The following is a 72,089-nucleotide window of genomic DNA, read 5'->3' as shown; positions in this document are numbered from 1 at the left end:
GTTTCATGCCTTAGAAAGGGGAAATCATAGCACCTTGGAAAATACACTGTGTAAAGCTCATTGTTTTTATGACTATTCGATTTCATTTTGCCAAAAAATAGATCACTTTCAGGGGAAAAAAATCATAAAAATAAAAGTCAGTGCATGGGACATACTAAGCAAATATATCTCACATTTTTTTTTAGTTATTAAGGATTTCTATCAGATAGATAAAAAGTTACGTACAATAGGCCACTTCAGATTTCTTACTCCAAACATAATTGAAACAAATCAAAAAAATAGAACAACATTATGTTGATAAGAAAAAAAACCACTCAAAAATAGTAAAAACAGTTAAAAGGGGGAAAGGACAAGTAAATAAAACACAGAAGTTCATAAGAGAAAGGAAATGTCTCTGGTGATGTAAATATACAATTTAGCCCTTTGGACCGACAGAGGCACTGACAATAAATTAACTAAACTCCATATTTTCAAAACATGTCAACCAAATGAAGCATTGACTCATGCTTTTAATTACAGTTACAGTAGTTCTGATTTATGGCACAGGGTTTTTTTTTTTTTTTAAATACATTCTTGAAGGTTAAAGATAAGAATTTGGTGGGAATTACTGTAAGAAGTTTCTCATTTTAATTTCCTGACAAAACAGAACTGTATCATTTTAGATTTGGAGGAAATGTACTAAAGTGTGGCTCTCAAATTTTAGCAGCACGAGAGTCAAAATCAGATAGCTGGGCCCCATCCAGGGAGAGTTTCTGATTCAGCAGGTCTGGGTGGGGTCCCCAATATGAATTTCTAACGAGTTCCCAGGGGATGAGGATGCTGCTGGTGCAGGGACCTCACTTTGAGAACTACTGTTCTGGAGTCACTAACTTGCTCCCTCTGATTTGCAGGCTTTCTCCAGAGCTGGATTTGATGCAGAAACCTGACTCCCAGCCTGACTTCATCTTGCTGCTTCTACCAGCAGGATCGTCTGTGAGGATCACAGTCTTTGGAACATAAGCCTTTTGCTAATAATAAAAAGCTTTTCTATACACCCTTGTGCAAAAGAAAAATATACATTAGCTAATTAGCTGTAATTGGACAGACCTGTTAGCAATAAAGTCTGTGCTAGGAGATGTAAAGAAAATCTGACATCCTTTTTTTTTTTTTTTTTTTTTAAGCCAGCCAACACAGACAAACTGGAGAAAAAGTGTAGGGGGGATATTCAGCCCAAGAAAGTCTTCAGAATTAGGATCAGAAAATAAGTTAACTTGACACTTCACAAAATTTTAAAATCATTTAATCTAAGTAATTAGCCAAAACACCTTAAGATAATAATACACCTTTCTCATAAATCACATTGCTTTACCGTGTATAGAGCATATTTAATTATCAAAAGCTTGCACAGTGCTTACCACGGGCTAGACGTCATCCAAAGTCCTCTGCAGAGGAAACCTCACTGAATTCTCTATAAAGGAGGCATTATTCTTCCCCACCCTCCCCCCATCTTACAAGATGAAGAAACTGTGGCACAGAGAAGTTAAGTGAGTTGCCAAGGCCACACAGCTGGTAAGGGGCAGCCCAGGGATTTGAACCCAGACAGTATGAGTCTAGCATTTATGCTCTTACCCACCAAGCTCTGATCCTTGATAATTAACTCAGGTTAAAACAATCTCATCATATAAAACCTGGCTACACCTTAGACTCACCTCGGAGACTTCTGAAATATACTAATACCTGGACCTTCTCTGACCATTGAATCAAAATCTTCGCAGGTGGGGTCCAAGAATTGGTATGTGTTAAAGGTGCCCCCAGATGATGCTAGCAACAGCCAGCATTGAGTGTATTTTGCTACAATGGCAGGTGACTGGGCTGATCCCTCAGACCTGCTTTTTCTTTGGAAGAAGCTGGGAGAACGGCAATGCTGAAGGCTCTTCTATGCACGCTGGGGAGGAGAACCCAAAGAGGGATGGTACCTGATGCTTTTCTACAGGGACGTGGCTCCAAAAAGCCTTAGGTCCTTTAAGAAAGAAGCAGGCAAGAACATGAGTTCTATCAAGACATTGGATTAGCCTCCCTGTGGCTTTAGGACACTGTTGATCAGACCTCTTTGCGTTGACAGGTGTACTCTTCCTGTGCTTTTAGTTCCTTCTTGTTTCTTACAGAAGAAAACTACTTATCACACACACCTTGATTTTTCACCTTGGAACGTCTGACCTGAACCCTCTGGCCTAAACTCTGTGCCTTGTGTGTTACCCGGTGGGAGAGCATCAGTCCCCAGGCAGTGGATTTCAGGGAAAACTTAAGACATCTGGTGGTACGACCAGCCAGCCTGGTGAGGATTTGAGACTCACATCTACAAAGAACTGTGGTTGAAACTGTTATGAGAAAATGCCTGGCCTCAGGGTTACATAGCTTCCCTTTGAAAAATCCTTCCTGTTTCTTTTAAGCGTACGATGGCACCAGAGCCGCATTAAAACAAAAGTTACCACAGGGCTTTAATACCACTTAAGTGAGATTAAAGAGGAAATGATTACTAAGAATTAAATGGCAAAAAAAAAAAAGTAATACTAATAGTGTAGTATTGGCATAAATTAGCACTCAATAATTGCCGGTAAGGGCAGCAGGATCCGTGTGGGCAACATCAGCATCTCTTGTCATCAAATATAGACTTAAGCATCTCATCTTACCCTCCCAGCCTCTGCCATGCATCCTGTTTATCATCAAAGGAAATGAGCCTGGGAGTTAAGGACCTTCCTCCAGCACATGGCACGAATGGTGGGGGCAGAGTCGTGATTTGAACCCAGCTCTGATGCTAAATCAGGAACCAGATACAGTACTGGTCTCTTGCATAAAAATGAATTAAGAATTTCAAAATGGCAGAAGAAGAGTATTAAACCAAGGGGGGGGGGGTCCTTCAAAATGTCGGGGCCGTGTGACTGCTCCTTGCTACTCACAGTGGGCTCAGAGCCAGCAGCATCAGTATCCAGAGAGCTAATTAGAAATCCAGAGTCTCGGGCCCCACCACAGACCCACTGAATCACAGTCTACATCTTGACAAGACTCCCCAGGGGGTCTGTGTGCCCCTTAAACTTGAAGAGGCATCGCTGCTCTGAAGACTGAGCCCTCCCACCCTGTGCTCGCCTTCATCAGACAGATTTCCAGAGCACTGGGTTGTGCTCAAGCATCTCTGCATCACCACCCTGGGGTGCACACATGACTACGTTTTTTATTTCTCCAGGTAGTTATACATGTACCGTCTGCACAGGAAGCCGTGCCTCTCCATGCATCCTTCCTTCCACCTCGGGAAAGTCTGAGCCACCTGGGCAGGCAGGTCATAAGCCCCCTGAGAGATGCAGGTCCACAGCTGCAGGGATGCCCTTGTTGGCTTCTGTCTGTAGTGAACCCCGAGTTGGGCTCGTTGAGTTGTTCTTTTTTTCTTTTCTTTCTTTTTTTTTTTTGTCTGCATCAGGTCTTAGTTGAGACATGTGGGATCTTTGTTGCAGCGCACAGGTTCTCTCTAGATGTGGCACGCAGGTTCCAGAGCGCGTGGGCTCTGTAGTTTGCAGCACGCGGGATCTCTAGTTGAGGTGCATGGGCTTAATTGCCCCGTGGCATGTGGGATTTTCGTTCCCTGACCAGGGATTGAACCCAAGTCCCCTGCGTTGGAAGGCATATTCTTTACCACTGGACCACCAGGGAAGTCCCTTGTTGAGCTGGTTTTTTTGGTTCCTGCTCATTTCCCAGGATGTTGTTGACAAAGCACAACCACATGCCAGGGTCTAAAGGTTCCTGATCCAGCCTTTGCCTAAGGTGCACCTCCAGGCCACCCATGCAGACAATCCTTCCCTGGAGCAATGCCCTGTGGGTCCCTGGCATGATTTGCTGGCTGTGGAATTATTTGGGACCATCACAATCCACGAGTGAGACTCTGGCAACACTGAATATCCAAATGTTCAGAACCCTGATCTGTTTCCTCCCAGTAAGTTCCTGTGACAAGCAGAACAAGGGCCCCCAAAGATGTCCACATGCTTGTCCCCAAAACCTGTGACTATGTTACCCCACATGGTGAAAAGGACTTCCCAGATGTGACGAAGTTAAAGATCTCAAGATGGGCAATTGTCCTGGATCATCCAGGTGGGTCCCACGTCATCACAAGCATCCTTAAACGAGGGAGGCTGTAGGGTCACAAGGGTCCTTATACGAGGGAGGCTGGAGGGTCAGAGTCCGAGAAGGAGATGTGGCAAGAGAAGCAGAAGTTGGACTGATGTCGGGCCACTAGCCCAGGGATGTTGGCAGCCTGCAGAACGTGGAAAAGGCAAGGACCAGGCTCTCCCAAGAGCTGCCCCAAGGAATGCAGAGCTGCCAACGCATCTTAGACTCCTGGCCTCCAGAGCTGTGAGAAAATACATTTGTGTTGCTTTAAGCCAGTAAGTTTGTGGTCATTTGTTAGAGCAGCAACAGGAAACTAACACAGCTCCTAAGTAAATGTTTCTATCTCTTCCTGAAGCAACCGGCTCAGTGTACGAAGGGATTTCGGGCAGGGCAGCCCTCAGCCAGCTTCCAGATCCCCTAACACCCATCTCCCGGTAGAAGAGGCGTTTATCGCATACCCAAGAGAGGGCACTCACGTAAATTTTCACCACTTAGTAATGTGGTCCAATGAGTGATTTATTGCCCTAGGTCAGTTTACTTCTAGGAATTAATACTCCTAGAAATATTAATAGAAAACGCTGGCTTAATTTGAAAATTCCACCTCATCAGTCATGAGGCTGCCCAAGACATTGCAGAAGAAGTGGGGATGTCCACTGAGCCACTCTTCCACTTACTCCAAAGCTTCCTTCCCCTCCCTCCCCGCTCATTCCAAACTGGGGGTCTTCCTGAGTTCAACACTCTCCCCACCCCACAGAGCCTGTTGACTTGTCCCATCCAAGGACAAATGGAAATTTTCCATTTCTATTGCAAATTTCCCAGGACCTCTATGGTGACTCCCCTTACTTCTGATTTTTGTCAAAAGTACAGGTATTGTCCCCAGGTGATGGCAAGGAGAGTACAGGGTGACAGGTGTCCTCTCTGACCAAGGGGGGTGTTCCTGTACACCTGAAAAGCACTTCGATCCTGGCTGCATGTTTGAATCCCTTGGAGAATTTACCAAAAATACCCCACGTGAATCAACTAAATCAGATTCTCCTGTGGTATGGCTTGGACATCTAAACTTTAAACCCATCTTCCAAAATGTAGCCCACCCCTGACTTCATGATGGTCCTCTCAGGAGATGAATCCTTCAGGTAAGGGGGCTACCCTGCAGAATCCACCACAAGCTTTTCATACCAGAGTCCTGCCCTAAACTGAGAGTAACCTATGGGTACTGTGGCTTGGTAGGTGCTTAGAATCTGCAGGTGCCTTTGATGCCATCCCCTTGGGCTCTCAGCGCTGACGCTGCCATTTATTAGCAAAGACATCTCACCTCACTTAGCCTCAGCTTCCTCGTCTGTAGAATAGAATGACAGTCCTTAATTCTTGGGGCGAATGGGAGAATTGAGTCATATGCCAGTGCTCCCTGTAAGCACCCCACCATGAATATCGTGGTGCTTCTCTGTGTTTCTCCTGGAGCCTGGGGCTTGGGCTGTGCAGGGAAGCAGCTCCCCATGTACCCAGCCGCTGGGCTGTCCTGCTCAAGGACAAGCCAAGAGGCACTTCACCCATGCCTGTTCTGCCCCATACCTGACCTGTACACCGTGCGGTCAGTGCACGTTGATGGGCTTCCTGAAGGCAGTGCAGTAACTGGGTGTTAAAACACTCAAGGTCTAGGCTGGGTGCAGAGGGCAGACATCTGTTGCCTTGGAGTCTACAGGAATGGCCAGCCCCTCATGCCTTCCACACAAGGACCATTGGTTATGCAGACGCTGTACCTGGATTTGATAATTGATGACTGAAATGGTTACAGCACTTGGCTTTAGATCTTGTTCCGAAGGCAATAAATCTTACCTGGCACACACCAGGTTGTCATAAACAGCCAAGGCTGGAACCTTTCAGGGATACCTCCTCTTCAACCTTCCCCAGTGGGAGGACTTTTTGTGAGTGGGCATCATGCAGTGGAGGATGGATGAAAGCTCTTCTCCAGAGCAGCAAGCCTCCTATCTCTCATCTCAGAGTCTGCTCGAGGACCCTGTTCTGCTCGGGGGAGAAAAATGGTGAACTTTGTATTCAAAACACCCATGCAAGGAAGGGGTGGCAGTTGACAGGAATGTTTAGGGTGTGAGGTGGACCTTCTCCAAGGCCTCTGGAGGATGACCAAGCTCCCAGATGGGCCTCACTTCCTGCAGCCCCAGACAGAAGACAGATTTTGGAGTGGGATGAAGAGAGACTAGGAACCAGACAAGGAGATGAAGGGGTATGACGCGCTGCCTGTCTCTACAAAGCCCAGATTGCAGCCTGCAGGGAACAGGTGGGACAAGGTGCCAGGAGCTCTGCTCTCTCCTTTCTGAAGCTGTGTGCTGCGGCAGGAGAAATACCCTGGAAGAAATTAGCCAGAGTGATGCTCTCCCTGCAGGGGAGGGTGTGTAAGACTCAGAGACTGGGGTGCTCCTTGAGGAGCCGCCCAAAAGAGCTCTTCCGGAAGTCTAGGACTACAAGATGCTTCTGTGGTCCTTCTGTAAACACCATGAGAACCTCATCACCACGTAAACTACGTATGCACAGTGGGAAAAGCTTAACTTTTGAAAACCACTGATTCTGTGGAACCTTCACAAAGGTACGAGAGATGATACAGGTGAGAGGTTGAAAAAACCCACAGGGCACATTTTCAGGCTGGAAAGGAGCTATGGAGGTTGAGATGAATGCTGCTGAACTCACTGCAAGAATCCTGGTCCTCTTGACAGAAATGGGAAAATTGGGAAACCGGTGTAGGAAAAATCTCCCATCCCTAACAGGGTGAGTCAAGTTCAAGTCAAGGTGAATTTACTGAGCTTTTCTCTCATGAAAGTCATCTGACACAGAGCAAACACAAGACACCTGTGGATATGGAGAAGGAGAAAATGTCTTTTGAGGTTAGAACATCGTCCATGGTATGCGGGACAGCTGTCTCCCACGAGGCTTTGTCAGGTGGTATTACTTGGTGACTTTCCACGTTCAAGGTTTGGCTCCCAGCCTTGCGGGGTCAGAAACTTGTTCTTTCAGCATCCTGGGGCTGAGGCACAGATGCGTGAATCAAGATCCAAAGACGAAGTTTTAACACCAGTGTTCTAGCTTAACAATGTACAATGAGAGATGTCGCCTACCAGAACTTCACCTCTCAGCGTGGACAGCTCATTTCTTCCTTATGGGCAAAGCTACATATGAAGCCAATTCATAATTACAAGTCTTCTTATTGGGAGAGAAATCAGAAGGAGAAGCAGCTAAGGTTATTTTTTAATGAGCAAGCTGAGAATGGCTGACGTCTGATGGCCCCATGATGAAATGGGTTCCCATGGGCACGGAAGCCGCATCCAACATCCCAGTCCCCCTCTCTCTCTCTCTGAGACTATGCCTGACACCGTCAGGGACTTTCCATCTCTGTACTCCACTGGGGAACCACCACACACACCCTTTTCAGAATGATGCATTCTGCTCCAGACAACAGGTTACAGTAAAATGCCTGGGGCCATCCTGCTTCTCTTTTCTAGCATCTCTCTCACTGGGTCCATTATGTGTCAACCTCACAAGACTAACTGAAACCCATCTAATTTTCACATTTGTGTTGGGGGTAATGCTTGAAGGTACTTCTGACCATATCCTATGAGAGCCACCTTAAAGATATGCGTACCGGAAAGTAGAAATGAGATTTCTATAAGAGGCTGATTTCTAAGGCAAGGAAATGAAGGGGAGGGTCTAAGGATTGAAAGGGCGTGTCCAAGGGAAACCTGCCCAGAGGCGTGTCAAAGCTTGAGGCTTTGGGAGTGTCTAAAGTGTAAGAATCATAAAAGCAAGCCAGCGAGTACTGGGGGAATGGAGGCAATGAGATGACAAAAGACCAAAAAGAGAAAAATTCCCAAAGAGAGAAGCCAAGAATGGCACAGGTTACTGACACAGCCATAAGAGGGTCTGATGATACATTCTGTGGATTAAAACATGTTTGTGCCTTTTTAAGACAAGATTTTCTTTAAGCCACAGGTAAGAATGTCCATTGTAATGAGAGATGCATTTAAAGACTATCCTGGGGACTGAAAACTAAGCACTTCACTATGATTTATGTGTTTCACATGTATCGCCAAGCCAACAAGATTATGATGTTTGGATCTAGAATTGATCTGGATGCTACCTCTTTCTGACTTCCCCTGAATCTGTATTTTGAAGTCTCCTGGGATAGTATAAAATTTCAGAACTTGTTAATAAAGCTCCTCCCAGAAGTTTGCTCTCAACTTCCAAAAGCGCATCTCTAGTTCATTTATCACTAGTTCATTTGAATTAGGATGTGAAACTGTATGAAAGGTAGATTTTCCATTCTTTAGATATTAGAGTTCCACTGTTCTTTCCCCTAATCAGAAGTTTTCTTGACCATTTATGATACTAAAACAACTTATGACTGAAATAGCCTCCTTTCTCCTCTTCACGTTGGACTTTAGCCAGAAATTACATGACGGGACAGGAGGGTAACAATCCTCTCAAGAACCCATCGAAAGACTTACTTCTGATGAAAAATGAGGTTTACACCAGAATATGTAGGGGGCAGTTGAACCTTTTGGAACACACACAAAAATTTCCATTTAAACACTAATTGAAGATACATTATCTTTAAACAAAATGACCGGGGACATCTACAATTTGAAGAAAGATCCCAGGTTTATCACAGAGTATGCAACAATCTTGAAGAAACAGTGTCAGTTAACAGTAAGAAAAGTCAGACCAAGGGGAGAGTTTTGAAAGGAAATATTGTTTTAAAACCTAACTGTGCCCTAGAAGAGAACGTCTCCCTAAAACGCTCTTAGATAATGGTCCCCTGCCATTTCCACTGAATTCTGTCCTCCCTAATTTGAAATATTATAGTTTGCAAGTATCCAATAATACACCCAATGTGGGCTTCAGGCCATGCATTTGCTAATGACTTCAACATTCCTCTACTAGGTGCCCAATAATGAGAAGTGGATATTGCCTGTGACAAGTAATGTGCTGGAAAAAAAAAAAAATAAGGGGGGAGGAGAGAGGAAAAGACCTAAATCTCACAATAAATTCTAGAACATTCTCTAAGCATTTTATTCCAAAGTCTTGAACTCTGTTGCCCCGAGCATCACATGATCACCAGTAGCTTGCTAAGGGTGACCTCTCCCATAGAGAGGTAAAGGATTCAGCAAGACACGAAAATTTTAAAAATTAATAAATAAGTGATTCTCCCCTAGGAAATCAGAGTCTTGGTTGGAACATTCCTTTGGCTTAGCGCATAAGCACTTATCCTTTTAGCCCTAAAATGAACACCAGTGAAATTAGGAAGTGTCTGAGTTCCACAGCAGACTAAACAGGATAGGAGATTAAAAAAAAAAATTAAAGAAGAAAACACAGAAAGCCTGAAAAAGGGAAAGAAAAATTGACATGTAGTCCCTCAAGTTGGCTAACACCTCATCATGTGAGCTACAGATAGCCATCCTGACCTTCATATGCTACACGGGATATCGAAATGAGTGAGGCAATCAATTGTGAATTCCTTCATTTTCCTTTTAGAATTATTATTTTTAATTTAAAAAAGCAAATTTTGATGAGGCACGGTGTTATTTTTTGAAAGTCAGCTGAAGGATGACTGGATAGCACAGCAAAGTCTGCTAAATGCGCTGAGCCCCTAGAATGTGAGTTTTGTTACTTTTTTTTTCTGTGTGGGCTTTTTTCCGTTGTTTTGGTTTTGGTAGACTTTGAATTTGGTTGTTTGGAGGAATGAACATCATTGTTTTATTCTGGAGGGAAGTTCTTGATGGTGTCTGATGATGTGTTTTTCCTCCCAAAAGTGACTTAGATATTAAAATTTGGTGCTTATAAGAAAGAGTTAAAAAAATAATGAATAGCAATGCTTCGATTAAAATTACAAGTGAGAAGAGAAGATTTTTCCTACACCAGTTTCCCAATTTTCCCATTTCTGCCAGGAGGACCAGTATTCTTGCTGTGAGCGAGCTCAAGGATGCGCAGCATTAATCTCAACCTCCTTTCTCCCCTGAATATGTGTCCTGCTAATTTTTTTCAACCCCTTGACTGTCTCGTCTCCCTTTTTCCACCCTCACGGACCTAATTCTGGACTTCCTCAGCTCATGCTGGAATAAACGCAGTGGCCCCTTTACCATCACCCTTGCCTGTCAAGTATTTTCTAAACTCCTCCATCAGGTATAGCTCTTATTGCCAGTTAAATCACATCCAATCCCCTCATGAAAGTTGTCCATAATTTGGTAGACACCACCTACTCGTCTTGTTTTCACTGCTCAGATACATCCCGTACACTCACTGTCATGTGGTCCATCTGTTACCGGTTACACCTACTGTCATGTGGTTCATCTGTTATCAGTTACACTCACTGTCACGTGGTCCATCTGTTATCAGTTCAAGATGGCTATTGGTTCACATAGCTGGCAAATTTCTGCTCAGCCAGGACCGTGGGATGGGCGTCTCTTCATGACCACAGGCTGTTTGGGCTTCCTCACGGCATGGTAGCTGGGTTCCGAGGGTCAGCATCCCAAGAGAACCAGGAGGAAGTTGTATCACATTTCATGACCTAGCTCCAGAAGTCAACTAGTATCACTTCCACTCTAGTCACGAGGCCACCCAGATTCAAGGGAAGGGAACATCGTCACCATCCCTCAGTGGAAGCAGTGTCAAGTCACACAGTAAAAAACATGTAGAACTGGAGATGCCTTTGTAGTCATTTTCGGCTACATGCAGCATAGGAATGGGCGATTGGTTTAGGAGAGCAGTCGAGGAACACTTCCTCTCCAGTGGAGCAATGCACCATAGAATCACATTCTCAGATCTTGGAGTTTTCCATCTCATCTTAGAACTGAGACAGCTCAGACAAACAAAAATGGTGACTTTCCCAAGTCATGGTTAGTGGCAGATCTGGGATCAGCTGGCAGATTTTTATTCAGGAGGTTTCGATGGGGGTTTGAAAATGTATATGTTTAATAAACGTCCAAGATGATTCGTATAAACAGGCAAATTCATGGAACACTGAGCTGAAACTTGCCTCTCACTTTGCCTGCGGTTACCGAACGACACATGGGCAGTTGGTTACCAGAAATCCAGGAGGGTGTGGTTACATAGCCTGAATATTTAAGGTCCTCTCCAAATGGAAGGCATTATTATTAGTCCACAGCCCGGGTGCACACACTAATCTCCCTGGATAATTAGGAGAATGACTAGTCAAGTTCCCATCCTGCCCAGGAGAAATGGGAATCAAGCACCAACTTGTTGGGGGAAACTGAATCCATGCTGGTGTGCTGGCTTGCTGCCTTCTCCCCTCGGATGATTCAAGAAGAAAGTAGCCTGTTGCCACAAGCAGAGGGTTCAGGTACCAGCTGTGACTGGGAGCTGGCAGAGGCAAGAGTGCCCTTCATTATGCAATTCCCCATAATTAGGTGCTCATTACTATTTTATCATCGGGGAGCCAGTACCCACCTGTGCAGCACTGTCGTGGGGACTGGCAAACAAGTGAAACAGAGCCTTGCTTTTTCTCTAAGAACGTGACATCTTAAACCAGCAGTTCCAACCTGCACAGGGGATGAGTTTGCACTGAAACGCAGACAGATGCAGGTGCATGGGGGCCAACTGTTTCAATTATGCAGACACACATCCTTGTGTCGCTTCAGGTTGTGCTTGGGGTAGATGGATGACATAGATTGAGGACAGATGGAAGGAGGGATGCTACTTCATCCTCAATGAATGGAAACTAGTGTCTATTCAGAACGAGCCTCCTCAAGTTAGAAATGAGGGCTTGGGCGGTGAGACTTCTGACATTCAGACTTGCTCACTTTCTCTGTAAAAGAATTCCTCATCTATGAAGTACCTCCTGGACCCATATTCAGAGTGAGGACTCTCTCTGTCTTTATCATCCTTTTACCTCCTGGCACCCAGCGCCTGGGAAACGCTGGGCATTCACCATCTATTTCAATAAGTGGGGATGTCGGGATAAACACAAATGTTAGCCACAGAAGACTTACAGGGAGGGTTGAACTTTAATTCACAGAGAAGATGCTTGTGATGAGCTTGTTAAATAAGGGGACAGGAAAACAAAAGTTGAATGCTTAAACCAAGTATGTAGGGAGGGGGGCTACTTTTCATGGGTAAATAAACAAGAAAATTATGGACTTTGAATTAATAGAATCTGAATCAGTAAGGGTTAACAGGTGAAGTGAATCAAGCACCTTCAAAATCTGTTTTCACCAAAGTGAAAACATTTGGGTACTTGTATCCCAGAAATGACTAATGCTTTGCAGAATAATTCATTCTTCCCTGTCTTCCAGAAAAGAGAACGTATAAGTTAATGTACTGATTTATCTATTAAAATGCATTGTAAAGTACCACTAGTCAAAAGGTTCTGGTGCTAGCACACCAACAGACACAAGTAGTTTTAATTGAATACAAGTTCAGAATTAGCCTCAGCATATGTCAGGGTTCTGGAATTAGTGATGATGACTGCACAACTGTGAATATACCAAAAAGCACTTCATTTTACACTAAATATACACCTAAAATATAAATTTTGAATATGATAAGGGTGCCACTTTTAAAATGCTTTGGAGATAGCATTGGTTCAAGTGAATTGATATCGAAGGAAAAGAACAGAGCATCAGTTTACGTATTACACCAAAGTGACTGAAAATCTAAATACCGAAAAAAAAACCAACCCAGAAGTATTTTAGACAACAACCCAGGCAAACTATTTTTTATGATCTTGTTGTGGAAGGGACTTTTAAAGCTTTATAGAAGGCTCCAAATCAAAACTGAGAAACTTAAAACATAATTTTAAACTTGCATAGTGCACAGCCAAAAATTTTTTAAATATCATGTACAAAGTCAGCGCAAAAATGTAAAGGAAAGAAAAAGTTGTAGCATGTGATGAAGGGCTAATTTTTGTGACATTCAGAGCCCACACAAATCCATTTTTTTAAATCACCCAATGGTCAGAGGTGGTGATGAAGCGGACCAAGGCAGTGGGAATAGAAAAGAGCAAACAGTCCCCGAGGTGGTTAGGCTTTAACCTAACCATTTGCTCTTTGCCATAAAAATGACAGAATTGGGTGAAGGGTTTGCACCCCTTGTTAGCCATTAGCATTAACAACAAAGATGAAAGACCTCAAAGGCCATTTTTGTCACTGAGATCTGAATTTATCTCCCTCTGCTGAATCTTAAATTAATAGTTAAATGATGGCAAGGCCTGTACCAAGGAGGTAATGTTTCCAGCCACCATTTCCTAAAGCCATGAGATATCAGTGGGTTTCCCCCATAAATTTGGAAGCTGGAGTCTGACAAGTCTAATGGTGCGGGGGGATCCACACTCAGTCACATTATCTTAAGTTTATCTTTTAGCAGCAGATGCAGGCTGCTCGCCTACCTCTTGTAACTACCCAACAGGATGCAATATAAGAAGAGCTCATATATGGAAGCTTTAGTGGAGAAAATCCTTTTAGTTTTTGATCTTCTCCTTTTCCAGAAATTCTGACAGTTGCTGGAAACCATTATCTACTTACCAGGGTTTAAGTGTTGCTTAGATCTCCTTGATTACTTTTAAGCTAAGATCCAGTTGAAAAGAGAGAACAAAGGAAGTTTGTTTGTTTGTTCCAAAGAAATTGGTTGGAATAGTCCTAAAAGACCCTGTGTATTCCATTTTGGTCAAGGGAAGGCCTTTAATTCCACCTCCTGCTTTTAAGTCTCAGTGTAGATAATACTTTTCTAAATAGCCTGTTTATTATGCTGCCTTTTTAATAGCATAGCAGTAGTTTCCGGAGAGCAATAGGGACTGAGAAAGAATACTAACATTTATTGAGCACCAGTTGTTTACAGGGTGCTGTGCTTTTTCATGTATGTTGCAATTTAACTCTCTTAATAACCCAGTTTGGCAGAAATTATTCCCATTTTACAGATGAAACTATTGCGTACAAGCACTGGCACCAGCAGCATCATTATCAGCTGATCTGGAGACCCCAACTTGAGAACCATTGATTAAGTAAGACCTTGCTCAAGTCTTTGATAGCTCTGCTTAGTATGCCATCATACCTTCATGTGACTTATTCATTCAAACAGATACTTATTGAGTCTCAACTCTATTTTGAGCACTGTGTTAAGTTCCAAATACAGAAGCTATCAAGAGGGCTTCCCTGGTGGCACAGTGGTTAAGAATCCGCCTACCAATGCGGGGGACATGGGTTCGAGCCCTGGTCTGGGAAGATCCCACATGCCATGGAGCAACTAAGCCCCAGCGCCACAACTACTGAGCCTGCGCTCTAGAGCCTGTGAGCCATAACTACTGAGCCCGCGAGCCACAACTGAAGCCCATGCATCTAGAGCCCATGCTCTGCAACAAGAGAAGCCACCGCAATGAGAGCCCGCGCACCTCAACAAAGAGTAGCCCCCGCTTGCCACAACCAGAGAAAGCCCACGTGCAGCAATGAAGACCCAATGCAGACAAAAATAAATAAATAAAATAAAATTTAAAAAAAGAAGTTATCAAGAGATCCATTTCTTGCTTTTACAGAGCATTTCATCTTTGGGGGAGAGACAAATATTAAACATATTTATGTGAATAAATATATCATTTTAAAATTGTTATAAATGCTATGAAGGATTGCAGAGTGCAACAAAACTCAATAAGAGAGTTTTCATCTGGGCCCCCAAGGACAAGAAGTGGGACGTGAAGAGGGATGCTAGAAACAAAAGAGATCTGGAAGAAACAGCATCCACAGAAAGAACGCCTGTGATAACAGAGAAGGCCAGTGTGGCTGGAGGCTATCACTAGGCAGATGTCAGGAGGTGAAGCGTGAGAGGTGAGCGGAAGCCAAATCATGGAGCGTGTAGTTGGTCATGGAAACAATTTTGGACTTGATCCTTAAATCATTCTGGAGCTGTCGGGCAGGTTTAGGCAGGGGAGTGACATAATTGCTTTGCATTATTTTAAGATTGCTTGGTTGTTAGAAAATAGAGTGGAGAGGGCCTAGGGAGGATGTAGGGAAACTATTGAGGAAGTTAGGGCTGTGGCCTAGGTGAGAGATGAGATGGGGTTGGCGAGAACTCCTTGTGTGTGTGTGTGGGGGGGGTGTGTGCGTGCACGCGCGCACGCACATGCGTTCCCAGGCTTTGGAGAAATGATAATAGAAAATCTTTTGGAGAAGATAATAGAAATCTGGAATCAATGAATCCAGATTTGAGCAGCTGGAAGGATGGGGTGTTATCTACCAAGAGGGAGAAGTCAAGGCAGCAGCATATTTAGAAGAGGTTTGTGGGAGGACGAGGTTGAGAGTTCAGTCCTGAGAGTGCAGAGGTAGAGATGCTTCAGTGAAGCAGGTGGCACATCGGCAGCTGACTATGTGATTCTGAAGTTCAGAAGACGGGTCTGGACTGGAAATACAAATTTGGGTGCTGTATGTACCACTTTACATACATTGTTTCATTTAATACCATCATGTGAGGAAGGCATGATTATTGTCATTTTATAGATTATTTAAGACTTAGCTTAAGCACTTTGCCCAGGTTCACACCAACATAAAATGGTAGACCTGAGATTCTGACCCACGAAATCTGATCAGGGTCAGCTCTACTGACTGCCCAGGGGATGGGCCCCCTGTAATGGTCCATGTGGTCACTGCATGTGTCATACAGAGGCAGGTACCTGCTGTGAGGGAATCTCTGGGAGTCAAAGTCCTTGATATTATATCCTGCACAGCTTTGTTTCCCCAGGCTTGCATCTCACAGATCTTCTTCTACTTCCCATCAGGTTACATCCCGATAAGCCCATAACGTTAAGTCACAAATGCACTGAATTCACCTAACCCAGCACACACCACAGCTTAGCCTAGCCTCCCTTCAATGTGCTCAGAACACCTACATTAGCCTACAGTTGGGCAAAGTCATCTAACACAAAGCGTGTTTGATAATAAAGTGTTGGATATCTCATGTAATGGATTGAATACTTTACCGAAAGTAAAAAACAGAATGGTTGTCTGGGTCCAGAATGGTTGTTAAGTGTCGGTTTTTCATCCTGGTGATGGCAGGGCTGGCTGGGAGCTGTGGCTGCCCTGCCCAGCATCACGAGAGAGGACTGTACCATGCATCAGTAGCCTGGGAAAAGCTCCGAATTCAAAGCATGGCTTTCTACTGAATGAGTATCGCTTTTACACCATCTTAAAGTAGAAAATTGTAAGTTGAACCATTGCAAGTCGGGACTGTCTGTAAACGCAGGCATAGGAGTCTACTTCATAGAGACTCTATATTTTTATTTAAACTATCCCTTGTTTATGCAAATCTAGATGTTCCCCCCTTTTATCCTACTACTGTTGTTTGCAATGAACCCTCTAGTAGGAGTGTTTGTAGGAGTGTACAGATTCCATTACTATGATCAACCCCAATGAGGGAGTTACTGAGTCAAAGGATCTTCACTCAGGGAACAGCCACACTGCTGTCCAAAAATACATACTCCCGCCAGAACTAAAAGAAAGTATCTGTTTCCTTGCATCTTTGATAACGCTGGGACTTATTAAGCTTATAAATTTGCACCAATCTGATAGGAAAAGTATGATGGCTCATTGTTCAATATTATATTTATTCTACTGAGTGGGTAGTGTTCTACTGATCACTTTTTTCTATAAGCTGCTGCTTTTTATATCTTGCCCATTTTTCCAGAGTCATTATTCAGCTTCTGACTCACTTATAAGAGTATTATATGCATTAAGGAAATTGGTTCTTTATCATGCATCTTTTACTTTCATATGCTTAGAAGTTTCCTGACCCGTGTATGAGGAACTTAACATGAGTCACCAAAATGTAGGGAGAGAAGGTAATTAACTTTTCACTTCTCATCACTGGTACTATAACTTTTAACTTCTATAACTGTATTGCTGCTGTAATTTAAAAGGCCACGTCCATTTCTCTCTCTCGGGATATTTTACACCAATGAACTGAAAACATGCATTTTTTAACCAGAGATACAGGGGTCTCCTCTATTTTTCTTTTTTCCCCCCATCTCTCTTCTTGTTGCTTTAAGCTCCCAAGTTGCGAGTTGAGAGCTCTTTTGAGTCCGGAGAACCAGAGTAAAATTCTTTTGTGGGCCATGCCAATGTTAATGGGTAACATTCGGTGCAAACGCCTCCTCCGTTTCCACATCTGCAGCTTTGTACAGGCCTCACCTCCGAGATGCCTGAAAGTGTGAAGCCAGCCAAGGCGTAATGTGTATTAGCAACACAAAGAGTGCACAAGGGGAGACGCGGGGATGAGCTGTAATTTCCTAAAGATTTATTAGACCTCATGAAATCTGCCCGAACCACCCATTTTTCTATCTCATCAGCCCACGTCTAAATAGGATGGCTTTGTTAGCAGGCGATGGTCATTTAGAATCATCCAGCAACAAATCTCGCTGCTTAAAAAGGCGTACCGACGGGAAGCAGCACGTTGGAGAGAGTTCATGCTCAGAAGAGAGAACCCCAAATCTGGAAATGAGGGGATGCTCCAGTCTCTCCAGGGACCTCCCCTTGACTTCTGTTTGTGGTCTAAGCCCTTTGGTGTGGCTTGTTTACTGCAGGATGTGAATAAAGCTCTGGGGAAGATGAGGTGAGGTGCTTTCACAGAGCAGCCTGGAGTGTGCGAGGGTGGTTTTCAGGGGGCCGCATGTGCCGCATTTTGGGAAAACGTTGCCCAAACCTTAAGACTCAATGGAGCACATTCAATAGTACTTTAAATCTCAGCTCAGGAGAACAAAGATCTCTCTGGGGCTACACAAACGTCAAAATAGCTTCTCTCTCATGTGAATGAAAGGTAAAAGTTATCGGGGCTTGGTCTTCATTTAGCCTCAGGCTTGCAGCTCATTAATAGATGTTAGAAAACTCTCCTGGATTTTATAACTAGGAACGTCCCTCTGGGCTGCCTTACGTTGCCAGTGTCCCGAGTCTCTGTTTGCCCATCTGTGCGGTGGCTTGATGTTGAAAGCTCAGGACAAAGTAAGGCATCAAGGAAAAAGGTGAAGGCTTGCTGATTTCTCCCCCTGGAAAATGATCTCAGTTCCCTCAGCTCAGCTCTGGAACTTAAAGGATAAAGGGAGGGCTTTGTCCACCTTCATAAAATTCTCATCGTGCTTATTGCTGAGGTAATTTAAAAAAAAAACCACATTCTCAAACTTAACAAGAAGAGGGATGAATTGTGCCTTCTGTTGGTCTTAAAAGTAGTTAAGTAGGAGTAATGGGATACAGTCAGATGAGAAAGGCCACAGCGGGAACATCCACGGTCAGGCCCCTTGAAATCAACGCCAGGGCAGAAGAGAAATATATGCAGAGCGAATTGCATATAATCCAAAGGGCAATGCGTTCTTGGCTTTTGATAAAGAATTTGGAGGAAGCAGGAAGACAGGCCAAACACTCTGCTTTAAGCCATGCCTGGTGGTTCTGGTGAATGTCTAGGGCCAGTAGCGAATAGCTTTAAAACCACATTTATGTCCTCCTCATCATGTGTTTGACTGTGGGTTATAGATGCACACCGGCCTTCATCTGTCATTGCCAAAATCTCTTCCTACAGAATGGGACAGTCCTCCATGAATGCAAATTAAACCACAATTGTCTTGTCTGTAATTGTCTCAACTAGCAAAGTGCCTTTCTTTGGTGAAAAGAGCCCTCCCGAACTTCTTGCTTGTCTACCCCTAAGGGCCCAGTACATGCACCATGCTTTATCTCTTTCTTGTGGCTTTTATCCACACAACATTAAAGGGACTCTCTCCCCTTTATGCAGGCAAATAAAAAGTAGATTTAGAGAACAAAGATGAAAAGCACACATTCCACTGATGGCATACTTCAGAATCCAGCGGCCTGGTTGTCAGACGCTGGCCAAGTTAAAAGTTGCACTGGGTCCCCTGACATCAGAAATTCAGATGAAAAAATGAAATCAAGCGTGTGCCCGTAAGGACTTGTAGTACATTAACATGAAGTTGTGTCATTGGCAGCTCTTGAAAAGGGATTTCCAGGCCTGCCTTTTAGCCTTGGTTAATGGGGGAAGAAGAGCATCAGAGCTACAGGCTTGCCATTTGCCCTCTTCATCTGTTTCCATTTGAAGAATATTTTCTCTACAGCTAAAAGCAGGTAATAGCACCTCGGCTGCACCATCACTTCTGAAAGAGGAACTCTCCCCCCAACTCCCACTCCAGCCGTTCTCAGTAGGCGTGTTCCGCAGGAAACTTCAGGGGCTCGTGCAGTTTCTCCCAAGCAGATAACCATCAGACAAATCACAATTAAAATCCACTGAGCTCTCCATGTGAGAAACCTCAGAAGAGAGGGATGGAGTGCTTTCCGGGACAAGCCTAACTTCAGAAGAGTCCAGACATGGAAGGGAGTAGTGCATCTGTTTCAAGTTTCTTCCAGGTGCAAAAGCTTTACCTGGGGGGGCCCTTTGAGACCTTATCTCTGTCACAGCCTGGACAGCGCAGAAGTGGCTCCTCCGATTGTCATCAGGGAAGCCGACACACCTGGACTCAGGGGCTACGCCAACCGTAGCCTTACTCTAGCGTTGCACGCAACTTCACTGCAACTCTCTTCCTCATCTCGGCCACATACCCTCCTAGTCTCCATAACCACAGGCCCTACGTCCCCTTAAAGTGGCCACCGCCTGGCTCAAGCAGAGCCCTCTGGCCTTGGTTCCAACACATTTACTCTTTTCTGCTCTCCTGCCTGTCACCCCTTTCCTGCGCATCCAACACGCGGCTCATTTCCAAGCCCGTCCACTCACATCATCTCATTTCGTCCCTTCCTATAATCCCTATGAGGTCAAACTACCAGTGGAACTTGACTAGTCTTGGGAGTAAACCCCTATTCAGGCATTTACTAGTTCTGCAAAGCCAAGTCCATTGGCTCTCCTGATGTCTTGTGTCTTTCCTCCAAAGTCCCAGGTGATGTAAACAGAGCTACCTGCCCGGAAGCTCGCTGTGCAGTGGGCATAGCATGGACTTCGGAGAAGAAAGCCCTCAGTTTAAATCCTAGCTATCACTTAGCAGCTTCTGGGCTTTATCTTTCCCTTATGTCACCACAAGATAGGTGAGAATGAAAAGACATAATGCAGAGGACCTGGCCTATTTTGGTAGCAGTCACCAAGGTGGTCCCCAGTCATCTTCACCACCCAGTACCCATGTGTAACCTTCTCCTGCACTGAATCAGGGCTAGTCTTCTGTGACCAAGACAGTTTGAAGAAGGTGATGGTATGGGACTTCCGAGGGTAGTTAAGAAAGGGCATTGCAGTTTCCACTCCACACTTTATGCCAGGCTGCCCACCCAGGACCCCTTAAATTCCTTCTCCTCTCCTCTCTCTCCCCTGCTCTTTGCAGAGGTCCTGGCTGCCTTGAAGAGGCAGACAACGACACGTCCATCACCGGGAAGCCTCTCCCATCCTGAGCTGGCACCTCCTCCTTTTGTTTGCCTCCATGCATTGTTCAGGATTGATTTGACTTGCAGTCCAAACAACGGGCACCACAGTAAAAGGCAACAGACTCGAGTCACTAAGCATTTGAGCAAGCGGGGCATTATCCAAAGGCTGCCCCTCCTATTTTGAGTTCAAGCTTGAAGAGCCACTTAGAAAAAGAATAAGTAGATCTCTTGACACAGTGAATGAAGTCCAAACCAAACAAATTCCTCCCTTGGGGAAGTCTGGATCCTGACACTTTTTCTTTGACTGGGGCAAATTGTGATGGACCCTTGAGACCAGCCTTGCAAAAATAGCTGGTTTCCATTTCAAGTGGCCCACCTTCTCCTAAACGATACTTGTTCCATTTTTATTTACAAACTTTTATTCCTTTTGCTCCTAAGAAAAACAAAATAAAAATGCATTACCAAGAGAAAAACTCTGTTAGCACTGCTGGACTTTCATGTGTATGTCTGTCTATAAAACCATGTTTTAAGATGGATTTTGAATTTATCAAGAACCTCTTCTTTGAACATCAAGTATTCATCTGCCATAGTTTAATAGCTCCTTGGTATTTCTACGGGAGTTCTCTAACCTTTTAAACCAGTTCATACTGTTGGGAATGTAAATGGTTTCCAAATTTTCACCGTGCAAACCACACTACAGTGAACATTCCTAAACTAAATCTATGCTGTGTAGTGACAGTTGCAACTTCCTGAAGTAGAATCACTGGGTCAGGGAAAGGACATTTGAAAGACTTTTGGAATATCTGTCAAACTGCCCTCTGGGTAAGTTGTTGCAATTTTCACCCCACCAGTCATATATGTACTCTTTTCAGTATTACAGCATTTAAATCATTTAAATTATGTGTCAAATGACAGACTCAATGAATCCTCAGCGTTTACACAACTGTCTTTGATGATGAATGAAGAGCAGCATCTTTTCATATCTTGGTCCCTCTGTCTATGCGTGCGTGTGTGTTCACTGCTTGTCTACTTACATAGACTCACGCATTTTTTACTGGGTGATTTTTAAACTCATTTGTAAGGGGTCCTTGCATATTAATGTTAACAGTATTAGCTCTACGTCTAATCCTGTTGCAAATGTATTCAATACGTCATTTGTTTTAGTTTTGCTTATGGTTACTTTGTTTAGGTGATCAGATAAATGTCTTTTTTGGTTATGAGTTCTGTCGACTGAGGGCCAAAGCCTCTGTTTTGGAGAAAGTGCCAGACGTCCAAGGAAGCGATGTGCCACTTGGGGACAGTCCCGCCGTTGACATGAGGTCCCATCCCCTCTGCTCTCAGGTCTTCAGTGCAGCTGTCTCTGAACGTATTGTTCTGCAAAGGGAAGGGGGTCTCTAGACAAAGTTATCCCACTCTCCCACTTTGCGCCTCCAAATTAGAAGGTGTTAGTGGCCTCCTACCAAGATTTTCTCTACTTATTTGCCAAGGTGCTAAATTCTTTTGCAGGAAGAAGAATGATCATTTGGCTTTTGTGAAGTCATTAAATCTGATCGTATCTGTACTATGTGTTTACAGCAAACTCCTCAAAGTTTGGGGCATGAGACACACTTCCCTACTTTCAAGGCCTTATTAAGGTTTTGTGCTATTTAGCTTACCTTGGACCATTTCAGACAGGTATTAGTACTTCTGGTGTCTCCATCTGTCCAGGAACATTATTTTATTTGTCATGTTACCCATTATAAATGCATTTTCCCATTGTTGTCTCCCTTTTATATGGCTAATATATGGGAGAAGTATTGACATTTTGGTTTTTTAACAGGAAATCTCACTCTAGCCGTTTCCCAGTTGGCCCTTGGATTACCTGGGTATACAATTAAATACAATTTAAAAAATGGTCCACATCAAAAAAAATTGTTTAAAAAAAAGACAGTCCAATTTAAAAATAGGAAAGGATCTGAATAGACATTTCTCCAAAAAAATATACAAATAGCCAATATACACAGGAAACACTGTTCTCTCTCTCTCTCTCTCTCTCTCTCTCTCTCTCACTTTCTTTGGAATTAACTGTACTGAATTTATATAGATTTTGGTCCAGGCTCCTGACAACTCCTCTAAACTTACAAAATTCTGTGCAGGTTTGTCAACTGTTACTGAAATCCAGGACTGAATATACTAAAAAGGATTGGGATCATTCCAAAGTAAGAACTCTATGAAATAGAAGCTGTAATGATTTGTCCATTTGAGGAAGAATGACTCATAGCTTACACAATGCACTTTTAAATAATTTCTTCTTCTCTGTCCTACCAACTGAATCCATAAAACTTAGAGGAGAATGAATAAATAGTTTCAAGTTAAGTCCTATGCTGCTTTGAATTGGGGGAAATTTAAAATTAACTTTATAACTGGAAATATTTGCCCACTCAACCTCTCTAAACATATTTAAATGTCTCCTAGGCTTTCAATGAAGGCAAAAAATATTAATGCAATCCACAAAACCTTACCCGACTGAACTCGTCTTTCTTGCCTTGTCTTGATCCATGCTTTTTTCCACTCTATCACTGCAACCCAGCCCAGTGGATTCTTTTACTTGCAAAAACACGACATGTTTCTTCTAAACGTGGGATGTGTACATGCTAGTCCCTCTGCCTGGACCTCCCCGTCCTCCTCCCCAAACGCTTTCTCTGGTAACTCCTCTTCATTGAGGTCTGCTTAAGCAGCACTTTGCTTTAGACCAAATGTTTGTGTCCCCATAAAAATTCATACGTTAAATCCTAACCCCCAATGGGATGTTAGGAGGTGGGGCCTTTGGAAGGTGATGAGGTCATGAGGGTGGAGCCCTTGTGAATGGGATTAGTGCCCTTCTAAGTAGACCCCAGGGACCTCCCTCACCCCTTTCATCATGTGAGGACACAGTGAGAAGACAGTCATCTGTGAATCAGAAAGCAGGTCCTCCCCAGACACCAAATCTTCTGGCGCCTTGATCATAGGGTTCCCAGCCTCCAGCACTGTGAGAAGCAAAGTTCTGTTGTTTATAAAGCATCCAGTCCATAGGATTCTGTTACAGCAGCCTGAACGGACTAAGACATGCATTTTCACGCTGGTCTTCTCCAATGTGCCTGACATTGCCCACTCTCCATCCTTTGTATCCTCACAAAATTGCACTGCTGATGCAGGGAGCTCATCCTGCTGTAATTTATTCATGTGATTGCTGTTTAGTATCAAGATCGTATCTGATTCTGTATCCCCAATACTTAGAAAACTCTTAGTTCATGTGGGTACTCAAATATTTGTTGAAAGAAAGAATAAAACCAGATCATTTTACAACATAAGAAACAGACTCGATCCTTTGCATTTTAAAATTTGTGGTGTCTGGAATTGTGGAGATAAAACACATTTGACTATTTTCAAATAATTCTGCTGTTCGTGGTTTTATTTTGTTCTTATTGATTTTACCTATATAAAGATAAATATCTGTCATGAGCAATATTTCCTTACATTTACAGATACCTTCATGAATATTTTGCCCATGAATCTTTTACTCATTGACCAGATATTGTGATGTCTTACTGCCCTCAATTATTATTTTTCAAATATTCATTTGAGTTCCAGAAGGTAATAAAAGCTTCCCATTTTTCTTTTTGACCCTTGGAGTCTCAGAAATTTTTAGTCCTCTTGATTTTGCATCTTTACAAGTGTCTATTTATCCATCAAAAAGATACACATTACTGTCTTTCATCTCAGAGACAAAACTACCTATTGGTAGAACCCAAATGAAACAGGAAGGGACATGGAGTTACTTAGAGGAAAGTTCAGATGCAGCTGTAATATCTATAAGCCAAAAGTCAAAATCTTACAGCTGATTCTTGGAAACTCCAGTGTAACATTTAAACCCCACTTAAAATGACTACATGTAGCATTTATTTTTGTTTGGCACTCCGTGGACACTTACAGTAGAGAGTTGTCATAAGATTCTATGAAAAGATAGATAAAGAAGGTCTGTTCCTCTTTGCCAGCTCTACAGTAAGTAATAATATGCCAGCCAAAGCCACCAGACAGGAGAAAACCACACACCATCACTCCAGGTTCATCTACCATAAATGAGAAAATACATGTGACAGCACGTTCCTGGTGCTGGCCCAGAGTTGGCTCTCTGGGTTTACTTGTTCACTTCTTCAACTCTGGGGGGTGGGAGTTGAAGCCAATTTACCTCCTTACATAGAGCCACAGCTGGATTCTTTCCCAGGAGTTACATCTGTGCATCCTCACCTCCCCCGTGTTCTGACCCATGTCTGCATTCACATCAATGACATGCTTTGCTTTCTCCTCATGCCCATTGGATACACTTTGGATACAACAATATCCTCCCATCAATCATCCCTAAATCAAATATTAGCCTTTAGTCTTTAAGAGGCACACTGTCCTAAGATAAACTCTGAGAGAAGGGCTTTTTAAGAGATGTGTCTGCTGAGTTGTCAGCATAAACCTTGACCTGGGTCTCGAGCTGTTCTGGCCAAATGGCAGGCAGGACCTGAGATCTGGCTATTTCAGTTCTCCCATTAAAAAAGGATAATAAAATGAATGTTTGGTGAGAAAAATGCTTTTATGGAAACTTGTGTAATTCAAACTTTTTGCTGGTGGTTTAACGTCAGATTTTACAACAGGGTAGTTAAATAGTTGGCTGAATTTTTTAAAGGTCTGGGGAATTTCAAAGCAGAAAGTATACTCTTTGTAGTTTGTCAGTCCGGAGAACGAGGCAGGCAGCTAGGATACCTCCATTTCAGGTTGTCTGCTGCAGGGCCTGTGGGCTTTTTTCTCTGGATAATCCTCCCTTTTGTAATCTACTGCACATTAAACAAAAGAGGAGGAACATAACACATGGTCTGGAGGAGCTGTTGGTTCCCCGGGAGAGATGTAAGTTAACCCTGAGTTCTCCACACCCTGGCAAAGTCATTGGTAGTCATACATTTGAGACAAAGTCGCTGTCTGTGAACAGAATGAAGCTCATCTGGAGGCTCACACCCACAATCCTCACTGTTTGGTGTAATGAGCGACTGAGCTCCCTCCGACAACCGTTCCTTTATGAATGATGCTCAGATGGTCATGTCCTTGGTTCCTGCTAGGACCTTTGAGGCAATGGAAAAGAGAGACTTCAAGGATGTTTTAGGCACTGCCCTCAGAAAAGGAGGAGCATAAAGCAATCCAGGTAAAAGTACGCATGAGAAAAAGAGTACCTCCTTTGTTGTTTTATTTTTAGTGGTATAAGAAAATAAATACTTTGCATGTCATAAGAAACACCTATTTTCCCCAGTTGGGTCTCAATGCTTTTAATCAGGGAGAAACATTTATGTTTTTATTTAAAAATTTAGAGTGTGAAGAGTTCTGGGTTGCTGAGAAGAGGAAAGGGGGCAGTTCAATATTTTTTGAATGTCTCTGAATACCTACATAAAAACAGGGCAGTCAGATAGCCAAAGCAAAAATCCATGGAAACCATTTCATAAAACTAAGTGACAGGGACTTCCCTGGTGGCGCAGTGGTTAAGAATCCGCCCACCAGGGGCTTCCCTGGTGGCACAGTGGTTGAGAGTCCGCCTGCCGATGCAGGGGACACGGGTTTGTGCCCCGGTCTGGGAAGATCCCACATGCCGTGGAGCAGTTGGGCCCGTGAGCCATGGCCGCTGGGCCTACGCGTCCGGAGCCTGTGCTCCGCAACGGGAGAGGCCACAACAGTGAGAGGCCCGTGTACCACAAAAAAAAAAAAAAAAAAGAGAGAATCTGCCTACCAATGCAGGAGACACGGGTTCAAGCCCTGGTCCAGGAAGATCCCACATGCTGCAGAGCAACTAAGCCCATGTGCCACACTACTGAGCCTGCGAGCCACAACTACTGAGCCTGCGTGCCACAACTACTGAAACCCGTGCACCTAGACCCCACGCTCCGCAACAAGAAAAGCCACCACAATGAGAAGCCCGCGCACCACTATGAAGAGTAGTCCCTGCTCGCCTCAACTAGAGAAAGCCCACGTGCAGCAATGAAGACCCAACCCAGACAAAAAAAAAAAAAAAACCTAAGTGACAAATTATCCCCACAAAAACCAAAACCTGTCTAAGTACCAACCATGACAAACATAAGACTGCATAGTACCTGGGACCATACACGGAAGAGGAAGCATCAGGGCAGTGTCTGAGGGACTTGGGACAGGAAAGCCTGAAATATCCAACAGAGACTGTGTGAGTCTCCTAGGGCGGCCGTATCAAAGTACCACCCACTGTGGGGCTTAAACACCAGACATCTATTTTTTCACAATTCCGGATGCCAGACGTCTAAGCTGGCAGGGTTGGCTTCTTCTGAGGTCTCTCTCCTACGCTTGTAGATGGCCGTCTTCTCCCTGTGTCTTCATGTGTTTTTCCCTCTGTGTGTGTCTGTGTCCTAATCTCCTCTTCTTATAAAGACACCAGTCAGATTGGATTGGGGCTCCACCTACATGACCTTATTTTACCTTAATGACTTCTTTAAAGGCTCTATCTCCAAATGCAGTTACATGATGAGTACTGGGGGTTAGGACTTCAACATATGAAATTTGTGGGGACACAATTCAGCCCATAACAGGAACTCCTTGGAAGCAGGCTGGCCAATCTGAGAGCAGCGGATGAAACTGGGAGGGGTAGGTAATACCCACTACAGCAGCAGGTGAGTTCAAGGGACCTGAGGTCAGAAGGAGCTGGAGTGGTCAGGTTGCTGTGACCCCTCAGAACTGACCTGCCAGGGCACCCTTCCAGGACAGGGCCCTGTACTGAGAAGAAACTACTAGAATTTAGATCAAAAGTGAGCAGAAAAAAGGGCAAGAGAGAAAAAGGAAAGAAGGTAAATAAAAGAGAGGAAGTGGACGAGAGAGGAGACATTTCATGCCACCATGTTTTTCAACAATTTAAATTGTTACACAGAAACAGGAGAAAATGGAGTACTGTAAAGTTAGAAAACCTACTTGGAACCACACATTTTTCAAACTTTTAGACGAACTAAGTTCATCTAATGATGACCAAGAGAAAATATATACATCAAATTCCACAAAAATGTATTCAGCTTTATTGATATGTACTTTACATACAATGAAATTCACATATTTTAAGCACAGCACACATATTTTTAACACAGTCTAACCATGTACATCTTACTGGTTCTACTTCTCTAGAGAACCCTGACTAATACAGATTTGGGTACCAAGAGTGGTTCTAGAAAAACAGAATTTTAAGGATAAGTTTCCTGAATTGTTTCTGGAGTTTCAGGAATTGGAGCTCTAATCTGATTAGATTCAAAGACACTAATGGCTTGATTTCAAGTACTAAACAAAGCACTGGTATGTTTACAGTTCGTGGCATGATCTGACAATCAACATACGTAAAATATCTCCACTGGATGCTCCTTATCAACCACTTATAAAAGGCAAGGAACTGGGTGACTGTGTATATGATACCTTCAAACATTTCTGGAAACTAATAAATGCAATGAGATTGGCTGGTTATACCTCATGTCACTGGACATAGTGGTGAACAAAAAAAGGATGAGCTCAGGGATTTGAATCCCAGCTCAAGTGCCACATACATGACCTAAAAGCTTCCACGTGTGCCCTAAAGGGGACCCTTATCTCATTCAGCTGTGAGGCTAAGATGGCTGGAAATCAAACACACAGTCTCAACATGCAACTGGATGGATTACAAAGCAGGCTGAACTTCCAGCCTCCCAAGGTGTCTGCGGTGAAGGTGAGGGCATTGACTGAGAAAAAATGGGGTCCTGTAAGTTGAGATGGGGACGTGTTGGAAGACGCTGATGAGGATGGGGGTGCTAAGCCCCGAGATGCTGATGAGCCTTTTTTCTTTGCTGGCAGAAGCAGCCTCCTCACCCCCAGTGGAAGCAGCCGCTCCACTTCTGCTGAGCGGGTTCACCCGTATTACCTGACGAAGCCGTAATGACCTCCCCTGCAACAGCCGCCACTCAAGACAATCCCGGTCCTCCTCAGGACGCACTCCCCCCCCCACCCTCTTTGCTTCTAGATCCATAAGCATATTCAAGTCCCAGCGAGCCCCTAAAGGTGAGCTCCAGAGTACAGCCCATCAGGAAGTGCGCTGCGCTCCAAGAGAACTGCTTGAGTTTGCTCGTTTATACAGAAGAAATCTGGAGAACACGTGTGGGAAGGACAATGGTGAAAGGAACATCAAGTTGGATCAGGCTGAATTCACTGATTCGGGCTTACTGAGCAGAGATTCTACATTTATGGCTGTAACTCCGGGAGCTACGAAAGGCTCTGTTTGGTTAGTTGGCTGAAACATGGACCAAAGCTGGCCCACAGTGACCTAATTGGAAATGCAGGCCATGCCTTGGCTCAGTGTCGAGGAAGGGCCTCAAGCCTTAGGGAGACTGGAATGGAGAGTGGACCTGTCATTGAAGACCTACTCACCCACACTGAGAAGGAAGGTCCAGAAGACATTTTTTTTTTTTACCCACTTTAGGAATACATTCGTGGAGGGAGCCCCAGCATCCTCAAGAGCTGGGTGATTGCTCTTCTCTGTGGCCCAAACCTTAGAGTCACTGCAGTCACTGAACTGGCCTCACTAAAGCCATGGGTGTGCCCTGCCCTAGCATTCTTCCTCTGCCCCAGTAAAGCTGCAGGCATACCTGCCCCCGCACCCGGCAATATTCACCTGCCTCTCTAAAGCCACTGATGTGCTCCCCACCCCAGTACCCTCTCACAGCCTCACTACAGCAGCAGGCATGTCCCATCCCCAGGGCACCCCGCCTGCATCACTCAATCCACAGGTACGCCCTGCCCTCAGCAATCTCCTGCAACCGCAATAAAGCCAGCGGGCAAGTGCAGGACACATGGGGAATCTAGAGTTAGTCTTATCCTAAAGGTTAGTTTTTATTCTCAAGGCATAGGCTTTGAGGCATTTCAACTAGATGCCAAGGTATTAATGAATTGTTAAGAAGATCTCTCTGCTCCGTTAGAGCCATAAATCGCACACCCCTCTGGCACTGCTCTTCCCCCCGGCACTGCTTGACCTCTAGTATCTATTCTATCTTAGCCCCCAAAGCAGCTGCTCTTTGTTAAGCCCTGGACAGACTCACCGTCCTACGTGCTGTATATTCCTCAGCAAGACTCATAGGAGATCCTGCTGCACAGTCTTCCAGGGCTGAATCTCTATAGAGCTCCATCCCCTCTCTTACTCTGTGCCACAGATTCCATCCACTTCAGCTGCTCTGAATTCTACTGTCTTCTTCCTGAGCTCAGCAAAACTACCAGATTCTGCTCAGAGTCCAGTTTTCTGTGCTTTAGTCAGGAAAGTGTCCTAAGGGAAAAAAGCTAGGCAATTAGAGGGCTCAGCCTATGGGTCTCCCTTTTCTCAGCAACTGCCTCATTTATTTTTAGCAATTTTATAGTTGTTTACTTGTAGGAGGACTGGTCCAGTACTAGTTACAAAATTCTGTCTGGAAGCAGAAACCATCCCCTAAGAATTTATTATAAGATGAAAGATAGCCAGGAGACTACTAATACCGTTACATCAACAATGAGAGCACGCCAAAAGACACGCCTCAAAACATATCAAAGCGGTAACGGCTCATTTAAAAACAAGATAAAAGGCATTAAGTATATCATGCAAGATCAATCAGAATTAGGAATATTCAGAAATGAGGTGCCAAAACTCAGACAAGATTTATAAACCAAAAAATAAAAAAGAAATAAAAACTTAAAATAGTGAGAACACAGAGAGAATAAACAAACAAAAATAGTGCCCTAAGGGAAATAGAAGGTGAAAAGAAGGGAAATTTTAATAATTGAAAACTTAATGAAAGAACATAAATAGTAAATATTTGTAAATATAACAGGCTATTTTTCTTCTCTTGAGTTCTTTAAGAGATATTTGACAGCTAATAGTAAAAATTATAACATTGTCAGGTGGAGTTGTCAATAAATGATATAATACATAAGGTGAGGAGAGCAAAGGGACCTACATGGTGGTAAAATTTCTACATTACACTTGAAGTGGTAAAATACTGATTCTAAATAAGCTGTGAAATGTATCTTTTAATCTCTAGAGCAACTGGAAAAAAGGTAGATAGATAGGTAGATAGATAGATAGCTAATAGACAGATACGGAGATGACAGATAGATGATAGAGAGATAGATATACACACACATAAAACACAAGAGTTTAAAAAAAAACAATCCTGTAGACACAAATTTGAATTGTAAATTTTAATACAAACTTATGAGGTTTTTTATGTTACATGTAATATATAGATTTTTTTCCTCTACTTTTGTCTACTGAAGAGATCCATGACCAGTCCAATAAAGAGAGCAACCTTAGTGCCCAGATATGGGACTTGAAATATCATTTCTTACCAAAATATATGTTCTGTTTTGTGTGTAGAAATGGATAATTCTACATCTATATTGATTCCCTTTTACTCAGGGTTAATTTGAGAGGTATTTGTGGGTTTTTTCCAAGTGGTTTGAAGTTTAAAAACAAACTTATACATATTTAAAAATGCAACAAATATCACTTTTGAATTATATTAGACTGTCAGAAAATATGGCCTACACAAATTTCCTTCTTTGCAAATTAATAGATTCATATAGACTCAAATTTCATAACTGTTTCATTAAAAGCTAAAAAGGAATAACCTGAGTATGGTGTAAAGTTCCCTGCAATTAGAATCTTGGTAATGGGATCTTTAAAAATTTCCAGAATGGCATCCATGTGGGGAAATAATGTGTTTATGAGATTCAAGTGGGTCATACTCCACACACATAAGTCCCCTGTACTCTCCTTTCTACCCCCTGCCCAGGGGTGACACAGGCCTAAAGTGAGCCAATCAATCGTGGAACTCTTGCTGGGGGTGCTGGGAGGTACGTTCTCTTTCCACGAGGATTGCCAAACGGGCAACATGTCAGCCACAGCTGCCTGTGGTCATCTTTGTGGCCATACTGTGAGCGAATGAAGTCAACACAGAGCAGGGCAGAGAGGTGGTGTTCTACAAAAGTAGTTGGAGCCCTGGTTCCAGCCTTGCCTGAAGCTTGCTGCACTTCTACACATCCGTTTCCCTGACCCAATAAATTCCATTCTCTGCTTAAACAAGCTTGATCTGGATTTTCTCTTCATCCCAGAAAATCTTGATCGATATAGAAACGAATTTAGCCTCTCCCCCAAAATGAATACATTTGTATGCTGATTTGTATGCTGAAGACACAGGTGGTGTACACAGAAGAATAAAGTTCACCACCGGAGTGTTTTCTCTCTTAGCCTGTTGAGGTTGTGTTGCCAAAAGGGAGAAGACTCTTGCTGATTTTGGGTATTGTTAGAACAAACATTTTTGACATGGCACATATTTTCAACATGAACCCAATTCACAGCAAAATCAATGGTGCCAGAATTACCATTGTCCCAATACCACTGGACCTCAGAAATTTCACAGGGGCCCCAGTGCTTTCAGAGTGAAAACATCAATCATCCATGCAGTAATGCAGGATTAATTCCCACGTTCAAAAGCATTTGGTCATGACAAACTGGGCGCCTTCCGAGGACGACTTCTTGTTTGAAGCTCATCCTCCAGCAAGGCTTATTGAGATCAATAAATGTCCCAAAGCACTGAGGACTCACTTGTCTCTTTTATGTTTTCCTTTGCATAATGACAAAAACAAATCTAGGGGCATTTGGAGCAGTTGTCTCTACAAAGAAGCAATCTTTGGGGACCCTGTCAGCCAATGCCTTAAAGAGGTAAGATTTAAATGTCCAAAAGAGGAGATAACTTTCATTTTGAGGATAAGACACTAAAAAAGAAACCAGAGAAAGAAAAATCCATTGATTTAAAAACCCTTAAAAGAAAATTTGGGGAAGAAAGAAAATCTCAGATTATGGAATGGAAGCACTATAGCTTCTAGCAATGGGGCATGAATATGTATCATTTTTCTCAAAATAATACCCTTAAGAATTTTTATTAATCATTCAGAATACAAAACCAGTCAAGCTATTTTTTCAAATGACTTCTTTAACTAAATTGACCATTTAAGTCAACCAGGTACATACTTATTGTGTGTGTGCGTGCGCGCACGGACATGCACATGGGCACACACTTCCACATGTTCGTAGAACAACACTCTGAAGATAGTTTGCAAAACCTTAAAAGTTTTGTGAAATCCATTTGAAACATCAAGTAAATCTTTCTTTAATTTTGGAGTCATTTAGGGACATATTTCACTTCATCCACATCAGACTTTTGATTTAGCAACTACAGATGGAGAATTTTTCTACCAAAAGAAATAAAATGGATTAAAAATTTTTTTTTGCTTCTTTACTCATGGTAGTTCACCAGGACCAGGAATAAAAATATGTGCTCCTAGAAGTAAGTCTATGTGCAAGGTATTAGAAAACCATTTTCTCTTAACCTTCAGCCTCTATGCTGTCAAGTTAACCCTCTATAATAAAGTTAGAAAGGTGAAAAATTAATGGAAGTCCACAAAAGTAACCTACAGCTACAGGAAAGACTGGGTGTTTGCATAAGTTAAACCGAGTAAACCAGAATTAGATGTGTAGACACACAAATTCCTGTTCAGTTCTGCTAAAATTCTAGAGTCTGTCTATGAGGATATGCAGTTAAAGTCTTTAGACAGTCTAGATATTGAGCCAATGGTGAGAAGAGGGGAAAAAAGTAGTTGATTCAGATGAACTTCAGTGTTGGGAATGAACTAGTAACTGTATTTAGTCTTTTGAGGATTTAATTTTTTCAAGGACGACTTGGACTCTTGAGCTCAATCCTTTCAATTCTTCAAGGACTATCTTTCTCATTCAAACTCCACTATTCCATGCCCTTCGTTATATAGAAAGAAGTGTCTGAACTCTTATGTAAGCTACATTTGATAAGAAAGGACTAGAGAGCTATCACAACTTTCCCTAAATTCAGATAGAACTGGGACTAAAGGAGAGAGTATTTTTTTGTTTGGTTCGTTGGGTTTTTTTGCAAGGTGGTGGTGTTGTTGTTTAGGTGTCTGAATTTTGGGGAATTCCAGACCTCTGCCTGACCCATGACTGGCAGTGAGCCTCAGAAATTTGCTCATTACGCACCATGAATAGCAGCGTCCCCTGGTTATTGCAATCAGTGTGTCCATCAGTTGGAGAACCAAGCAGATATAATGGCTGATGAATTACATTTTATGATGCAAATGGCCCTGGGAGGAATCCTGTTCCGTGTATCCCAGATCCTTTCTCCTTTTAAAAACCTCATTTTCAATGTCTTGCATGTAACATTTAAAAAGTTATTTTTATTGTTTTTGTTTCCTTAGAGAAAAGCCTTATTGTCAGAGTAAAGAAGCTTGCATGACCAAGTCACAAAAGAAATTTAGTGCTAAGAAGTAACAAAAGAAAATGAAGGAATCTTTTTTTTTTTTTTTTTTTTTACGTTTACCATTGGTTTGGAGGAGAAAAAAAATACAAAAGATTTCATTAGACTACGTGATCCAAAGAGTCTTCAAAGAGGAAAAAAAGATTCTTTGAATACAGCCCTAGTAACTAAATTAATATTTTAAAAGCATTTAATGTCTATAACCTCCAGCTATTATGAGAAACAACGTACTGTGAGCCTGTCAGGTGTGAAGGAAAACTGATGAAGTGACAATATGGGAAAGATAGAGCAGACTGATTTTCCTTTTCACGTAAAATAACATGAAGAAAAGACTGTTTCTTTTCCATTTTGTCAAATTATCTCAATGTTATTGATTCTTTGATAAAAAATCTAGTTTGGTTTTTTTTTTTCCATGACACAAAATGCATGATGGCTGTGTTGTCTTACTCAGGGTCATCTCTATACATCCTCCCAGAAACCGTATACCTCTCACTGCACAATTTAGGGTGAACGCCCCTGAGCAACAAGTATCTTACATTGTCCCCAAATGTACAGATACTCAACAGGTCCTCAAAGCTCTCTCTCTCCCTCTCTCATTCCCAGTGGATGAAAAACAGCTTCTAGAAGGTTTCTTTCTCTACCCCTCATTCTCCTGTCTTTATCATCTTAGAGACACGTATTTGTAAGCAGCTCCTTGTTATTAAACATCCCTTCCTTAGCCTCCTTTTCTCATTTGATAAACCATCCGTTCACCTGTTTCATGTACCTCCTCTGTCGTAAAATAGGTTACACTAAAACAGAAACATATGCCCATTTGTGTTTTTACTAGAAGAGCAGTAGCTTCACCATCTGGCCCCTCTACTTTTCCAGAATTTGCTGTCCTACACTTATTTCTATCGGTTCTCTCCTTTAACCGTAGATAACAGAGTTGCTCTTTGTTGGTTGCATCTGAGATTTTCTGTGTCACTAACACATGTGCTGTCTGCCCCTTAGATTCTCCTGTCCCTCGCCTGACATATGCCTTCAATATCCAGCACCTCCCAGGATGAGGTGCACATTTCCATATCCCCTTTCACATCCTGGACATAATCGAGTTAATAGAGAACTGAGATTGGATCATGCCAACCACTTTTATAAATAAAAATCTCTTTCTTGATTTCACTGTGGATACTATGAGCTCATTCAATCCCAGACTCTCCATACTTTGGACTCTGTTGATAGTCTAGCCACAAAGGAACCTGACCACACTCACCCCACTTGTTAGCAGGTGGAGGAGCAATGCATGATATCTAAGAAGCTGTGAAGTCATTTGATGCCAGACTTTCCTCGGTGTCGCCAGGTTGAGGCTTTATGTGCATATTTGACCAAACTTATAGGGCAGATCTGGCCGCTCTCGCCGGCTACCTTCTGGAGCTCTGGCCTTTCTTCTTCATTCACTTTCAGTCAGTGTGCATCCAAGTTATCCATTTAATTTTTTTCTTTTAAAGAATTCAGTTATTTACATTCTCCTTGAGCAGCTTCCATTCTTTTAGTAAGCAGACCTTACTTTTCTAGTTCTACACGTTTCAAATATTAGATAATCACAATCATGGGATTGAATCTAAAGTGTTTTCCGCCATAAATATCTCCCCAATTGAGCATACATGTCCCAAAGGGAGATATTAAGTCTTTTACAGCTTTTTATATGCCTTTAGTCCCTAGACAGAGCTTTGTATACAGTAGACAATGATGTGTTGCCTAATTTTCAATCCAGGGCACTAGTTTCTCTTAATTATTGGTTTATTCCACCCTCAGTCCAAAGACCAAGGTCCTATTTTGTCTGAGTAAAAATAGCCACTCCCATTTGGTGAATATTGAGGCAAAATTGGCAGGTATTACTGTGGGTAATAGCGGAAACCTATGTTGTTTTAAATATAAATTGATATGGAGTCATCCTGTAGATGGACAACAGAGAAACTCATCCTGTACATGACTAAATAATAATGGATACCCTGGATTAGACCCAGCAAAAAGTGGACATAAGTTTGAAGAGCAGAAACAGACAAGAGCAGCACTAACGTGGGAAAAGAAGCCAAAGAAAGAGTGAGTTTTGTAAAATCTGAGCCAGGAGGGAAAAGGACAGAAAGAGAAGAGAGGTCGGGATAAGCACTGACCTGGTGGGCATTCCTGGGACCAAGGACCACACAAGGAGAAAAGAGAGCCCAGGTGAGAAAACCTGGAAGGTTAAAATAGCCAAAACGGAGCCTCAGATGGCTTCAGAGAATCTGTTTTTAAATTAAATCCAGCCTGTCTAAGTCCAGTCATAAAGTTTCCCTTTTTTTCCTCTTAAGGACCAAGAGCTAATGGGAAAAGAATAGCCAATCCAGAGGTAAAGGTATGAAGCAAGTTCTGACTGAGAAATAATCTTAGGTATTGAGTTGAGCAAAGAAAGACTAGGCGTGGTACCTATCATTTTTGCACCCGGATGTGAATTAGAACTTGAGTTGAGTCTCCCTAGGTATAATGAAACAGTCTCTGCTCTCTAAATGGTGAGTGCAATCAGAAATGGATGAGTAAACAGGTTTTCAAGAGTTTGAAAATCCAGACCATGATTTCACAGTCTTAAAACTCTCTTTTTTATGACTTGGACTGGCCACAAATGCTATGGAGGTCTTGCTGGCCAACAAGGATTAGTCGATCACGTTAGCAATTTTTCACTCAAAAACTAATAGCAAGGCACAGGTATATCTTGATGTGTGTTGATCAGGATGGACATGAAAAAGTTAGACACATAAATGAGCTGAAAATAACAGACCTAGGAGGTGTCCACTGGGGATCAGGCTGAGGATTTGAGGGTAAATCAAGGACACGAAGTTCAGGGGAGGATGACCCCATGAGAAAGTCTCCTGAAGTCACTGTCACAAGAACTATGTGAAATTATGGCTACAAATAAATGGATTCTCTCCTTGACTTTATTTTGTAAGGACAAATACTTTTCATCTGTGGCACATTTTTGAGAAGACAAACTCCGATTGTCGCCAAATACGTAGCCAAAGGGAAGTAGAAGGAGATTCACCAAAAGCATTTCTTCAGCAAACAGCATGTCTATTGTATGTGGGTCTTTTAATTGGCTGTGAACCGAATTTCACCTTCGGCATTAAGTAGAAGTGTTTTTTCACTATCCCCATTGCTTTAGTGTTTACATGACATACAACTACTGAGGTGACCTCTATTATGAAACCAGCGAAATAGCAACGTAGATTGATCCAGAGAGAAGCCAATCCCAGTGGGTAGGGGCTACGTGTTTCAGAGTCTCATCATAGTTATCTGGATCTATAGATGGATGTGAATATGTAAGTGGGGCTTCCTGGGGGTCTGGGATAATTCTGTTGCACTGATGTCTTCACTGCTGCCCTTGTACCTTCAAGAAGGGATTGCTGGTGTATGTTTCTTTGACTTCTGTCACCAGTATTAGGAAAGGACCACATGGAAAGCCATATTTATGTACATCCTGTCCAAACAGAATTTCCTGTGATAGAGACTCTTAGAATCTCAGAAGAAAGCCTATTTTGGGAGATGTGAGAACTAATTACTGAAAGCAAAAGGGTTCAGTGCTCTTGAGGAGAACAGAACTGTCAGATATAAAGCACCACCAACCCCACCCCCAGAAATTTGAAAGCTACCAAATCTACAGTTTAAACAAAGAGAATGATTACTGTGAATGAAAGAGTTGTGGGACAGATTTCAGGGAGAGATGGCAATTGGACACATATATTTAATTCCTCCCAAGCTGGATTCTTGCTGAAATGATGAATAAGAATCATTCATGAAAAGTATTTGTGCCATGAAAAGTATTTGCGAAAGGTCTATACGTAGTGACCTGGAAAAATATACAGGATATATCAAATGGATAAAGCAAGCTGTAGATTAATATCCCACTTTTGTAAAGTAAACAAAAATATGCAAGTATAATAAGCATGTAAGTTAATAAATATGTAAAATTCCAAGATCACTAAAGGAAACACACCAAGAAAATGTGATCCATGTAACAAAGACAGGGAAAATTATTGCCAAGAAAAGTAAATGAATAAATCCAGATCCAAATCCAAAACAGGTTGGAAGAAGACCTAAAAAATCTGTTATAACAAAAGAGAATTGGTTAACCTCTTTTTTTAAAAAAAAATCAGCTTTATCAAGATATAATTACATACAATAAAACATACAAGTCAAAGATTTTTAGAAAATCTACAGAGCGGTGCAATTTTAGAACATTTCCATCACTCCCACAAGACCCTCATGCCCATTTTCAGTCACTCTCCATGCCATACCAGCCCTGGCAATCATGAATCTACTTTGTCTCTACATATTTGCCTTTTCTGGACATTTCAGTTAAATTCCTTAATGAAAGAATAGCATATTGTTTTTAGAAAGAACACTCTAGGTTTAACACAGCTAAAACAAAAGGACTGTTTGAAAATAAGGTATCCTGATGCCAGAAAAGTGTAAACTAAAAAAAAAAACAATCAGATGAGACCTGGAGGGATCTTAAATTCAGATTAGTAAGTGAAAGAAGCCACTCTGAAAAGGCTACCTCCTGTATGACTCCAACTGTACGACATTCAGGAAGAGGCAGAACTAAGGGGACAGTAAAAAGATCAGTGGTTGCTAGGGGCTTGTGGGGGCGCAATGAATAGGTGGAGCACAGAAAATTTTTAAGGCGATGAAAATACTCAGTATGATACCATAATAATGGATGCATGTCATCATACACACGTCCGAAGCCATAACATGAACAACACCAGGAGTGAAGCATAATGTAAACTATGGACTTTGGATGACTGTAATGTGCCTGTGGAAGTTCATCAGTTTTAAGAAAGACACCACTCTGGCAGGGGATGTTGGTAATGGGGGAGGCTGTGCATGGAGGCTATGTGGGAGACATCTGTACCTTCCGTCGATATTTCTGTGAACTTAAAACCACTCTGAAAAAACGTCCAAGAAAAAGAAATCAAAGGTAGAAATACTACTGTAACATAAAATAGAATTCAAGGCTATTTATGGCTTAGGGGTTAAACAGGATCTACTTCTCACTTGAAGCAAATACTTTTGGGTGTCTTCTGGAATTTTCCTCACTGATAAAAAAAAACACACAGGAAAAGACATGAAATTCACATCTCCCTTCTTTCTCTGACATGTGACCCTCGGAACTGTGGACAGCTATACTGAGAACATGAGGGATTTTGAATCCTAGAGTCACCACATTATAATATTCAAAATGCTCAGTTTTCAACAAAAAATGACAAGGCATACAAAGAAGCAGGAAAATAGGGCCCATGCACAAGAAAAAAATCAACAGAAACTGTCCCTGAGGAAGCTCAGACATTGCACTCACTACACAAAGACTTTAAATCAACGATGATAAATATGCTCAAGTAGCTAAAGAAAACAATGAAGAAAGTGCTAGAGAAAACTGGGAGGAAAAAATATGAAAATAATAGAGAGTAGCAGTAAAGAGATAAAGAAAAGACATAAACAGAAAAGACATAAAGAGATAAATGTAATAAACAGGTAGAAATTATAAGAATGAATCTGGAACTGAAAAGTACAATAACTGAAATGAAAAATTCATTAGAGGGGTTCTACAGCAGATATGAGCAGGCTGGAGAAAGAATCAGCAAACTTGAAGATAGGACAATTGGATTTATGCTGAGGAGCAGAAAGAAAAAAGAATGAAGAAAAATGAACAGAGCCTAAGGAACCTATAGGAGACCAGCAAGCGTACTAACATGCATTACAGGAGTCCCAGGGGAGAAGACAAAAAAATGGAAAATTTTTTGAAAAAATAATTACCAAAAACTTCCCAAATTTGATGCAACTTATGAACCTACACATCCAAGAACAACACTCCGAGTGGGATAAATTGAAAGAGATCTAAACCAAGACATCAAACTGTCAACAGACAAAGACAAAACGATAATCTTTAAATTAGCAAGAAAGAAGTGATTCATTACATATAAAGAATCTTCAATAAGATCAACAGCCAGGTTCACATCAGAAACCACTGCCAGAAGGCAATGGGATGGAATATTGAAAGTGCTGGAAAAAAAATAATCATCACCCAAGAATTTTATATTCAGCAAAACTACCCTTTAAAAATGAAATGAAAGAGAAATTAAGACCTTAGCAGATAAACAAAAGCTGAGGGAGTTTGTCACTAGCAGGCTTGCCTTACAAGAAATGCTAAAGGGATTTCTTCAGACCAAAATAAAAAGGACACTAGACAGTAACTCAAAGTCATATGAAGAAATAAAGAACTCCAGGAAAGGTAACTACACAGGTAAATATAAAAATCAGTACTATTAAATTTTTAGTTTCTAATTCAAAGGATTATATACCATGAAAAAGAGGTACTTAGGACTAGGAATGCAAGGGTGGTTCTACAAAAGAAAATCAATCAATGGAATACACCACGTTAATATTAACAAAGGAAAAGAAACCAGTGGAACTGAACCTACAATATCTCTGAGGTATGCCTGTACATTGAAAACTATAGCTTTTGCTGAAAGAAATTAAAGAAGACCTCAATAAATGGAAATGCAAATAAATGTTCACAGATTGGAAAACTTAATATCATTATGAAGACAATATTATCCAAAGGAATCTACAGACTTAACACAATTCCTATCAAAATTCCAATGGTCTTTTTTGCATAAATGGAAAAGCCCATCCTCAAATTCATGTGTTATTGCAAAGGGCCCTAAATAGCCAAAGCAATCTTGGGAAAAAAAAAAAGAACAAAATTAGAAAACTCACATTTCCTGATTCAAAACTTAACACAAAACTACAGCGATCAAAACAGTGCAGTACTGACATAAGGACAGACATATAGACCAATGGAATACAACTGAGAGTCCAGAAATAAACCCATACATCCATGGCTAATTGATATTCAGCAAGGATGCCAAGACCTAGCAACAAAAGGAAAGAAAAAGAAATTAGACTTTATTAAAGTTAAGAACTTTTGGGCTTCCCTGGTGGCGCAGTGGTTGAGAGTCCGCCTGCCAATGCAGGGGACACAGGTTCGTGCCCCGGTCCAGGAGGCTCTCGCATGCCACGGAGCGGCTGGGCCCGTGAGCCATGGCCGCTGAGCCTGCGCATCCAGAGCCTGTGTTCCGCAATGGGAGAGGCCACAACAGTGAGAGGTCCGCGTACCGCAAAAAAAAAAAAAAAAAAAAAAAAAAAAGAACTTTTGTACAACAGAGGACCTTATCAAGAAAGTGAAAGACAACCTACAGAATGAGAGAAATACTTGCAATCAGATGTCTGATAAAAGTCTAGTATCCAGAATTTATATGGAATTCTTACAATTCAAGAACAAAAAGACAAGCAACCCAATTAAATAATGGACAAATGACTTGGAACAGGCATTTCTCCATAGAAAACATACAAATGACCAACAAGCACAAGAAAAGACACTCAACACCACTGGTCACTAGAGAGATGCAAATCAAAACCACAGTGAGGGGCTTCCCTGGTGGCGCAGTGGTTGAGAGTCCGCCTGCCGATGCAGGGGACACGGGTTCGTGCCCCGGTCCAGGAAGATCCCACATGCCGCAGAGCGGCTAGGCCCGTGAGCCATGGCCGCTGAGCCTGCGCGTCCGGAGCCTGTGCTCCGCAATAGGAAAGACCACAACAGTGAGAGGCCCGCGTACCGCAAAAAAAAAAAAAAAAAAAAAAAAACCACAGTGAGGTACCACTTGCAAACACTAGGATGTCTATAACAAAAAACACAAAAAACAAGTGTTGGTGAGGATGCAGACAAATAAGACTCTCTTACAATGCTGACAGAAACATAAAATGGTTCGGCCACCATGGAAAACATGGTGGTTCCTCAAAAAGTTAAACATAGAATTACCATATGACCTGACAATTCCACTCCTAGGTATATACCCCAAAGAACTGAAAATAGGTACTCAAAAAAATCCTTGTGCAGAAACGTTGATAGCATCACTGTTTATGATAGTGAAAGACAATACCCCAAAAGTCAAAACAATTCAACAGTCAAAAGGTAGAACCAACCCAAATATCCATTAGCAGATGAATAGATACACAAATTATGGAATATTATTTGGCCATAAAAATTAATGAAATACTGATACATTCTACAACATGGATGAGTCTTGAAAACATTATGTTAAGTGAAAGAAGCCAGACACTAATGGTCACATATTATATGACTTCATTTATATGAAATATTCATAATAGATTCATAAAAATAGACATCAGATTGGAAACTGCCTGGATCTTGGGGTGAGGGCAGATAGTGGGGATTAACTGCTTAACGCATATGGGATTTTATTTTGGGGTGATGATAGAAACATAAAGTGGTTTCTGTTTTGGAACTAGATAGAGGTGGTGAGGTTAGATAGAGGTTGCACAATATTGAGAATGTACTAAATGCCACCGAATTGTTCTCTTTAATCAGTTAAATTTATATTATGTGACTTTCTCCTTGATTAAAACACCTCCTTCAATCTATAATTCATATCTTCCACAAATTCTCTCAAATATCACAAATTCTCACCACTGTCATTAGGTATTTTCAGAGGCAACTCCTACAGTCAAAGGCTGCAGAGGTTAACATGTGAGATTCACGTGAGTCCGCTGAGGTTCACATACAAATGCAAATAAAATAATGCATTTGTTGAGCTAATTTTTTCCCCTCAATGGACATGTGGAAAAACACCAACGCACCCTCAGAGTTCTTTATCTGCTTTTCTCGCTCTCAGGGGAACGTTCTCATTACATTGGGTTTGAAGAGAGAAAACTCATGACAGAAAGAAAAACAAGAGGCTGACTAGCACAGACTCCTTTTCTGAAATAACTCAATTCATCCCGAATTCTTAGGCCATTTCCATTCCTGTGGGGCGTGAGTGGCAGGGAAGCATTTGATCATGAAAAGATGAGGAGAAGCATAACACAAAATATTTTTTCACAGCCAGTGATGTCATCCTTCCTTGAAACCCTGCCTCAGCAGATCAAAGATAAAAAAACGGGGGGGGGGGGGGCGGCGGGCAGGACAAGGAGTGGGGAGACACCACGAATAAAATGCCCTCTGGAAAGACAGACGTGTCCTTTCTCCCGCCTTCCAGAGCCTTCCATGTGGAATATAAATGTTTAAGACTTTTGATAATGACACATGTAAGGAAGAGAAAAGAGCTTTCTTCACAGTGGGGTTTCTTATCTGCGCTGACCTATCAGCTCCTTGGGATGGAGATGTGGGCCCCAATTCTCAGGATTTTAGAAAAGAATGTGTTAAGATGGGGGTGGGTGTGGGCAAGAGGAAGCTGAAATGTGTGCGAATGGTTTAACATGCAAATGCCTGCACTTTCTTTTAGGTGGAGGATCAAGGTTTGGCTATTTTCAACGTCTTTCCACTCCCCTTCTCTTCCCATCCCAGTTTAGCTTCAAGAGGCCTGTAGATGTGACAAGGGCTTTGTGTAGGGAATTCAGGCGCATGAAAGGGCCAAGGAGACCCAGTTGAGGGAACAAACTTTTGGGGGTCAGTGGGGTCAGGGTAGAATAAATGTGTGGCTTTGTTGTCATTAAGGACATGCTCTCAGCAGGGTGTCCTGAGCCGGGCACACAACGCACAGGCCTGTTTATTCAACACTGAAATACCTACGGACGGGTCTTGGGGAGAAAAAGGAAACTTGAGCAGCAAAGGGCTGCACCTTCCAGGATTGGAACATTCTCCAGAAGCACAAAGACCTGCTTTTTTCTAATTATAGACTCACAAGAGCCTGTGCATAACCCAAAATTAATTGATTAATTAACCAATGCATTAAAAGAAGAGCTTCTCCTAGAATTTTTTTTTTCCGCCTTTTTTTTTTTTTTTTTTCCCTCTCTCTCTCACATTTTTTTCCCTCCACACATGGACAATCCAGGTCATTGAAAGCCTAAGATAGAAACAGTCTCTTAACAGTGTTTGAAAACAGCCTTTGTTTCCATGGAAGTGGCACAGGCCTGCTGTGGTTTCCTTCCAGAAAACATTTACCTACCTCGGAGGGGTTTTTTTGTGAGGATTAAATGGGAGAAAGTGCTTAACACAGTCTGAGCACATAGTTAGAGCTAAATAAATATTAGCTGTTGTTCGTGTGTGTGGCTCTTATGGGGCTCAGTCATGAAGAGGTCGTTGAGGAAGATGGGGAGGGAGCAGCGTCCCAGCTGAGCTGGAAATCAGATGAGCAGCGAGGAAGGGGTGGCAGTGGGCTGAGATCACGAGGAGGACGGAATCCTCTAGGCAGCGGAAACGTTGACAGGGGGCATTTCCCAAAGCAGAGTTCAGGAGTGGCTCGTAAGATTAAAATAAGGAATAAATTTCCGTACAGAATCTCCCGTTCTGAATTTTTACAAAGTCACGTGCATCTGCCCATATCTGTCTTGGCGCAACGAGACAGATGAAATTTTGAAGAACGTGAGTGCCAGATTATGTTTTACACGCTGTCAGAGTTTTAGGGCATCAGAGGAGAAGATGGGCCAGTTGACACACAAACACGGTTCCAAGACAAGTAAGAGCAAAGGCAGGCCATAGTGTCAACAGGAGTTCAAGGAAAGGAGAAATTAGCACAGGCGACATGGTCAGGAAGTAGCAACTGAGAGAAGCTTCCTGATGGAGGTGCTCAGTGGGCAAGAAGGAGTGGAGCGATGCTGTTGGAGGCTTAGTGTTGACTAGGAGTTTGAGAAGGCAAGGTTTCCAGAAGTTGAGGGGAAAAGTATATTATGGTTTGGCAAGTGAAGAGTGTGCAGGAATGAAAGTTAGCTAACCCTCCCATAAGGTGGTTGTGATGGTGGTGGTGTCATGTGTGTCCACGTGTATATGTGTTCGTCAACCAGAGAAATTAGGGTAGTGCTGAAGAAAGGGTAAACCCATGAAATTTCAAGAAAATGTATGACAGCCAAGTGGCTGTCTGGGACTGGGGGTTAGAGAAAAAGGAAGAAACAGGAAAACTCTAAGTTTTCTAGCATAGGAAACTGTGGAGTAGCGGCATCATTGGAAGAAAAGTCACATTTGGGGAAAGTTCTTGTTTTGAGGGTGAAGAAAATTGCAATTTAACTCATGCAGAATTAGAGGTAATAAAGGCTGGATGGCTCGAACTGTGCAGAAGATGAATCTACTAAATCAGAGGAGGGAAAAAATAATCAAGGTTTGGGTGATGGGTATAAAATGGATTGTTGGTAAACTTAGGAGCTCAAACTAGGTTACTAACAAGACTTCATGGAAAAGGAAAATAAAGAGGAAGCTGCAAAACATTTCCTGTCTTGTGGGCATGGGAATACCCAAGAACAGAGTCGGAGTGTAAACACTTGGCCCTACGTCTTTGGCCAAGAGCCCACTATGCGTGCATCACTCTGGGCTACCTTTCAATGTCCCTTCCTCTTTATGGTGGTGAGAAGAGTCACATACAAATGTGATAACGAGTCATGAGAGCCATCATGGTCCAGCTTGCTGCACCTCAGGGCAGTGGTGGGGGAAGGTCCTGGGGGGGATTAGCGGAGAGACTTGCACCACAGACTAAAGATGAGCTTAGGAAGGGGAGAATTTGAGTTCTGTACATATAAGGGGATAAACTGGTCCTGCTTGGATATATCTCATAGGATGCGCTTTTACTGACCTATTATATTTCCTGTTGACTTCGGCTATGACCACTCTAAATAATAAACTCATACACTTTTTTCTATCCATTTTGCCTCATTGGATGCCATCACTACATGGAAAAAACCCAAGTAAGGAGGGTGAGCTAGTCAACCCAAAGGACCAGGCGATGAGTAGCTAGAAGTACCACAAGGGAGCCGAGTCAGAGGTCAGAACGATGTCCCCTGAGGACAGAAACTGAGTCTGATGCAGAGGGTGCTCCATAAGTGAGCCAGTGGGAATTTAAGATTGGGATGCTAGCTCTAAAGTGAGCGATATAAACGGGAAGCATGCTGCCGCGCTGCCACTTTGAGGGTGGCGTGTGCAGCTGCACCAGGGGATGGCTTTAGGGTATCAAGAAGGCTGAGTTAGAAGCCAGAGTCACAAACAGACTGTTTCCAATCCAGAGGAAACCTGTGGGGAGTGGGCTTCATCCATTCCCTTGGCTGGTGGGGGCTGAGGGAGTGTGGGGAAGCTCGGAGGTTTAAGACAGAGGTGAGCTAGGATCTGACACTGGGTGTGCCCCTTGTAGCCACCTCCGTCATGTATATGGGGTCAAACAAATGAGTTACCAGCATCAAGGAATCAAGAAGTCCCCCATCACCTACATTTCTTACCTCCAACTCTCCCCCTGTAATTCCCTTGCCTTGGCCTCAATTCATTCAGCTATCTAGCAAACATTAATTGTACTCTTATGGGTCAGGAATGCAGTGCTAGAGACGCGATACAAATAAGATGCAGAACTTTGCCTACTGTCTACACATAAGTAGACAGGCAGTGTAAGTGTTCTGATTTAAAGAACCGTAGGATGCTTATGGGAGCCCCAAGAATAGGCAGCTATGTCATAACCCACTCTCACATCGTTCCTCTCACCATTTTCATCTCTATTATCTTGGAAGCAGGGTGCTGCTGCCATGGTGGTGATGCTTGTTCTCTCTTCAGTGTGACAGGAGATCCAGGGAGTGACAGATCTGGCATGTGCCCTCTTCAGAGGAAAGGTGGAGGAAAAGGACCATGGAGAGAAAAAGTCCTCGCTCTGCATGACCTCCCTCTGCTGAAAACCCACAAAGGAGAAGCAACATCACAATTTGCAAGATAGCCTTCTGCTAGCAATACAGCTGCTGGGGCTCAGCAAGTCCCAGCATGGCTGCCTGGCCAAGTCCATGATTGATGATGTCATGGCCAGCAAGATGAGCCCTCAATTGAATAAGCCTTGGCTTTTAACAAAAGCTTGGCCTAAGCAGTAGACTGACCAGAGGGAGGACCAGCTGTGGAGCGGCCCTAACATCGCTAACAGGGAGAGAATCAAAACAGAGCACCGATCCAGGGTGATGGGCAGAGCAGAATCTGATGGGGAAGAGAAATGGCACGATCACTTGGGGATGTTAAGGTCATTTCCTTCCCTGAATATGGAAAGTACATAGCTGGAGGGGTCTCATTTTTCAAATGCAGAAACTAAGGCCCAGAGGTTAAGGAACACGCTCTTGGACACAGGTACGCTGGCGGTAGAATCAGGACTGGGTCTAGGGTCATCCCTACTTTGCCACACAATCTTCATAAAACTTGGCAAGGTCTTATAACCAGGCAACAGCAAGCATGTTCTAGGTCTGCAAACTTACCAGAGGTATATAGGTCACTATCCGCTTCTCCATTCATCATTGGTTACTGAATTTCATCAAGGAAGATTTGTTATTTTTTCAAGGGGGAGTCAAGTTCTTTCATGCTGGAGGAAGACTGCTTCTCACCTTTATTCTTGAACCACCTACTTGGGTATAATATTGTTGAATCATACTTCTTTCTCTTAGATTTGTAGACATTGCTCCATTTTCTTACAGTGTCGAGTGTTATTTGTGGAGACTCCTGAGGTCAACCTAACGATTTTCTGATTTGCAGATGGCATAATATTTGTTCCTAGATACATCTTTTTCTAGATTGTTTCTTTCCTTTAGCATCGAGTTCTGTCAGCATAACCTGAATATGTCTACTGTTGGTTGCATATGTCAAATGTTTCCTTAAAGTGATTTCTTCGACTGCAGATTCAATTCTTTATTTCAATAAAACATCCATTTATATTGTTCTTACATATATTTTCCATTCCATTACTTCAGAAACAGCAATTATCCCTTTTCACTCATGTAAGTGGGATAGGTACTTCTCAGTTTTCGAGTACCTTCCCACCTTATCAAGGAGCTCCTTCACAGCGAGTCAAGAATTAAAACGATCTCTCTTAAGAACTCTCCAGAAGCTAGCACAAAGTGCATGGGGTGATTAACTCTGCCTGGAGTAGTCCAGGAAGCAGACTTATATTCTATATAAGGAGCAATAAGCATTAGCTAGCAATGAAAGAGGCTGCTTTATCATGTGTAAACTCGTCACAGGAAATAGTCAAGAACAGACAGGCTGACCACCTCCCTATGACTTTACAGTAAGGAGCTGAACTAAGTGATTGCAATGGTCCCCCCACCCCGAGTTATCTGCAGTGAGGTGCATGGACCTAGAGTCTGTCATACAGAGTGAAGTAAGTCAGAAAGAGAAAGACAAATACCGTATGCTAACACATACACATGGAATCTTAAAAAAAAAAAAATGGTTCTGATGAACCTAGGGGCAGGACAGGAATAAAGATGCAGACGTAGAGAATGGACCTGAGGACACGGGGAGGGGGAAGGGTAAGCTGGGACGAAGTGAGAGAGTGGCATGGACATATATACACTACCAAACGTAAAATAGATAGCTAGTGGGAAGCAGCCGCATAGCACAGGGAGATCAGCTGGTGCTTTGTGACCACCTAGAGGGGTGGGATAGGGAGGGTGGGAGGGAGATGCAAGAGGGAGGGGATATGGGGATATATGTACACATAGAGCTGATTCACTTTGTTATACAGCAGCGACTAACACACCATTGTAAAGCAATTATACTCCAATAAAGATGTTGAAAAAATAAAATGATACCCCCAAGCTCTGTGGCCCTATGAAGAGTGGGGGCCTTGTCATCAGAGTCTTTGGTCAAGGGTGGACTTCAGGGCTAGTGGGTAAGTCATCCATCTGCCTTCCTCTCTGTCAAAGGTCCCCCACCCCCGAGGACAACCTTCTATTCTGAATCTGGTGATTGACAACAGAAAAAGTCAAAGAACAGAAGGGCCAGGGCCAATGTGACAGAAGAAGCCATTTTTTAGTTACTTCTGCTAAGGATGAGGTAGTTTTATGGCGAGCCAAAAAAAAAAAAAAAAAATAGGCGGTGTAAGTATGGAATGTATTCCCTTTATTTATTTCCCTCCAATGAGAATTCGAAACTGTGAGCTCCCTAAGAGTATGAAACAGCATTGACCTTCTCTACTAATCTACTGGCAGTGTCCAGCATTGGGCTTGACACCCAGCCTAAACACCTAATATTTGCTAAATAAATAAACAAATAAAAGAAGTCATAAACTTGAACTAATGAGTTTTCAAGCTTGAAAATAAGGAAATGCGGTATCTCCTATCACCACAAAGCCTATATAGCCAACATTTTAAGCAGCATGCAGACTTTAGTCTGGATGACACACGTGTTTTTGTTTGTTTAAGTGTGAGGGCACTAATAACCCCTTAAGATTCTAGGGTTTCATAAAAGTCTATAGGAAAAGGCATTCTGGGGGTTCCACGGCTGGTGGACGAGGACAGAGCATCAGAGTACATGAGGTCCAAGTTTGAATCATGGCTTCGCCACCTCAGGGACATTGGATATGTACCTGAAATTTCTCTGAGGCTCTGTTCTCACCTGCAAAGTGCTAAGCTAACACTTGATAGAATTGTTGTGAGAATTAGGTAAAACCAGTTACAGGAAGCACTTAGGAGGGGCCCCAGCACAGGTTACTGGTGAACTTAGCACGCCAATTTCTGCAGCCCTCGCCGTACCCAGAGACTCCAGTTTTTTTCTCTGCCCCTTGGTATGGAACGGGGAGGGGGGCAGTGATCTTGATGACTAGACATTTATGTGCAGTAGAATTTCTTCCCATTTCACCCACGCCTGACAGCTCCCTGACACCTAGTTTAGCCACACCTGCTGTCCCATTAAGTATTAGACATGAAGCAGACAGAAGGAAACTGCTCACTTTTCCAAATGATGCAACATTAGGTTTTATTTTAAGAGGGATGAAGGAGATTTATTCAACTTGCCCTCCCAAAGGAGCTTTAGATCCCGACTGCATTGGCTTTAACCAGTGGGCAGACCTCATCACATACCTTGGATGCCCCAGGATGGTCCACAGTCCCATGAGACTAATTCATTAAGCTGCCTTTACTCATTCCCTTAAAGCCAGTTTCCAGATTCCAACATTTCTGAAGTCTAATGTCCCCATGCATCATCCACAACTTGACTATGCTCCCCTATGACTCTGCCCAATAAAGAGCTGTATGATGGAGTCAACTTTAATGAGGGAATCGTTGAGTCCTGAGAGAGGCAATGAAGGCAAGTCATCCCAAGATGGTCCAGCTCACAGCCATCCAGACCTTAGGGCTGGCACCAATTGCAACCTCAAGTTTGCTCAAAGAAAAGAAGCCTCCAAAGACCATGAGGATATTTAATTCCCTCTGCAAAGAAAGTGGTTCTGGGATGCTGTCTGACAGGCTGGAGGACAGCTTCCTGCACAAAACTCTGATTGGCATTTCCCTGCCGTTTCTCTCGAGTGCCCGTCATGGGTCAGAGACTGTCCAAAAGGCTGGGGATGAAAGAGAGAACATGGCAGACAAGGTCCCTGACTTCATGGAAAGTGAATTCTAGTGCTAGTAGGTCAGAGACTGTCCAAAAGGCTGGGGATGAAAGAGAGAACATGGCAGACAAGGTCCCTGACTTCATGGAAAGTGAATTCTAGTGCTAGTAGGTCAGAGACTGTCCAAAAGGCTGGGGATGAAAGAGAGAACGTGGCAGACAAGGTCCCTGACTTCATGGAAAGTGAATTCTAGTGATAGGAGTGGGCGGAAGACCAAAAAAAAAAAGTGCAAAATTGAGAACTTTACCAGTGGGTTATAAAGGTGATGCAAATAATCCCCACAAGATGATGGGTTAAGAGTGATTAGGCGACTACTTAGATCCACTGGTCAAGGATGGCTTCGTGGAGAAAGAGCCGAATTTGGAGGAGAAAGACCCAGCCACGTGAGAAGGGAACTGCAGGCAAAGGGAACAGATAATGCAAAAGCCTATGGCAGGGGTGGGTGTGTGGGAGAGTCATACCCAAGAGATAAAGAGGCAAGGAAGAGGGCAGGGCAGATCGGTTCATCGCCAGTGGCCAGCTCACATAGGATTTGGTGAATCTTGGGAAGAACTGTGAATTTGCCTTTTAAAATCTTGTCTCCTGCAGGTGGCCTGGGGTAGAGAACAGTAGAAAATGATAACCCAGAAGAAGGACAAAGGCACACATGAGAATCCAGAAGGGTCAAATGTCTACGTAAACTGGAGCCAACCTAAACCCCAGTTCTGAATTTACCCCAGGTCTAAGCATGTGAGTCCTACTGTACTTTCTGAAAATCTTCCTAAATTAATCTCGTTGCCCCAGTGGCTCTCTCTTTAAGATCTGGGTTCACTCAGGTACTGGCTACAGGTGAATTCGGGATCAGATGTATTAAGTGGAAGGTCTTGAGGGGTGTAGTCAGCAGCTGGGTTTCGATACCTTCTCTTCTCTAAACTAACTGGAGGACCATGGCCAAGCCTTTGCCTCTTCAGCATCAGTCTTCTCATCTATATACTGACTATTGCGCTAAATAATCTTTAAGAATCTCTGCTAACAGTCTGTGGTTATATGATTCCATGACATCTGATGTAAGCCCTATAGACATGTTAAAGAAAATTAAACACAAACACATTTGATCTTTTCACATACAAGACCTTATAAATAGCTGAGAAAGCCACATGGCAGTGGCTGAATTGTTAGAGATGAACCAGGTAAACACCAAGCCAAGAGGAACAACATCCTGCATAGAATTCATTCCAGTTCTTGGAATACAGGGAAATCCCTATTTTCCTCTCTCCTGAACCCCTCCCCACCTCCCACCCCACCCCAGATCCCTGCCACTACTTGTAACTCTGGCAGGGAGGCATTCTCGTTTAAACAATGCAAGACAATTGCGAAATGAAGCGAAAATGGCTTTGCACATTCTGCTACTAATTGGCAGCTCAGAAGTAAAAGGTAATAAAATCCCAAACCCATTAGGAAAGTTTCTGCCACTATTACTGATGGTAAGGCGCCCTCTGCTGGTGGATTCGACAGCAAGCCGCCAGAGGCTGAGGGCTGTTTTCATTCTGGGACGCCTGCTTCCCACAACGACCTAGAATGCAGGTGTTTGTCTTCAGGGTTTTCCTAATGCAAAACAAGATTAAGCTGGGCCATACCTCACAGAGACAGAAAACACTGTTTTTGAAACTTTCGGATGGAATACGAATGTCCATTCAAAATGAAATCTGATTAGAATTCAAGAATATTCGTTTTTCAACATTATGGACTTTGAAGTTGTATGGAAGAAAAGAGGGTTGGCATTCCTAGGATAGAAATGGAAAATGTCTTCGTGACCAAGGAACACACACTTGATTAAGGAGTGACCACGTGCTTTGTGACATGGAACTGAGCCCAGAATGTGGTATTGGGTGGTGGGTAGGGTCCAGGATCTAATCAGACCTGGCTGTGAATCCCAGTTCTTCCACTCATTAAAGAAGTTACTGAAAGCCCCTGACTTTCCTTTATATGATATTCTCTTAAGTGTGTTAACACAGTGTACAGTTAAGTCCACTAAATTCAATCTCACTCCATCAGAACCAATGTACTCATTCAATAGGGGCACAGAAGAAATGTAAAAATACTACAGAGTGGATGACAGAGGAGTTCATTCATTCACTCCATTTAGATTTATCGTACTGCAGTGAATACTAAAGACAATAAATCAGACATAGACCCTGCCCTCAAGGGGAAAAAAGTCCAGGAGAAAAGGTAAGATGCATAGACAAATAGCTATGGTAAGGCAGAAAGGTCCCCGTGATGTGAGAGATACATGTGATCAATGGGAATCTCAAAAGATCAATTCTTTCCAGTTCTGAGGAACCTGGAAAGGCTTTCCTTTCAGAATTACATCATTTCTATGATTTATGAGCTTTCCTGAGCACCAATCCTTGACCATGTGGAAAGGTAATATTCAGAGTGTTTTAATCATCTATTAGCTTGGGAAGTATTAGTAATAAAGATATATTTTAAAAATAAAGAAATGAAAAAATAAGGTAATTATGAACTTAGAGGGAGAAAACATTGTATAAGAAGAAAATATATTCATAGTACATTACTTGGCTCAGCAATGAATAATACTTACATTTTTACAATAACATAAGTTCAAACTATGGAATTAACCAAAAAGTATGATTGAACTTTGCTGGGAGTAGACAAAGGACAATATGTGTATGTAAGTGTGTAAGAGAACTGAATGCTCATTTTCAACAAAAAAGTTAATAGATAATGTCTACAATTATGATAGTGTGAAATGTAATGGTATAAATATAATATTTGGTAATACGGAGGTTTAGACTAGAGGAATAAGTTAAAAGTTGAAAGCTGTTGTCATGAGGGCAGGGCTCTGGGCAGGAATAGGATTGGGAATGGGCTACTGATTTTTATTATGACCAACACAAGCTATCTAACTTTTTAAAGCACGTACATCTGTTTCATTAAGTTAAGTTTTCAATGAAAAGGGGGAGGGGATGATGTCGTGGACACATGTTTTGTCTGTTCATCTTCTTCCCACACTTATTCTGGGAAGGTAAACTTTGTTTTGTCAAAACTGTTTATTCCACTTTTAAATACATGGTTCCCATGGAAGATTACATTTTCTCAGTTATCCCTTTTTCCTGGCTGTGATTGATTGGTCCAGATTTGAGAGGGAAAAAGGAGATGAGAGAGAGAGAGAGAGAGAGAGAAAAACAATGGCATCTGAAGACAGAGAAAGAAGACAAAGTTCTAGCAGTGGTAAATCCCTAGTTCCATGTATTTCTCAGGACCAACCTTATCCTTGCTTTTCCAGTAATTTGGTTGTAAATTTTACTTCAACTGGGAAACCTCCTACACCCTATATGCATTTTTTCACAGCTAGTTTGAGATTTCATTTTCTTTTCTACAAAGGACAGTGACCACACTCCTCATCTAAAACGGCATTTGAGCAACAGTCCCTGTGCAGTCTTCCAAAAAGTCTCGGGAGGCAACTATGTTGGCACAGTGGGTGGTTTTGGTTTTTAAATGAAGTCCTTCCCATGACTAGGAAGCAACCTCACGCTTGAGCTGGGAGGAATCCTTGAGTTACAAGGCAGCTATTAGTGGTCCAGGATCAGGGTAAACTCTGAGCAGGGTGGGGATGGTACACAAGAGGCTCTTTTTGAGGCATCAAGAGTACAGCTGTCCCAGGGCTTCCCTGGTGGCACAGTGGTTAAGAACCCATCTGCCAATGCAGGGGACACAGGTTCAAGCCCTGGTCCGGGAAGATCCCACCTGCCGCAGAGCAACTAAGCCCGTGCACCACAACTACTGAGCCCACATGCACAACTACCGAAGCCTGTGTGCCGCAACTAGAGAAAGCCTGTGCACAGCAACAAAGACCCTACGCAGCCAAAAAAAAAGAAAAAGAGTACAGCTGTCCCCAGACCTAAATAGACATTTCTCCAAAGAAGACATACTGATGGCCAAGAGGCACATGAAAAGATGCTCAACATCGCCAATTATTAAAAAAATGCAAATCAAAATTACAATGAGGTATCATCTCACACCGGTCAGAATGGCCATCATCAAAAAGTCTACAAATAATAAATGCTGGAGCCGTGTGGAGAAAAGCGAACCCTCCTACACCGTTGGTGAGAATGTAAATTGGAGCAGACACTATGGAGAACAGTATGGAGGGCCTTACAAAACTAAAAGTAGAGCTACCATATGATCTATCAATCCCACTCCTGGGCATATATCCAGAGAAAACCATGGTTTGAAAGGATACATGCTCCCCAGTGTTCACTGCAGCACTATTTACAATAGCCAAGATAGGAAAGCAACCTAAATGTCCATCGACAGGTGAATGGATGAAGAAGATGGGGCACATATATATACAGTGGAATATTACTCAGCCACAAAAATGAATGAAATAATGCCATTTGCAGCAACATGGATGGACCTGGAGATTATCATACTAAGTGAAGTAAGTCAGAAAAAGACAAATATCATATGATATTACCTATATGCGGAATCTTTTTAAAAAATGATACAAATGAACTTATTTACAAAACAGAAACAGCCTCACAGACACAGAAAACAAACTTAGGGTTACCAAAGGGGAAAGGTGGGGGAAGGGATACATTGGGAGCTTGGGACTGACATATACACACTACTATATTTAAAATAGATAAGCCACAAGGTCCTACTGTATAGCACAGGGAACTCTGCTCAATATTCTGTAATAACCTAAATGGGAAAAGAATTTGAAAAAGAATAGATATATGTGTATGTATAACTGAATCACTTTGCTGTACACCTGAAACTAACACAACATTATAAATCAACTGTAATCCAATATAAAATAAATTTAAAAAATTTTTAAAGAGTACAGCTGTCCCCTTCCCCGCTTCCTCACCCCCTGTCTTTCTAAAACCTACTTGGACATTAAATCTCCACAAGCACTGGGCAGAAAATGGTAGGGATGACTGGTTATATGCAATGTATTCTAAGAGGAAGAGTCTAGCTAAGAAAAGGACTGGAGGAGGACACAGAGACGGGAAGAGCCCAGGGCTGGAGTGGCTGCAAATTCTATTTCTTCATGAGGCTCAAAGATCAAGATAGCAGCAGAGGGAAAAGCTGTCAAATTTGTATAGTAGAGCAGAACTGGAAAAAAAGCCTGCTAGACATTACACTTTGGGGAGTTAAAAAAACAAAAAAAAAGGAGACATAATCGATGCTGCAAAAGGAATTAAATCCACGTGGAGGATGTAGAGGGAACAGTCCAAAAGGAAATGATAAGAAAGGAAGTGACAGATACAGAGGACCACGAGAGACAATCAAAGGGAGAAAAGGCTGGAAGAAAGGAAGCACAAGCAATTATCAAAGCAAAAATACAAATCCATCTTTAACACTCTAAAGTTTAAAAAAAAATCTATATATAGAATGCAAGCTTCTGTGTTGTCCTAAGCAAAACAATATAAAAATGTTCACTTAATTCCAGAGTACCGTCTAAAGTAAAAGGATTCCTATACCTTGAAAGTATTTCAGCAAAAAGAAAAGGTTATGTATAAAAGAAAAAAAATAACCAGGCTGGCCACTAACTTTTCATCTGCAGCATTAATGCTACAAGACAATGAAGAAGCACCTACAGAGCTTTGGGCAAAAACTATTGAGATGCAAGTTGTCTTTTATAAATGGAGACAATTAAAAGATATTTTTATTAAACAAGAGCTTGAAAAAGATCCACGGAAAACAATTACTTGAAAATTGTCTCCAACTACTGGGGGATACTAAAATATTTCAAGCTCAAAAATGGGAGCGTCATCCCCATAAATGTGATGTGCTCAGCACTAAAAACTACGGAGAACTCTGGCCCTTTTATACCTAGTTGTCTCCAGGATAAATGTAAATCTAGTCGTAACAATGAACCTAATATCTAAACATCTGTTCCTTTAAAAATAATGTAAAATTCATGATTTCACGGGAAAAAAAAACTGTTTAAAACATCAGCTAATATTAACAGAGGCCGAGAAATATGAGGAGAAGAAAGAAGGGAGGGTTGTGTACTCAAGAGCTGGGTACCCTCTGAGAATGTACACTCTGACTCTGAGAATGAGCTCACAGAAGGACAAAGAGGGTTTTTAAATATTAAAAGATAAACATCAAAGAAAGTAAAAGCAAAGAAAACATGTTCCATAGGGCAAATAGGAGTAACAAATGAAACAGCACAAAACAATATTTTAAAAGTATGAAACTATATGTCAGAACATGAAAGAGGCCTTTTGTGCTAATAAACGTTGATGTAAAGTGCCTCTCTTAAAAGGCAAAGACTCTTGGGTTGTTTTTCCAGAATCCAGCCAATCACTGTCTGTGAGAGAATACCCCAAACAAAGGTTGGGGGAATGCTGAAGGTAAAATATTGGACAGAGGTACTTTGGACAAATTCAAACAAAAGCAAGGAGGGCTACAAGCCTAAATATCAGACACCAACTTTCAGTCAAAATCACTGAAGGGAGCAAAATCCCTTCTTTTTGATGACTGGGACAAACATTTATGAGATTAATAAAATAGCAAGACAAATTTAACAAAACTCCTAAAAAATGGGCACATAATAATAGTTGGAGATATTAACATGTTTCTCTATTCATGACAGATCAACAAGCAGAAATTTAGTGCATGCACAGAAATAACAAAGTTCATTCAATAAGACACCACTGCTGGCTCTTACGAATGAATAATAAAAATTAACATTCAGCATTCATAAAATATAGCCTTTTAAAAAAATTAGAACATTTCAGGTCACAAGAAAGTCTCCAATTCTTTAAAAAAAAAAAAAAAAAGTAGTACAGCATTCCCTCCTATGCCCTTTTCTGACCAGAATAAAATAAAACTAAAAATGATCAAAGTATTAAGCCATAGAAACAGAACACTTTAAAGTATTTCTCTAAATAACTTATGGGCAAAAAATAATTCATACCATAATTTGAAAATATAAATAATAAGAAGGGACTACTACATATTACCTCTACAAGATATTTTTAGAATATGTCAGTTCTAATGTGTGTGTCTTCTGTAGAAAAAGATTAGTAGGAACGATCAATGTGTTACGGGTAGTGTTTATTTTGTTTGTCTATGTGAATTTGCTTATATGCATGCGTTGCTTTTCTACATAGAATAGGTACTTGGTACTTTTCTACATACAGTGGATACATATGGCCATATGTTTGCATTTTTGAAGCTGAAAAACAGTTCTGGGGGCGGGTGGCAAGCCCTTATCATCTTTAAGGCAGGAGGTAAAAGTTATCTTTAGAGAAGATACACCCTTCTAGCAGTACAGATTTGAAGCAAATATATAACCAATGTTCTCCTAGAATCAGTGAGCTAATTGCACTGAGCAATGTTGAAGGTCCTGTTCAAATAAGCAAACTAAATCTTTTTTAGGGACAAGATTAACCTAGAATTGGAAGTTTATTTTTCCTAAATTATATATAAACTGCTCTGTGCCTAAAATGTCTTGTTTGTTCTTGAGAGATGGATGCATGTTCTTATTCAGACTTTTACTGGAAAACCAGGCTATAGCTCTTTCTCAACCTCTGCCCTACTGACATTTGGGGCCAGATAATTCTTTACTGGGAGCAGGGGTGGTGGTGTCCTCTGCAGTGAGGGATGTGTAGCAGGATCCTTGGTCCTCTACCCACTAGATTCCAGGAGCATCTTCCTCTCCAGTTGTGACAACCGAAAATGTGCTCAGACATTGCAAATGTCCACCTCAGGGCAGGGGTCGGGGGCAAAACCAGCCCTGGTTGAGAATCACTGTGCTGTGACCTCACAGTAGTTGAACTGAAGTTGATGCTGGGTCACCTGGGTGAATACTGTCCCTATGGGGCTGACTATACCACACTTTATGAGAACATGTTGAAGACAGAGTTGGAATTCCTTGGCGTCTGGAAACAAGACGACTTCCAGGGGATGAGGAAGGACATTTTCCCAGATATAAACTGAAGTTTGGGTGACAGTCACAGCCTGGTGTGGCTGTGCTCAGAGAGGCCAAGGAGAGCTAGGTCCCTTTCCAAACCCTAAGGAAGGGTCAGCAGTGGAGGACAGTGGCCCCCATCAAAGTGGAATCACATTACGGGCAGCAGCTACATGGGAGCCAGAGGAGGAGGAGGATGGGGAGAGGCACAGGTGTGAACCACCAGCCACAGGCACTGACAGCAGCTGATGAATGAGCCCACAGAGCAGTAGAGGGGATCTGGGTCAGGCCCCAATAGTGACCAGTACAGTCCACCCACCCCTTCCACCACTAGCTCTATGTGCTTCTGATTCTAAGTTCTCTCCCTCTGGATACAGCTTCTCCGGGATCCTGATTGGTCAAAATTTCTGGGGAAACTTACAAGAACAGCATGAATTACACCCCTGCAGCTGTAATTGATCTCAAGGCTTTAACTGATCTGATCTTCCTCTTCACTTCTCCCATCTACAGGTATAACCGGGCTGGGGTCACCAAGAGGAACCCCAACGATCACCCCCATGACTGCCTTATGTAGCAGGAATTCTACCTCCTCTTGAGGATCAGGCTACACCCCTCTAATGTGTAACTGCCTTCTTTGGCTGCTGATCTACTGGCACAGAGAGCCCCCAGTGGCCATATGGCAGATGTAGCTTTAAGCTTAGTGGGACTTACTGTGTCCTTTGATGGAAGCACCAGTCTTTCAGGAACCACAACCTTGAGACTCACCGACTCAGGAGAAGGAAGCACAAATTCTTCAAGGTCACTGGGAATAATAGTTGTAGGAGGTACTCCAACTTCCACTGCTTGTTCTTGGACCCATGTGGTCTGTCGGCTGGCGACCCAGCACCAAAGGAAACGCCCCATCCTTAGAGGATGTCATCTCAAAACAGATGCCTCGGGCTTCCCTGGTGGTGCAGTGGTTGAGAGGCCGCCTGCCGATGCAGGGGACACGGGTTCGTGCCCCTGTCCGGGAGGATCCCACATGCCGCGGAGCGGCTGGGCCTGTGAGCCATGGCCGCTGAGCCTGGGCGTCCGGAGCCTGTGCTCCGCAACGGGAGAGGCCACAACAGTGAGAGGCCCGCGTACCGCAAAAAAAAAAAAAAAAAAAAAAAAAAACAGATGCCTCAGCTGCACTTTGAAGAGGCCATTCTACTGTCCTATCAAGCTGGCAGCTTCTGGATGGTAGAGTACGTGGTAAGACCAGCGGATCCCCCGTTCATGTGCCCACTGCCATGCTTCCTCTGCCCACGCTTGGACTGACAAGATGCTATGCAAGAATGCATGTTGGAAGATCAAGCCCTCTGTGAGCCTTGGGAGGAACGGTGCTGGCTGAGTAATGATGCAGACAGAAAAGGCAAACTGTTACCCAGAATACATGTCAATCCTAGTGAAGATGAATTGTCTTTTCCAAAGTAGAAGGGGTCCAGGGCAAATGAACAGTCAATAGCAGCTGGCTGGCCTTATTGATGGGATGGTGCCATAGACTTACTCAGCTTTGGTCTCTTCTACTGGCAGATTGGATGTTTAGCAGTAGAAGTCCAATTGTTACCGAACGCAAGTCCACGCAACCAGCATACAGTGAGGCCAAACAATACCAAACTGTCAGAGTTTCCAGCAGAGAAAGATTTATTGCGGGGTCCTGCAAGGAGATGGGTGGCTCATGCCTTTAAAACCCCAAACTCTCTGAAAGCTTTCAGCAAAGCCCTTTTCTAGGAAAGGTAAGGGAGGGGCGTGGTTAGTTGCTGCAAATTTCTTGGCGGCAGATCCTTTTTTCTGGAGGTCAGGTCACAATGTTCTTATAAATCTCCACCAAACAAATCTAGTCTCTGTTCTGACAAGAAAGGGCAAGGTCCCAAGGCACAACTTTCACTCTCCGAGGTCCAGGCCCCCGCTAAGAGGAGGGGGTCCCTGCGCGGGCCGGTCACCCTGTCTGGGAGTGCTCGTCCAGCACCCAGCCTGGGTCCTGCCGCCAGTGCCCAGGCCTGGCTGAAGAGGCAGCTCTCAGCTGGTGGCGCCCTCAGGCCAGGTCCCCAGGCCGTGCCCAGCCGTCATCACCGAGGGAGTCTGGTGCCCAGGACCCAGCTGGCCCGCAGGCTCCTCAGGCCACCCAAACGGGGCCGGGCGGGGTCTGTGGACCGAAACCCAGCGTGACTGCCGCCACCGGTAGGTCGCCGAGGCAGGGATGGGAAGAGGTTCACCGCTGCTTCAAGCCTAGGCGTGGCCTGTGGGCGGCCATGGGAGGGCTCTGGAGCTCTGCAGGACACAGTCCCCAGCCTGTGCCCGGGGGGGGGGGGGGGGGGAACCCGGCTCACTCGCCTGCTCCAAGGCCGAAGGACCTGGAGGCACCGGCGAGAAGACCTCGGTCCACCTCTCACCACACACTCCACCGCGAGGACCCCTCCAAGGCCGACCATTGGCGGAACTCCACCTCCATCCGCCTCGCTCCAGGTCTCGCGCTAAAAGGTCTCGTGCTAACAGCTGCGCGCCCGCCCCGCCCCTATTACACCACCTGGCAAGTCTCAGTCTCGGTGACCGGGAGCCAAGGTTGTGAGTCCGCGCACAGCTTCCGCTTCGGCTGTCATGGCAACCCCATTCCTGAGCTCAGGATCTAAACAACCACGTGGCCAAGGGCAGGGGTTGCCTGTCATTAACTGGCTGAGTCAACACAGCCAGCTGAGCGTTTAGTGCCTCTTCCGTGGATGTTTAGTAGTAGAATAAAATAACACAAAAGCGTTACACTTGGTGCCCAGTCACATACATCCAACCTCATGTCTCTTCCCCAGGTCTCCTCATCTCCTCCTCCAGTCTTGCTTCTTCCAGGCGTTGACCAATCCAGCTAAGCTCTTTGCCATTGACCATGCGCCCGTATATAGTCCAACCACAGGCCAATGATGTTTCCACGCAGAGTGGACAGCCACGAGCGCCACCTGAAGCTCTGTCCACTGGGAGGATTTCTCCTCATTTCTGTTTTTCAGGGCCACCCCCAGGGGGCTTTAGTGCAGAACTTCAGTTCAAACCTACTTAGCTGACCTCCTTTGTATATTAAGAACAGGAGTTTTCCTCCTCTGCCAGCTAGACATAGAGAAAGATCCGTGAGGCCAAAGGTGAGGGAGAGGCATCAGTATAATAGAGGAAGGTGACGGGGTTCTGGAACCTGGGCCACCTGTGCTGTTTGAACCTGCCCCACGTCAATGCAGAAGTACCACTTCGATCTTGCAATACCCTTCTGAACCTTATGAGCTGGTTGGGTCTGAGAGCATCCTGTTTATTATGTGTAAGTTCTGGCTCCATGGACAATCCGAGGTCCCGTGGATAGATGTTCTGTCTCTATCAGGGATCAGTAGCAGATCAGTTGTTGTGTGTGTGCATGTGGTTTTAATGGTATCTAGTTGCAGATGGTCTGGCTTTGCTCAAGAACACAAGAATTCAGAGAAAACCCTATTAGTTTACTATTGGGGCTTGCTAGAGACACAAGATATTCCAAGGGGCAGGGCTGCTTACACTGCAGCCTGAATCTGCTTTGGACCCCTATCTTGCTCTGGCACCTCTTAGAACTGTCAGCCTTCACACTACTAAATAAATGGGTCAGAGCAGTATTCCCAAGGGTGCAGTATGCTGTGTCTAAAACCCGAAGAGGTTTTAGTAAACCTTCAGCTAGGCCCTGTCTGCTTTCTTAGTAGTAGGAGGTGCACAGAGCAATAATATGCCCTTTACTTTGAAAAGATGACCCAGTTTCCCATAGTGTGGAATACATCAAATGTATGGTTGTGTTGGTGTCATTGAGAATTGACAGTATCAGAGTGGTTGGAAGGATATATAAATGTAAGATTGACAAGGTTAAGTAAAGACCCTGTAGTTTTGAGTCTAAATTGGAAGTATGCTTCTGAACTCATGATGTATTTTAACTTAAAGACTACATATTTTCTACCTCTGTCCACTGGAAAGGCCTAGAAACAATGACCAACCCACAGCAATGAGCACCCAGATTGAGGTCTCTGAATAGCATTTCCACAAATGATTCTTCGAGAAATGGCTAATTTCAGGACTGAGGTAGGAAAAATACGAGTCAGGAATAGTTGTCATTCCAGAGAGCAAGAAAATTACCCAAAACTGCTAGGGTTGTATCACAAGGACCCAGTCTATGTTCTAGGCTCCCAATGGCTAAAAAGAAGAGAACCTGAACATCAAAAAGAGGAATCATAATTAGGATGATCTAAAACACATCAGATATGTTTAAATTCATGAGTTTGTAACAATTCTCAAACAAGACAAAACGAATAAACAAAACTTAGCCCTACCAGTCACCTTTAGAGAATGCTAGAATACAACCTCATTATTTTTTAAAAGTAAAAAAAGGAAAGAATCAAATATGTATACTGTCTTTCCTATACAGTCTGTCATACCCAACAGTTACAAAGGGACTTTTAAAAAAATAGAAGTATTGTAGCTAATAAGTGAGAAATGAATGACAAATTTTGAATGTCACCAACCACCACCACCACCGCCCCCCCTCCCCGCCCAGTAAATTAATGGATCTAGATCAGGGGTCAGCAAATAGTTTCGGTAAAGAAACAGAAAGTAAATATTTCAGACTTTGTGGGGCATAGGGTCTCTGTCACAACTATTCAACTCTGCTGTTACAGAGCAAAAGCAACCATAGACAATACGTAAACCAGTGGGTGTTCCAATAAAACTTTACCTGCAAATACAGGCAGTGGACCAGATTTGCCTCTTGGGTTTGCCAACACTTGATCTAGATAATGATTATCATGGCTGCTAACATCGCCAAAAGAGGGACAAGACATTACCTACCTCCTGATGAAAGTATACACCACCTCCTATGGGGAGAGGAGGTGGAGCGGAGGGGAAAATCAAACCAGAATCTGACCGGCCTCTAGACCTAATTACAAAGTTACAGGGAATTTGAGTTACCCTCCCATATCACAAGGATGCAATCAGGAAAAATAAGATGGGAAGTTCTGTAGGAAAAGGACCCAGTATCCTCAACACATAACTGCAAGGGAATAAAAAGATACAGAAGGATAATTTATAGCTTAAATGAGACTTAAGGGACATAACAGCCAATTAAAATATAAAAAGAATTGCCCTCAAAATTCCAAATTCTTGCCTAACACATGTAGAGCAATTTAACTAACTTCACCACTAGTCTTGAGTTCCCAAGCCCATCAAGGTTTTCCCATATAAGATTCCATCTTCTGTAGAAAGTAGCTGGAAGCAATGCTTTATCCAGTTTCTCCAAGAAGTGAAAATTCTCAAGGACGCAGCAAAGAGGTAATGCCAGGTAAAGAAGGGTCAACTCTGATCCTGTTTTTTCAGTAACAGTCCCCTATTTGTTTTATTTAAGGCAGAGTTCTCTATTAGGAAGTACCAAAAATAGCTTTACAGTTAGAGAAAATGTGCATATTTTAACAATCTCTCACTGAACTAATGAGAACCTTGGAAATCATCTGAAGAGGCTTTATTTTGTGTACAGCATTTGGTAAATTGATTACTTAACTATTACTTTCTCTTTGGCTTTATTTTCTCATAAAATAATCATTGCCACGTAGAATGCATAATCATTTTTATGTAGGATGCACAATTCAGAGGGCTATTAACTCCTTGGGAAGAAAGATGGCTGCTAATAAACACATTTTTTCTTGTTTAGATTTATTTGGCCACCAGAGAACCATAAAGTATCCCAATTAACTATGAATCTTAGTCCGTGGTAAACGGGAATCTCCATAGTTCTCTTCAAGCTTGAAACCTATTTTAACCCTCCGCAAGCTACAACTAAATTACTGTGTCGGTAATGAAAATAAATTTGCTAATTCACTTAATCAAATCTGACTGAACTTTGTTCCTGGCAGCATATACCTGAGAGCTTTAAGACATCTGTTTCTTAGAGCTCATCACCTACAGGCGACATTCTCCTTTTTTTGTCAGGGAACAATTATTCAGTTTTCTCCTCAAACCTTAAGAGGGAGACTTTTTATAGTCCATAGTAAAATGTTGTGATACTAGAATCTAGAATAATTGCTATAAGCCCCAGTTGGGCAAGACATTGGCTGGACATCACAACTAGATAAGAAGTTAGCAAAATAGGGACTTCCCTGGTGATCCAGTGGTTACGACTCCACGCTTCCACTGCAAGGGGCACGGGTTCAATCCCTGGTCAGGGAACTAAGATCCCACTAGCCGTGCGGTGCGAAAAAAAAAAAAAAAAGTTAGGAAAATAAAAGAGAAATAGGTTGACATGAACTTATGTGCTTCCCTCTCAATCTATGAGAAATAGAACCAGAAAAAATTGCTGGGCTCTGACCAAACATGAGCTACACTCTCCAGCTTGTCACAGATGGTGACAATTCTATCAGTCCCCAACTTTAGTCCCTTTTCCCTAACTGCTCCCTCACCAAATCAAGCTTTTGCTAATTAATTGGGCTTCCAGATATGCGTCTTCTGTGAACCTGTGTCTGTGTATCTGCTTCTCATCTGGTGCCTCCTCAGTGTCTGCACAATGGCTTCAAGATTCAAATTTACTAGCTCCCACATTTGGGGCAAAATAGGACCTTGGGCAGGAAGTATTGACGAGAAGACATGCATTGGTCAGTATTTAATCTCCAGTGTTGGTGCTGAGTCTTTTATTTTATTTTTAAATTTTTATTGGAGTATAGCTGATTTACAATGGTGTGTTCGTTTTGGGTGTACAGGTGTAACAGTATGTAAAGTGCTTTCCTGAGTTCTTCAGGTTGTTCTAGAGAATTATCCAAACTGAAAAGGGGGTGTGGAAACCCTCTGAATTTATAGCCAGTTGGTCAGAAGTACCAGTGACAACCTGGGGCTTGTGACTGGCATGTTAAGTGGGGACAGTCTTGCAGGATGGAGCCCTGAACTTGTAGTCACTGATGTGAACTCTGGGTAAATAATGTCAGCATTGAATTGAACTGGAGGACACCCAGCTGCTGGAGGAGAGTTGGAGAAGGTTGTTGGAAAAGACACATCGCATTTGGTGTCATAAGTTTTGTGAGTAAAACAAGTTCATTTCCACCCCATAGAGTTATTATGAAAATGCAGTTAGATGATACCCATAAAATGCTTAGAGCAGAGCTTGGGTCTTGGTAATTACTCCATAAATGGTTATTATTATTATTGCTGTAGCTATTGTTGCTATGATTATTATTGAATAAGGTGGGCTTTGTACTGTGAAGATCAAAGAACCTGACCTGAACATAGAGGTGGATACTGAGCCACCCATAGCAATAAAATTTTTTTTAGGACTTTAGAGTCTTGTTTGACTATTTGTTTATACATATTGGACTCAGACTTTTTCTAAATCATACGCTTGAGTTTTATTAAAAATACTATTAAGCCATGCTCTAAGACAGTAGTCCAAAAAATTAAATAAACTGTTTTTAAGCTGGAACCCCTAGAATTACATTTTTGTTCACAAATCATGAAATGTACCATGTCAACTGCAATAGTAAATAGTACCAATTCCCTTATAAATTATTTAAATGCAAGGTAGAGAGAAGTTCGACTTGTTTTCCTCTCTCATCAAAATGGGTTGCCTGGCATTCCCTTGGAGGGGAGCACACTCCATCTGGAGAGCACTACTGGAAGGGCTTGGACCGAACAAGAGCTCTCATACAGAGCCGTGGCTGGGGAGGGGTGGTGTCCTGGATGAGCCTGAACTGGGGGTCAGAGGCCAACAGCGATGGATGGTCTGAACACCAACAGCTCTCAGCCATCGGTTTGAATTGGTTGACTTGATGGGAAGAGGTGATGTGCAAGGAGGAATGTTGCCCTTGGTTGCTTGGGAGGAATAGAGGAAAACAGAGAAGACAGGGTGTTGTGTGCGTACCAAGACGACCCCGAGAAGCAGCTCCCGTGCCCACAGAGAGAGGGCCCGCAGTCGGGAACTGAGGGAAGTTTCCATGACAACTTGGGAGGCATAAGATACTGCTGAATGCTGGGGACTTTCTCTGTCTATGAACTCGCTACTTGGGCATCTCGGAAGAACACAGGGAATTCTTTGGTTGATCAAGGGTTGGCAGCTTGGCGAACCTGGGGAGACAGCCCCCAAAGGAGGCTTGGTATTCTTGCAGCAAGCACCAGGTACCCACCAAGGGGCTCCAGGGGAATTTACTTCTACAAATGGGCTGGAGCAGGAGGACTGCTTGTGAATAAATTCCCCGACATGTCCCTAAAGCATTCCCAAAATAACCTGATTGCGGGGAGGGGGTAGAATTCCCATGTTGAGTAAATGAAACACAATAAGCCAGTTAGAGGGCCACAGTCACTGGGATCCCAGTATGTCCTTTTTTTTTTTTTTTGCCATTTTTTCTATGCATTTATTTAATTTTTTAAATTAATTTTTATTGGAGTATAGTTGGTTTACAATGTTGTGTTAGTTTCAGTGTACAGCAAAGTGAATCAGTTATACATATACATATACCCACTCTTTTTAGATTCTTTTCCCATATAAGCCATTACAGAGTACTGAGCAGAGTTCCCTGTGCTATACGGGAGGTTCTTATTAGTTACCTATTTTATATGTAGTAGTATGTATATGTTAACTTAGTATCTCCTTGATGGTATATCCCTGTTCCCTGGCACGGGTGCTAGGGCCAGGTCCACAGGATGCAGTGGCCAGTTTATGGGCTGGATGAACATGAAGGAAGCATCTGGACACAGAGGGCCATGGAGACAGTAACTACTCTCAAACCCGCTGGCTTCCAAAGGGCAAGTTCAAGTTCCATAAGGCAACACACTCAGAAGTACCACTTCCTCTACTAAGAAAATCATCGCAGGGAGTTTTGTATGCAGCCACACCAGAGGTCACAAACCGGCCAGAGGTAAGCTGAGTTTGGCCAACATAGTGTTTCAAAAATTTGAACAGGAATATCTTTAACTGGGGAATGTGCTCTGTCCTTCACCACAACCCAAGCCTCTCCTTCTTCTCTCAAAGTCAACCAGTTTCTCTTCTGAAAGTGATTTGCCTGCTTCCCGAAGTCACTAGAACTTTCAGCACCTGCTTCGTCCTAGTACCCATTTCACCCTCAGAAGAATGGAAACATCTTGGTCCGAAGGAAGGTCCACGCAAGCCAGTTAGGGGAAAGAGCACCAGCCTGAGGATGTGAAGGTGTCCACTTAAAGTGTCAGTTCTTCTTTCTGGAACAAGCCACTCTGAATCTCTGGGTCTCAGTTTATTGAAGCATAGAGTGGGACAATCAGACTAGCCATTTTTTCCCCCCAAAAGCTCTCCTTTTTCTCCTAATGTGCTCTAATCTCAGATTTCTTAATGGTAGGTCAGTGGGCTGAACAGCAAAATGAGAATACGCTCTACCAGGAACCAGGACCCCCTGGGTTCCAGTTTCTGCTACAATGTAGCCCTGGGAGAAACACTTTGCCTCTTCAAATCATAAGAAATATTGGGGGGGTGGGGCGTGTTGGATGATCTTCAAAGACCCTTGCCACTCTTTTCTTCAGTGATTCCATTTTTCTGCATACGAAAGGGCACACATTCTGCTAGTGAGGACGATTGTGTATGAAAAGAATTACTGTTCCATGACTCTGGTCTGGAATTTATTCTGCTTACAGATTTTGAAATGCTTCAGCCGGATTTATGCTCTTTTTTCTGGCTCAAGACTTTGTATGAAAAGCAGTTGCCTTCGGGACCTGGCACAATCTGTCCAGCATGTCTGGCAAAGTGCTGGCATTCAGGATCCTCCACAAAGTCAGGGTAGAATTCTTCCTTGAACTGGGAGCTGTAATGGCCGGATAAAAAATGGCAGCATCATAGGGGGTGTTCTCTAGAATGAGCAGCACAGGCAAACTTTCACTTCTGTCAATGAGCTGTCCCCAGAAAGACCCTGCTATGAGGGGCTGTTAGCCAGCAGGACACTGACCACCACACCCTCTGAGACTGCCACCTCAGACCACCCACAGAGAATACTGATCTCTTTCTCACCCTTCAAAATATCTGGTCCCCAAGGAAGCTCAGTACAATTTCTGAAGCCCTATTATGACAACACAGTGTATGAGAACTATGCCATGCCATGAGCCCGGAACCCTGATCCCACAGTGAAAGTCATAAAAGAAAATACATTTCCTCCTCACACGGGAAATGATGGTTGGATTACAGGTTTATTGTCGGGACAAAGTGGCTGTTACCAAGGTTATAGCATTGCACCTTCCGACACACACACAAGCCTCCAGCTCTGTTGTCATAAAAGGATGCTGCATCGCCAAAAGCACACTTCCCTGTGTTTTTCGAAGGAGGGAAAGCCAGAATGTCTGGGGTCCTCTCCCCAGTGTCTCTAATGTAATGGGCCCTACCCTCCTTCCCACTTAGCAAATGCTACACAGAGAAACTCAGGCCATCCAGGAAATAAGACAACGTATATCAATGAAGCTTAGGGGATACAATGTTGTGTGCATGTGTGTGTGTGTGTGTGTGTGTGACTATCAAGCCTTTTGTGGTAGTTTTCTCCAAGGGAAGACAGTGGGGGAGGAGAGACAATTTCCTGCTGCGCTGTCTGCCCCTCACCTACCACTAAATAGTTTAGCAGGCTGCTTCACGTGTCCTGGGTGAAGGAGGAAGTCTTCAGTTTATGGAGATCTTGGACTGTAAGTACCAGTAATGCCATAGCTTGATAATCATGGTGGAGGTGGGACGAAGAATAAGAAAATAGGAAAAGAAAAGAGAAATAAGGAGAACAGCAGAGGTGGACTCTGAATTCCCAACCGTCACTGTTAGGCTTTGGGAGACATGTTTAAGGATGGAAAGAGAGACTTTCCAAAGAGTCAGGGTTGAGGAACAGCCTTCAGGCAGGTGATACAGTTTCTTGGGTCTGGAGTTGTGGCAGGAGGGACCAACATGTGCCACCTGGGTGATCATGCTATTGTTCAAAACAGAGGGCAAACCCAAGCTCTGGGCTTCATTCAACAACTATCCACTGAGCGCATGCAATGTGCCAGACCCTGCTCTGGACTCTGGGAATGAAGAAGTGAGTGAGATGAGCCATGTCCCTGCTCTCAAGGACTTTGCATTCCACTGGGGAACAGAGACAAATTAGCCCAAGACAAATGAGTGCACAAGATTGTTTCAAATGTCAGTGTGTGCTATGAAGACATCAGAATAAAGTAACATGATGAAGAATGACTGTAGGAGAGAGAGAGGCTGCTATCCTGAGTAATGATGCCATTTAGCAACGAGGTAACCTTGACGAATTACTTAACTATGTGAGTCCATGTCCCCATCTGTAAAATTATGTTAATTAATCATATGTGTCTCAAAGGATGGATACAAAAGATTAACTGAGACAATACACATGCACAGCACAATGCCTGACCAAGCTTCTTCAGCCTGTGCTATTGCAGCTGCAGACACGCCTGACAGCAACCATGTGAGTGACCTGAAGCCAGGACTGTCCATCTGAATCCTGCTTAGGTTCCTGACCCACAGAAACCACGAGAGATAATAAGATAATCATTGTTTTAAGCCACTAAGTCTTTACGTAATTTCTTGTGCAGCAATAGGTAATTAGGATAAATCCTTTTATAGAGAAAGAAAGAAGCTTCCTTTCATTATTTTCCCCTAGAAGAGAAAAACTCTTGCAGCAGGGTTTGATGTCAGCAGAGCCTGTTCTAAAATATAGTGTATTCATAGAAAATGTGGGGTTCAGTAAGGCCAACAGATCAGGAACTCCCTGCCATTGAACAGAGGATTTGTTACTCACAGTGTCCAAGAGGAGGGGACTCACAGGGAGGGCCACAGGGCGATGCACCAAAGCTGGTCAGGAGTCAGAGGGAGAAGGCTGTCGGCAAGAGCCTTGATTGTGGTTTCTATGGGAACGAACAGCCGAGGCAGGGTAAGCAGATTTTGGATTGGCTAGTTTGAATAGTTTCAATGGACTCTGGGGCATAGGGGCTGTCCCTAGTTGTCTGGTACCTGCCCCTGGGATGATTAGGGTAGAGGAATAGTAGCCTGAATATGAGACCCCTGTAAAGGAGGTGCTTGGCATGTGGGTCCTGGATTGCTTGGTTTGCATCTGAAAAGTGCGTGAGCCGTTTACTCTCTCTAGTTGTTGGCTAACCCTGGGACAGGCAGTGCTTCCAGGGTCAGTAAGACCCCAGGTGTCAAAGCATCAGAATACAGATAGTAGAAGACATGGCTAATACAGAGCTTTCTTCCCACTACAGAAGACAGTGTCTGAGTCTCACATCCCCAAGCCCCCTTGTGGCTGGGGTGTGGATTTATGATCCATTTGTGACCTCTGGGACCTGATAGGAAAATCTGCTAGGAAAAGGAGGGAGCTTTGGTTATGAGAAAGAGTTTTTGCTCTGATAAAAGGGAGAGAGACTTGCTTATGGAGAAGCCCTCTCCCCGCTTCCCACTTTGGACATTGTCCGACGAGGACTCCGAATTTGGAGCTGACACATTACCTTGGGACCACAAGTGGATGACCAAGAGAGAAGACTAAGGGAATCACAGAGAAAGCAACCTGAGGTGCCATACCCATGAGACCCCCATCGGCTCTGGATTCCTATTGTTCAAGCAACATTTCTTCTGGTATTTGGTTACTTGCAGCCAGAGCATAATTGGTACTGTTTTGGCAAACGATGAATGGCATCATGATAAAATCACTTGCTTCTAATTCCTAGATGCCCCTTCTAACCGCCACGCTTGGAAGACAAAGTTTGGTTACCTCGCCAAAATGGTACAAAGTTGCTTGAGATCTCAGGGTTGAGAACTGCCAATTTGCAAAGCATGAGGTAGAGCTTGGTCACGTGGGGGCTTACCTAAGTAGGGAGAAGAGAGACAGATGGGGAACAAAAGTAAGTACTGGGAGCGCTGAAGACAAGGGTCCACTTCGAGATGCTAAGGCGGGGCCGCCTGGTGTTCGCTGCGCTGGGACACATGGAAACCGTGAGGAGGTGTTTCATGTGGTCCATGATGCATTTCACACAGCTTAGTGGGAACACAGAGGATTCATGTGGGCCTGCTTCAGATGGTTCCGGCAGCATCCGCCAGAGGACTGGGGAGGAGTTGGGGCAACATGAAATAAGAACAAAAAGAAGGAAGATGATTAATGTGTCATTTTAATTGCTGAACTAAGGATGTGGGATGTATGATTTCAGTCTACTGAAAAGAGGTGGGATACACTGTTGTCTCAACCCTCTAGGCTTTGCTGAGCGTGTTTTTTTGATAGAACATCTCCAATCACTTGGATGTATTGAAAACTGGTGTTTTATCTTAAGTGAAATATTGTTATCTTAAGTCTGCAATCTGTTGGCCAGCGGTGGGGGGGGGAGGTCATAAAAGAAGGGGAAATAAAAGCAGAATTGGTAAAAATCCAGGGTGCTTAGGATGCCCTTGACTGGATCATTATCCGAATTCTTCAGAAGTCTGTTGATTATCTTCAGGGGAAGTGGTTGGGTGGTGCGATGTATTTCCCCCCCATGCTGGAGGATTCCCTTCCCATCTGTGCTGTTACAGCTGTTTGGTTATTTCACTCATTTCTGTGTCTGTCCTGCCCTCTCTCTCTCTACACGTTGGCCTCATGCATCCTTCATTCCACACACTTACTGCTGCTATTGCCGCCCACAGGTGCTGGGGATATAGAAATAGATAAAACAGGCATTGTCCCCAGCATGAAACTATGTTTTGGGTCCCAAGTGACCAGCTGTTTATTGCTGCTGTGTCGATAAACTCAAAGGCTATCCTAATCACGATCACCAGTTCTAATTGCTTTGGCAGCGTTCATGCCGC

Source organism: Hyperoodon ampullatus, assembly GCF_949752795.1.
Source record: "Hyperoodon ampullatus genome assembly, chromosome: 19".
Lineage (NCBI taxonomy): Eukaryota > Metazoa > Chordata > Mammalia > Artiodactyla > Ziphiidae > Hyperoodon > Hyperoodon ampullatus.
The sequence above is the reverse complement of the archived record's forward strand: the minus strand, read 5'-3'. Positions refer to the sequence as shown.